The following is a 66,577-nucleotide window of genomic DNA, read 5'->3' as shown; positions in this document are numbered from 1 at the left end:
ACCCAGAAGGTTCTGGAGGAGAGAGTGAATCTGGTTATTTTACATAGTCCTCCCTCACTTAAATCCAGTTCACTTGCATGTCCTAGCATCACCTCCCTGATGTTCCATAATATCTTCAAGAACAAAGGACAAACAACAACAACAACATCATCAATCTAACCCTTGATCACTGTATGGATATTGCTTCAGACTTAGACCTGGGAAAGACCTTCACTTAAAAAACTCAAGATCTTCCACTGCATCTTGACCATTACCTGTTTATTATGCCTTGACTCTAGACTCCAATAACAAGGTAAGAGTAAAGCTGATGACTTTGCACAGCTCTGTTTCATTTAAATCCAGTTCACCACAAGTCAAGACAATCCCTTCATAATGTCTCTTGGAGAATGATGAGCAATAATCTTGGAGTCACACTCTAGGAAGGTGATTGCTTTCTTTTCCAAGCTTTCTATTATTTCCACCTCAGCAATAAGTTCCTTTATGTAAATGGGAATCAAATCCAGAATAGAATTTCATTTTGAAGGATACAATTATCATTGAGGCAAACCAAGATTTTATTAATTGTTCTGCTTTTGGATGGGGGATGTCAGGGAGAGAAGTTTGAAGAGAACAGAAGATGAAATATAGAGGGAGAATAAGACAGAAACACAAAGAAAAAAAAAAGAAATAGATACATATACACATATACAATTCCACAAAAAAATCTGTATATTTCAAGTCTCCCATCACTAGTATATTATTTCTCTGTTATGCTTATTTTTCTGTTCCTGAATGATTCACTTATTTCTTTAGTTATGTTGGATGACTAAATTGTTTCTTTTTCCCCTTTGTTGAAATTCATCATACATATTCTCCAAATTTCTGGATTTTCTCATAAAAATGTCTTTTCTTAATAGAGAAATTCAACACCTTACCCTTTTAACTATTTGGTTTCACTACATACCTCCCAGATTGGCTAAGATGACAGGAAAAGATGATAAATGTTGGAAGAGATGTGGGACACTGATACTTTGTTGGTGAAGTTGTGAACTGATCCAACCATTCTAGAGAGCAATTTGGAACTATGCCCAAAGAACTATCAAATGGTGCATACCCTTTGATCCAGCAGTATCTTTAATGAGCCTGTATCCCAAAGAGATCATAAAAAAGGGAATAGAATTTATATGTAGAAAAATGTTTGTGGCAGCCCTTCTTGTAGTGGCAAGAAACTAGAAACTGAGTGGATGCCCTTTAGTTAGAGAATGGTTGAATAAATTATGGTATATGAATGTTTTGGAATATTATTGTTCTATAAGAAACAACCAGCAGGATGATTTCAGAAAAGCTTGGAGAGACTTACATGAATTGATGCTAAGTGAAGTGAGTAGAACCAGGTAAATATTGTACATGGCAACAAGATTATTCGATGATCAATTCTGAGGAACGTGGCTCTTTTCAACAATGAGGTGATTCAAATAAGTTTGAATGGTCTTGTGATGAAGAAAGTCATCTGCACCCTGAGAGAGGACTGTAGGAACTGAGTGTGGATCACAACATAATATTTTCACTCTTTTTGTTTTGTTTGTTTGCATTTTGTTTTCTTTCTCTTTTTTTTTTCCCCTTTTGATCTGATTTTTGTTGTGCAGCATGATAATTATGGGAAATTTTATAATAATTGCACATGTTTAACATATTGGATACTTGCCATCTAGGGGAGAGGGATGGGAGGAAGGGAAGGAAAAAAAATTTTGGAATACAAAAAAATTTCGCAAAGTTAAATGTTGAAAATTATCTATGCATATGTTTTGAAAATAAAGTTTTGATTAAAAAAACTATTTGGTTTTGACTTATGCCCAACTAGATCCATATCTTCTCTATAGGTTTCATACCTATATGATAATTATGATTAATAATGATAATTATGAGGTCATATTTGCCTCTTTGTTGAGGGCTTCCAAGCATCTTGTTTATAGCCTCAACTTTGGGTATTTGTATATAAATATTTGAGACCACATGCTCTGCCATTGAATCCTTTCTTAGATTCTGTCTCCTACAAAATTCTAAAGTACTTAATTGTTCTTTTTATTTCATTATATTTTTTTTCTTTATGGTGTCTAACATGATTATACATTCATGGACTATTTCTCTGACCACAACCCCCTATCCCTTTTAATTTAAATCCTCTTTGATGAAATTTACAACATATCTGGAAAATAGATTCTTAGCAAGTTCTCGTGGCTCTCCAGGAACTTATCAGTCCTAAAATTTAAAGATCATAATAGTAGCTTAGCAATCATATCTATCAGCTCTTTTAGTAGTTTGGAATGTAGTTAATCCAGCCCTGGTGAGCTTACTGTATTAAAGTAAAGATCCCTCTATCAAGTTAGCTAACAGGATACTGGGTTGTCCTGTGAAGTTGTACCCACATGCTTGAGACTAGATTGTTGTGGGGATTAAAATTATACAGTCTTACAACAAAAGAGACTGAAGCAAAGCTCTGAGTCAATGGCACTTTGGTCCCCCCGATGAAGTGGACCTCAGATCTTCCTCATCATGTGAGATGCCCAGTCTTATTTTATAAGTCTTGAAATTAGATTTGATACTTGAACATATTAAAGGGAGTACACAAAATACAGAATCAAAAAAAAAATTATGCATCAGCTGAATGGTGTCTGAAGACGGGTCTCAGTCAGAGTAAAGCATGGGGCATTTCCCTTGATTAAGTGGTCATAAGATGGTCACCTGCTCATGTTGGACAAGAGAGGGTGTTTCAGAGATACAAAATTAAGTTGGGAGACTTTCCATGTTATTGAGTCAGCTCTGCCATGTTGAACTTGGTCACTATAACAAGGAAAAGCAAGAGTAGAAGGCCTGCAGTTAGCTTCCTATGATTAAGCAAGTGAATGTACTATCTGAAGTTCACAACTCTAGGGCCTAATATATCATGGAATCTATAGCCAACTGAATAATACTAATTGGGATAGAGTAAAGTTCCAAATGAATTATTTCTCACATCATTATGTCAAAAATCTCAACTTCACCTAACATGACCACATTCATTACCATTGGTTACTATTTTTATTCCTTTAGCTCTCAATAAATTTCCCCAGCAGTGTCTATTTATTTTTTTTCTGAAGTTTTGCAAACAGAAACTATGATTTGCACATTATGACCATCTTTCCAGGAATTCATAGGAAGACTTTTCATCCCCTTAACCCATTCTTTCTCCTATAAATGCTACTGGTCTTTTATACTTGTTCTTCTGCTTTCTCCACTTAGTTAATTCCACCTTATTGACATCTATTGACCTCTAAGGTCTCTCCCAAATTCTCCCAAAATCTCCATTGGAGAGATGAGGAAAATGGTCTGACTCATACATGATCATCCTGTTTCCATGATGCCTTTGGGTTACTTTCCTTCCCCCTCAGATATTTGTTTAACCTTCGCTCTCATGTCTGTCAACATAATACCTTGCAGCATCAAGTGAAGACATCCTCCTAAATACTTTTTTTCTTGTTTTCAGTATAAGAAAGAAGATTTCATAATGTGAGGACATATTGCAAAGTCCCTTAAATGTTCTGGGGAGATTATCTCTATCTGAAAGGACCAGGAATGTGGCTGAATAGACAAAAGAGACAATGATCTTATTTTCATGATTTCTCTCTACTTTTTGTGTTTTTTAAAAAAAAAACATTCCATATAGGAGAACAGAAGAAAGTTAGGGTATGAAAACTGAGTAACCCTGAATCCCAGAGCTATTGGGTAATTTGGAGGCAAATAACCATTACTTGGTTTATAGCCTCAGCTATTAAGATTAAATTTGGCAGCATAAATTTTGATAGAATGCTCATAATAAGCTAAAATTAGGCCTCTGACAGAAGGACACTGAATCCTGGTCTAAAGAAAATGATTAAACCTGAGGTAATCAGGAAGCTTCTTCCTTTATTTCTAGCCAGCTGGATTCTTGAAGCTCAGGATATACTCCTGGGAAAATGAAGATCTGCAGTGATGAGGGAGGGGGAAGGCTTTTTCATAGTTTTTCTAGACCTTTTTTAAAATAATAATTAATGGCAATGGAGATGATAGGGGAAAATGTGAGCTTTCAGGTCAATGTCAGCAACCTTCTGTTCCTTTGAGGAAAAGAAATACAAGGATTTCTGCTGAGTCAGAGCTTCAGGCCAAGCAACTATTGGTAGAGCTAGTATGTAGCATCATGTCAGCATATAATATCCACCTGTCCACTGGGCCAAAGTATTTTCCTGTTCCATGAGAGACCAAGACAGAGAGATAGGGAGAGACACACAGAGAAAAGAGACAAAGAGAGACAAACACACAGAGAGAAAGAGACAGAGAAACAGAGAAAGATGATGAGGGAGACAGATACATAGAGAAAGACAGAGAGAAAGAGAGAGATAGAGGGGGAGGAAAAGAAGGAGGGAGGGAGAAGAGAGACAGGAGACAGAAACAGAGACAGAGTGACTGAGAGGAAGAGAGAGAGAGAGAGAGAAGGAGGGAGGAAAGAAGAGAGAGAGTGCTTCTATCAGGTCAGCACAACACCTGGCATGTTGTAAGCATTAAATAGATGCTTCTTGGCTGACTGACAGACTACAGGACTAGAGGGAGTAGGCTCAGCAGGGGTAGCACAGTGACACCAGTAGTTGTGCAGCATTGGCGAGTCTTCCTTCCCTATATGTACACCTCTCCCTGTGTGCACGCTGGCCATATGATGTGTTCCCTATACCTGTATCCTTTTTTGCCATTGATGCTATGTGTGCTTTGGGATGAGTGATCCTCAGTTCGGGGGAGGGGGCAAATATTTTGTTGCTTTTGTTTTTATTATGCAATTTTATTGAATGACTCCCTTTTTAAATTCTGTGTTTTTATTGCAGTATAGAAGTCCTGGTGTTGGCTCAGCTCAAGAACACTAGTCTGAAGCTGTCATCTGATGTGTAGATTTTTCAGAACCTTCAGTATGTAAATCACAAAGCATCTCAGCAAAATATGAGCACTGACTTAGATACGAGAGAAGTGCTTCTGAACTAAATACATTCAAAGAATCTAGGAATTGCACAGATTTTTCTAAGATCTGGAATTTATCATGGTAAATCCTGCTATTTCTAAGCCACTGAGAGGTCTTACTAATTCAAATATTATTGAAAAGAACAAGCAGAGGCCAGATGGCTACTTATTAGAATATTGTGGAAGTGCTCAAATTAAAAAGGTAGCTAGGTGAAGCAATTAATAAGAAGAGTACTGGATCTGGAGTCAGGACAGTTCATTTTCCTGAGTTCAAATATGATCTTAGATACTTATTAGTTGTGCGACCCTGCTTGCCTCGGCTTCCTCATCTATAAAATAAGAAGTTTGGACTAGATCACTTATGAGGTTCTTTTGAGGTCATCATGAAGAATAGATGAATGAAAGGAAGATGCCTTAGAGTTGCTGTATAAGGAACTAAAATAGGTGATGGTGATGGAGGTTGTGGTGGTGGTAGTGGTAGTGGTGGCATTGGTACTAGTAATAATTGTTGTTTTTGTATAAAGGGGTAATTGGTAGTAGTAGTAGTAGTAGTAGTACTTCGCAGGAGTAATAGTAGTTTTTGTAGGTAGCAGTATTAGGTAGAGGTGATGGTAGCAGTTATATTAGAAGTAGTAGTAGTAGTAATAGTAATAGAAGTACTAGTACTTGTACTAGAACTAGAATCACTACTAGTAGTAGTACTAATAGTAGTAGTAGTACTAGTAATAGTAGTACTTCGCAGGAGTAATAGTAGTTTTTGTAGGTAGCAGTAGTAGGTAGAGGTGATGGTAGCAGTTATAATAGAAGTAGTAGTAGTAGTAGTAATAGCAATAGAAGTACTAATACTTGTACTAGAACTAGAAGCACTACTACTAGTAGTACTAGTATTGGTAGTACTTTGCAGTGGTAATAATAGTTTTTTTAGGTAGCAATAGTAGGTAGAGGTGATGGTAGCAGTGATAATAGAAGAAGTAGTAGTAGTAATAGTAATAGAAGTACTAGTACTTCTACTAGAACTAAAAGTACTACTAGTAGTACTACTAGTAGGAGTACTAGTAGTAGGAGTAGCAGAGTTTTTTAAAGCTGCAGATTGACCTCAAATTTATAAACTCCAGCAAATTTACAAGTAGGTCATGAAAGTGTAAAAGATTAAGGGATTAAGAGGTCAAAGTAACTGAAGGAACACCAACATTGAAGTGCTCTAGTAAAAGAGCTGAAGTAGAAAAGAGACCATGAGGTAAGCATTTTTTTGATGACCAAAAAAAATCACTGAGGGTGAGAAGACAATTCCCATAGTTCTACCAGTTAGGTTTGCTAGCAGGCATTGATTGTATTGTGCAAGATACTGATATGCTGGCAGTTTGTGCTTCTGTGTAATCCAACCTGAAAACCCATCAATAGATTCTAAACATGCAAAAAGAATTTCAGCATACACCAGAATTAGAAACCTCAAAATTATCTAAATTCCTCCTTCTCCTAAACTCATGAACTTTAGCTTTATATAGGAACCTTTAAATGGTATTTTGTCTTTCAAAATAACTTTCTAGGGGCAGCTATATGGCACAGTGGATAAAGCATCAGCCCTGAAATCAGAAGAACCTGAGTTCAAATTCGACCTCAGACACTTAATATTTCCTAGCTGTGTGACCCTGGGCAAGTACTTAACCCCAATTGCCTCAGCAAAAAAATAAAATAACTTTCAACCACTCAATCTGAAAACAAAACAAAACACTGAGAAAACATCTAAAGTTCACCTCAGGTCTCAGTGATTCACCACATTAAAAGATACAAGAAAAGAACAGCATTGATATAGTTGAACCTTTCATCATGGTGGAAATGGATTATAAATTTATAAGATGAACAAGATCAGCCAAAGAACATTCCTGAATAAATACAGTTATATTTTCTTTCCCCCACCTCACAAGTAGTTTGGGAAACAAATTTATCCCAAACTCATGACTTCAAAATGGAGGAACTGACTTGAGAAATCCTGAAGTCCTTTCCAGCAAACAGGAACAAAATAAATCTATATTGTTCATACTTCTCTGGAAAAAGGAGATCAAGCTTAAAGACAAAACCTTTTCCCGCATTTTCTTTCTTCCTTTGTTGAGCAGAATTTCTTTATATCATTTTCTTTTTACAATTTGGGAGTAGATTGAAGTGGTCAATTTATAATCTAGTCACTGTGAGTCTGAGGTAAATAATATTTTTATCCCTACTTGCTATTATTTGGTGATACTCTCAGTTGCCTTAGATACACTTAATATTTGTTAGTTTTTCTTTTTTTCAGAAGTTAAACATTACAAAGGGGTGGGACTGGGTAGGGAGATAAAGAGTTGAAAGTTCTGAATAATGATTTTTTTTTCCCTTTTTTGAAGGCCTTGTTTTGAAATAGAACTATTTATCTCAAAACATAATGGTTTGCAAAACAGGATTGTTCAGACTTTGGTGATAGGACATCAGAGCCTGGTGAACACCAGAATCCAAGAGAAAGGCAGGATGAGCACTGCAGGAAAAGTAAGCAAAGTATTTTTTATATCTTCATCACAAACTAATGAGATAAGTAACTGCACCCTTAGAGTTTGGGTTTGGGTTTTTTTTTTCTGTTTATTTGGGAAAGTAAATCTTTGAGAGAAGAAAAGTTTGCCTATGTAGGCAAGCATTTAGCAAAACCATTGATTGGCACCTTTCAGTACTGTGGGAAGAAAATGGATATAATAAATAGAGAATCATGGGAAGGGATATTCTTGCTGTGATACTTCAGTAGTATTAGAAGGAATATAGTTTATGTCCTTTCACTAGAAAAATAAAACCTTCTGCTCTCAACCTTGTATTTAAAAAATGATGAGATGTAAAGCATAATGTGCTAACACTGAAGCTCTGTAAGGATGTGATTTTTACCAATTACCCGTGTGAGGACAAGAAATGAAGATGGCTCTGTTTAAGGACTTGTTTTATGAAAAAATGATAACTGAGCATATGGATATAGCTAAGAATTACAAAAAGAGTTATCAAAATGTTTTTTAAAAGCAATAGTTTTTTAAAAGTCATGAATCCTTTGTAGAGTGTTATAATTATTAACAAAAATTTCCCAGATGTTAAATGTAATTCTCACAAAACCATGCGAAAGAAATAAAAGTTCAATTTTCTCATTTTACAGATGAAGGTAATTGAATCAAAGAAAAAGTAATTAAAGGTAACTCTTAGTCACATAACTACTAAGTCTCTGAGGTCACATTTGAACTCAGGAAAATGAGTCTTCCTAACTCCTGATCAGGCACACATCGCCATCTAGTTTTTTTCCTATCTACTGTCATATAAATAACCAATAAGTACACTCATTCCTGGTTTTCTAAACCAGGCTTGTGCTTAAACATAGAATTGGTCCTGTTTAAAAAAAACTTGGCCAATTATTTGGTAAAATGGTCCCAGAAGGTAAAAGAAGGATCAAAACTTAAAAATATTTCAAGGGATCAAGCAAAATTTTGTATTAATTGACAATTACAAATACCATCAATGCTGAAATTAAAGCACCATCAATATATCAGTCAATTATTTTCTCTATTTTGGCATTCAGTGCTAATTTTTACCAAGTGATTTTTTTATTCCTGTTTTATGAAAGCTTTTTGTGCCAGAGGCAGTGTTTTAATTTTTGTTACATCTTCAAATATAATCTTAACTTTAGGATCTAAAATAGATTGTGATTGGTTCATAAACATATGGATTAGATGAAACTGGAACCTTCACTTCTACTCTCCTTCAGTCTTGTGGGAATTTCCCCTATAGGTGTTCTGGATTCTGGATGCAAACTTTACAATCTTTAAACACACTTATGTTTCCTTGACCAGAGCCTGATTAATTGAGATTGCATATATATGTATATGTTTATGTACATATTATATATATTATATTATATGTATGTATATATATTATATATTATATATATGTATATATGTAAACCTGGAGTGTTGAACAGACCCAGAATCTTTTAGTTCCTTTTCTCTCCTTCCAGGAATTCATCATTTCTTAACATAAATTATCTCTGAAGGCAACATACTCCTTTTAAGGGCAGAAATTAAGTTGTAGCAGAAATAGATCAGGAAGCAAATGGGAAAAATCTCTACTAAAGTAAGTCAGGAGATAGAAGAACTAGAAAATGGGTTGAAGGTAAGGACAGGAATTCAGACCTCCACTAGCATGAGTCACCCTAATATCTTAAGGACAAGGAAGAAGAATTAATGCAGCAAGTCATTGGCACCCCGGTATGAATCAGGTGCTGGTAACTGAATGTTTGATTCAATACAATAATTTTGTAATTTCATTATTTTCCCTGAAAGTCTGCCTCACAGCCCCTTCTAACACTCCATAATGCAGGGCTGACTTGGCAAACTTTTAAGGTAGACAAAGTCTATGACATTTTCTCATCTAAGTTTCTTATTTTTCTTATTTCCTCTCTTGTCAAGACTGTAGTAATCAGACTGCTACTCTCTGGTCTCTAACCCTCCTCCTAGGCTACTCATACTAGAAACATTTCTAGAGCCCAGAGATCTCTACCATTACTCTGTGATCAAAAGTCCAATTGCTAGGAGACAAAAAAAAAGCTGATTGAATGAATTCACACCATTATGTTAGTGACTGGTGGCCAGTTTTTTTCCACTTAAAAAAAAAAGACTCTTAATCTAAATGCATCTCTAACTGGTGAGTACTGTATCAGGCAGCATAATACAAAGAAAGCAAGTAAAATCCTTTGTGGGGAAAATCCCTTGGATATAGAGATTCCCAGCTTGTACCTAGAAGTCGGTGTCCAGACTCGAGATGAGAAAATTCTTCTTCCTTGTCCTTAAGATATTAGGGTGACTGGTGCTGGTGGAGGTCTGAATTCCTGTCCTTACCTTCGACCCATTTCCTAGTTCTTCTGTCTCCTGATTTATTTTAGTAGAGATTTTTTCCCATCTGCCTCCTGATCTCTTCCTGCTACAACTTAATTTCTAATTTGCACAGTCTCTCCCTTTTTCGCCACATCTGGATCCACAGGTTCTTTGAAAGCTGCAAGCCCCCTTTTCCTCCAATGATTACAGCCTTCTTTTTTTTTTTTTTTATTAAAGCTTTTTATTTTTCAAAACATATGCATGGACAATTCTTCAACATTAGCCCTTGCAAAACCCTGTGTTCCAATTTCCTCCCCCTTCCCCCATGCCCTCCCCTAGATGGCAAGTAGTCCAATATATGTTAAACGTAGTAGAAATATACATTAAGATTACAATCTTCTAAAGAAGAAGCAAATATTTCTCCAAAGGGAGTAGTTCTGTCATTTTAGCTTGTAAATGCATGAAAAAGTTCTGGGTTTGATGGAGTTTTAGCTCAGTAGCCCACCCTGATAGAATGATTCTTGCATGAGATTTTCCCTGGCTTATATTAGTTAAATGATCAGGAGTTAATGAATATGTCACACATCTTGTTATTTTCTCAGGTAATTAAATGCAAAGCTGCTGTAATATGGGGCCTGAAAGAACCCATTTCCATTGAGGAAGTGGAAGTTGCTCCACCAAAAGCCTATGAAGTTCGAGTTAAGGTACTGACGTTTTTACTTCTTAATTCATTTAAGAGAAGGCCTGAAATCTTTTTGGTTTAGGGAATTCCCAAACAGGAAATCCTCTTTACCAATGAGATTGGCAATTCTCTCCATCTCAGAATCTCCTAGGTTGCCTGAGAGCACTAAAAAGTTGCCCAATGACCTTACCCGGATAACACAGCTTCAATATGCCAGAGGAGGGGCTGGGGCTGGAGTCTTAAGTGATTCTAAGTGTAATATCATTTTTTAAAAATAAGCCAGGCCTGTAAATTCCACATTTTAAAGAGGCTTCACTATAGGAAACAGATATATCGCTGTCATAGTTAAGCAGCTAAATTGTTAGTCATGTTTTTTCCAATATGATGTTAAATCTCTATAGATGCAACTGAATATTATATATTCAATAATTCCTTTTATGACAGTTCTCTTAGTAAGCTGTTTGTGAAGTGAGCAAAACCAGGAAAACATTGTATGTAGTAACAGCAATATATGAAGAACCAGAACAATTCCAAATGACTAATGATAAAGCATACTATATCTGCCTCTAGAGCTGATAATGTTTGAATACAGACTGAAACATACTATTTTTAACTTTATTTTACTTTTTTATTTTATTCAGGTCTTCTGGTATAAAAATGACTAATATAGAACTGTTTTACTTACATGTATAACCTAATTGTACATGTATAAAAAGATTGCTTACCATCTCAGAAAGGGAGGTATAGAATTTAGAACTCAAAACTTTATGTGAAGATCGCGTATTTTAAAATCAGCAGGAGTCAGGAATTCAGGTTAGGGGAAAATCGTCAGTCTTTATTCTCAGTGAAGAAGGATCAGAGGTGGAAGATAATCGGCGATAGCAATGTGTGTAGCTGAGTCAAGAAGCTAGCTAGATCAGCACCCACACGACCAGCAACTAGGAGTATGGAACCCAGGCCAATCTCTCCCAGCTTCTCTTCCTGTCTCTCTCTCTGCCTCCACCCACCAAAATCGTCATTTCCTATACAACACATCAGGACTTCCACAGAGAGTGGGCAGGGACCATTCTTTATCCAATCAAGTATATTAATAGAGTATAGCCCAATTACTATTTAGCCTCACGTACTTGGGACCTCAGTGCATCAACTCAAACCTCAGCCCATTACATTTTAAATAAAAAAATTTTTAAAGGAATGTTAAATATGTTTTTATATGTAATTGGGAGAAAATAAAATATTATTTAAAAAGAAAAATAAAGATATTTGCAAGCCCCCCAAAATCAGATAAATTACCCAAACCTAAACATTACTATGCCCAAAGACTCTGGGCCAAATCTATAGATGTGCATGAGGAAGAAAAGATAAGGGTCACTTGAAAGAGATGTCTCCAGCATTATATAATATTTAGAAATTTCATTGACAGATCTCTGGAGTAAAGTGCCTAACCCATTAAATTCTATGCCAATTGAATTTTATGTCAGTTTCTTTCCTCTTTTCTTAATTTTTCTCTCTCTCACCTTCTCCTCCTTTCTGTCTCTCTCTCTCTCTCTGTCTCTCTCTCTCTCTCTCCATTAATATCAGGTGAGCCATAAATCAGATATATATATATATATATATATATATGCTTTCCAAGGTAGTTTACCACATCATAAAGCCATGTTCAAGTTGTAGATTCAAGGGAATCTCTGTAGATGATAAATTCTTCCAAATACACCTAATGATATTGTGCCAGTTTCATTGAGTCCTGGAGCACTGTACTATCTCCTGGCAGAGACCTGTAACCACTCCAAAAAGTTTGGCCTAGCTAGTCACACAGGACACTTAGGGAATGAGGAGGATGCTAAGTGTAGAGATTCTGACATGCAATTAGATGAATGCCTTATCCCATAAGAGTTCATTCAATATAATATATATATATATATATATATATATATATATATATATATATATACATATACACATACACACACACACATATCTGTACATTTATGTACATATACCAATGCATGCACAATACATACACACACACACATCTCAAACATATATGGAAAATTCCTAAGTTGATACAAGAACTAAAGAGGAGGAGAAAAAGATTGAATTGCTTACAAGAAGTTGCAAAGCTATTTATAAACACTACACTTCTATTAGGGAAAAAAAAGCAGACTTTTGAAATGATTGTCAAGGCAGCTAGTTGCCAGAGTTGATAGAGTCCTGCCTGGACCTGGATTCAGATTCTAATCCTACCTCAAAATATTTACTGGCTCTGTGACTCTAGGCAAATCATTTAGAATCTGGGTCCCCTTTTTCAGAATCTGTCCTGTATCTTCTCCCTTTTTCTCTCTTTGTTCTCCTACTAGATTTTCTCCTTTGCTCTCAAGAGTTCAATTATCTCTTGATATGTGATTCCTAGATTGCTCTTCCCAATCGTAAATGCTAAGCCCATGTCACCAACTATTTGGCATTTCAAACTGGATGTTCTGTAGACCTCTCAAACTCAACATATCCAAAACGGAATTCGTTGTCTTTCTATCCAAATCCACCCCTCTTTTTGATTTCCCTATTTTTGTTGAGGGCATCATCACCCTCCCAATAAGCCAGATTTAGAACTTCAAAGTCATTCTCAACTCTTCTTTCTTGATCACAGAGTGCAAACCCTGAACTGAAGAAGATCTCAGTTTGAATCTTGCTTCAGACTTTTGCCAACTTTGGGAAATTTCTTAACTTTTCTGAGACTCAGTTTCTCCATACATAAAATGGGGGTAATGAAAATAACCTCTACTTCAAAGGATTATTGTAAAGATCAATTGAATTAACATTTGTAAAGCCCTTTGCTAACCTAAAATATCACCTAAATGACTGTTATTAAAACCAGTATCATATCATTTGTGGTGAATAAAAAACCCAAGAGACAAGTTTCTGGCTAATTAATACTCAATGTATTAATCAGGCTAGCTAATAATCAATAAATTAATGATCAGTTTCTCTCAGTAACCAAAGACACTTATTTAATAGAAACATTGAATGCCTTAAATATTTTTTTTAGAAAGCAACTGCTCATGATTGGAAAAATCAACCCTGACTGGTAAACATATAAATGAAGAGGTGGACTAAAAGTCTTCAATTGCTACTGCTCAGAACTAGGCTTGATCATGAGACTCAGCTGCCTCTAACAATCTGGTCAGAGAAATCCATCTGTACTCAGACCATTCTGCTTGTTTTTCTCCTTCATGAGCTGGATGGGTCACCCTAAATTACAATGGAAGGGTTCAAGGATTTGGGCAAGAATTTACCTAATTGAATTCTGTTTATACTTTAAGGCCTCATACAAGATAGAAGAGCATGTTCCCTGAGAATTAAGGTAATCTCATCTATCAGTCATGTCCTTCAAAGAAAGGGCTAGACCTTAGTCTAGTTTGGATCCTAACTAATGATTGATGGTTAATATAATAGCAAAATAATAATTTCTCTCACAGATTTTTTTTGTTCAACTATGAGTCATAAATGAAGAATTTAAAATGAATATGTGATAGAAGAATTCAAAACGAATATCAAAGGACAATGAAGAAATGAAAGTTAGCTGAGAGAGCAGAGGATCCCTTGAATAGGGCATGTCATTAGGGAAATATGTGGTCTAAAATAAAAATGTGCTGATTCCAAAATGAGAGCTAGGGACAACCCACTGTGTGTTCCATTAAGACCCCAGGACATCAGGTGAGACATACAGGAGGACATAGACAGGAATCATACAATATGGTAGGCAGTCTTGGATGGTTTGCAATCTACATTGTTGGAGGCAGTATCTGATCAATGAGATCACATTTCCTCTTATGTATTTGAGCTAGATTTTGACACTTCTCTTTCCCTTGTTAAATATTTATTGAGTAAGTATCATAATATACTGTAAGTTAATTCTCTCTTACAAAATCTTCTAGAACTCACTAACCATGAAGACTTTTCTATTGATTGATAATAGAAACACATTGACCAAATAAGGCACAAGTTATCCAAATTGTAAACACTCTTTTCTCTAACCTTGAATCTCTTATCTCACTATTCTATCAACCCTCCAAAACACTTTATATTCACTTAGCATATATTTTGTATTTGCTTTTTCAGTGGAATGTAAATTTCTTGAAGACAGAGATGGGTTTTGTTTTCTTTTAGTTTTATATCTCAACCACTTAGCATTGTGCCTTTCATAAGGCAGGATTTTAATAAATTCTTGTTGAATTTTCTTGGAATTTTTAAAATAAGATACTTAACAATTGGTGATATTTCATTTTATAATAATATAAGGAATTGATATAAAATCATTCTAATTTATTAATATTATTTTTCATCAACAAAGTATAATCCTGCATGCCATGAGTAATAACTAATCACCAAAAATATTTCCTTGTTCCATTTGTGGCCATGTTCCATTGTGCATCTTCCAAAAACTAAGTTATAACCCTTTCTTATTTTCCTCTAGTGTGTAGAATCATTCTACATTTCAATTTAACGTTTTTCCTATTACCTTAAAACAGTGTTTGGGATCAAAAAAACTTTTGCAGTCTCATGCCCAGTGTTGGGATAAATAATACTAGTAAGAGCTTAAAAAAAAAAAAAAAGTCCCTTACTCTGCTGGCTCAACTCTCTCAGACATTTCATGCTTTGTCTTCTGGAAAAAGCTTTTAAAAGATTAAGATGTTATCATATGGTCACTCTTGATGAGATGATCAGTCATACTTTGGCTGGTATGATACTTTGTCTCAAGTATGTCACTGCATGTGAAATATGGTGACCACACTGAGCAATATTCTTCTCCTTCAGAACAGGAACCTTTTGGTAAATGGTAGGCAAAGAACCCAACATAAAGTAAGCACTAAGAGAATCATCTCTATGCAAACACTGGCTCAATCAAGGCTCTAGCCCCTTTCCTGCTACTTCCAAAGTATCTTGTTACCTACTTGGTGCAGCTGACTTTCTTTTTCCCTGTAGATTTTGGCTACAGGCATATGTCGCACAGATAACAATGCAATCACAGGAGGCTTACATGCTAAGTTTCCAGTCATTGTGGGACACGAAGCAGTTGGAATTGTAGAAAGTATTGGAGAAGGAGTAACTACAGTGAAACCAGGTAAGGGAGGAGTTTTTAACCCGGGGTCCATGAATTTGCTTTTTAAATGTGTTGAAAACTGTATTTCAATGTAATTTGGTTTCCTTCATAATCCTAAATTTATTTTATGTGCATTTCAAAACATTATGGAATGGGTCCATGGACTTTATTTACCACACTGCCAAAGTACACACACACACACACACACACAAAGAATAAGAATCCTCTGAAATATGAGGATATTGGCCAAGATACAAGTTTTAAATGAAGAGAATAGAAATAGAATAATCTTTATCTTTTAACAGAAATCTTATTTATAACAATTAATTTTTTTGCATTTCATTTCTACAACATAGTCATTTCTGAGTATATTCCAATCCCAAAGTCTTAACAGAAATACAGGGCAATTAGGTGGAGAGAGTATTGGTCTTGGAATCAGGAAGATTCAGCTTTCTGAATTCAAATCTGACCTCAGACACTTATTAGCCCATTTGTGATGGACAAGTCACTTAACCTTATTTACCTCAGTTCTTTATTTGTAAAAATGAACTGGAGAAGGAAATATAAACTACTTTAGTATCTTTGCCAAGAAAACCTCAAAATAGTGTCATGAAGAGTCAGACATGACTGAAACAACTAAAAGCAAGAAAACAGAAAAATAGTTAAGCAATTATGATTGATGTGGTACCATATCTGGAGAAATACAATGATCTGCCCCTATAGTTTCTAGCAAAATATGAGAGGGATATTTAATTCTTTGTTATCCAAGGTCAATATTGTTTTTTTTTTTTACAGGTATAGAGATTTTGACTTCCTTTTACTATTATTTTCATTTATATTATTATTGTATTTATGCAAATATAATATCTACCTCCAGAATATTTTTCAAAAATTGACTAATACCTCGTTCATGAATAACCCTTTGGGATTGAATTGTGCATACTATATAGTTCGTGAAATACTCCCCCCATCTCCATCAATTTTTTTATCCATTTATCATTAGCCAACAAATACACATTAATTCTCAGGAAAGGCAGTCACTCAAATGACATAGCCAGAAAAACATTCTCCCTTTGCCCCATAAACCAGAGGCATATTTTCCCATAATTACACACACTATTCATAGAAAGAATGGCTTTATACTTAGAATATAATGGCAGTGACATTAAATGTTAATTACATAAATGATAAGAAAAAAATTTACTTCTTGTTTCTACAGGACTCAGATATCCTTTTTCTTTTCTTAGTCCTCATGTATTTCCCCTCTGGTTGAGCATCTCTGTTAGACAGATTACTCAGCTGAATTCTCAGGGTTGAGTCTCTGTATTAAAGTTATTTTCTTTTTGTTATTGTTGTTGTTGTTGTTGTTGGGAGAGGGGGAGACAATTTTTGCATCTGCTGCTTCCCTCAGAAAACTAATTGTCTATGTATCTGTGAAGCATGTATGTTTCTGTTCCTTTTTCAGATTCAGGTTCTCTTACTGGTTAAGCAATTCTGTCTTAAAGCTTCGTGCTAATTGAACTTATGGGTGGGAGGAGGAAGAGCAGACTGAAATCCACTTTTTTCTTTCTTCCCAAATTCCAGTGTCCTCCAAAAGCAGCTTTGAGGTTATAACTTCTACCCTGGAACTATGAATTCTTCCAGATCTCAACTATTCAAACCACTTAGAGGCATAGTTGATTTGTGATCAATGCCATCAATCTAGTTGCTTTCTATTGACTCCTCTAAAAAATTTCATTAAGGAACCTAGTTGTAGACTTATCTGTGTTCTAATTAATATCTCATTAACACTTTGTGGGAACATTCAAAGGATAATTCTCTTCTTTATATAAATATTCTTATGTTTCTCTGAGTTCTTCATATTCATTTCTTGATGCATTATTATATTTCACTATATTCATATATAATATTTTGTTTAATGATTTCCCATTCAAAAGGCATCCATTTTGTGGATAATAAATCTTTGCTGTAACAAGAAAGTGTCAGTATACCTAAAAGAGGTAATAAGGGGCTATGGGAACACATTAAAATGAATCGAAGACTAAGAAACCTAATCCTAAAGAATGGGTGAGTTAAAGAATAACTCATAGGAACAATGAATAATTTCATTAAAGAAAATGACAATGAGAGGAGCATATCCAAGTTTATAGGGTGCAGGAAAAATAATTATCAGAGGAAAATACACATCACCAAATGCTTATATGAATAAAATAGAAAAAGAACAGACCAATGATTTGGGTATGCAACTAAAAAAAACTAAGAAAAGAATTAAAAGTCCTCAAATGAACACAACATTGGAAATATTAAAAATTAAAGGTGAGATTAATAAAATTGAATGTAAGAATAATTATCAAAACTAAGTGGTACTCAGACAAGATTAGAAGGGAAGCAATAAACTGGGAAAACGTCTTTACAGTTAAAGGTTCTGATAAAGGCCTCATTTTCAAAATATATAGAGAATTAACTCAAATTTATAAGAAATCAAGCCATTCTCCAATTGATAAATGGTCAAAAGATATGAACAGACAATTTTCAGATGAAATTAAAACTATAAAAAGATGTTCCAAATCATTATTGATCAGAGAAATGCAAATTAAGACAACTCTGAGATACCACTACATACCTCTCAGATTGGCTAAGATAACAGAAAAAGATTAATGACGAATATTGGAGGGGATGTGGGGAAATTGGGACACTGATGCATTGTTGGTGGAATTGTGAATGCATCTAACCATTCTGGAGAGCAATTTGGAATTATGCCCAAAAAGTTATCAAACTGTACATACCCTTTGATCCAGCAGTGTTACTACTGGGCTTATACCCCAAAGAGATCTTAAAGAATGGAAAGGGACCTGCATGTGCATGAATGTTTGTGGCAGCCCTCTTTGTAGTGGCTAGAAACTGAGTGGATGCCCATCAATTGGAGAATTGGGTAAATTGTGGTATATGAATGTTATGGAATATTATTGTTCTGTAAGAAATGACCAGTAGGATGAATACAGAGAGACTTGGAGAGACTTACATGAACTGATGCTAAGTGAAATGAGCAAAACCAGGAGATCATTATACACTTCAACAACAATACTATATGAGGATCAATTCTGATAGAAGGGGCTCTCTTCAACAATGATAGGATCCAATTCAGTTCCAATTGATCAGTAATGAATAGAACCAGCTATATCTAGTGAACAAACACAGGAAAATGAGTGTGGACAACAACATAGAATTTACACTCTTTCTGTTGTTGTTTGCTTACATTTTTGTTTTTCTTCCCAGGTTATTTTTACCTTCTTTCTAAATCCAATTTTTCTTGTGTAGCAAGACAACTGTATAAATATGTATATATATTGTATTTAAAAATTATCCATATGTTTTGTCAATAAAAAGCTATATATCTATCTATCTATCTATATATATATATACATATATATATATATATATATATATATATATATAAAACTAAGTCATACGGGCCAAGAAATATAAAGATGGACTAATTGAACATAGTAGGCACATAATATATAGTAGAAAATGATTATAATAACTTTATATTTGACAAATGTAAAGATTTTAGTTTTGAGGACAAGAATTATTTGGTAAACATTTGTTGGGAAAGCAGGAAAGAAATCTGGCAGAAATTTAGACCAATATCTCCCACCATTTACCAAGATGAGATCAAAATGGATACATGACCTAGATATAAAGGGAGATAGTAAAAAAAAAAAAAAATTGAAGGATATATTATCCTGCCAGGCTTAAGGTTAGGTGAACAATTAATGAAGAAACAAGAGATAGCTAGTATTGTGAGGTATAAATATATAATTTTGATTACATTAAATTAAAAGTTTTGTACAAATAAAGCCAATGTAACTAAGATTGAAAGAAAACAGAACATTCTTTCTCATATCTAAAATATATAAAGAACTTAGTTAAATTCAAAAGAATGAGTCAGTCCCCAACTGCTATATGATCAAAGGATATGAACAAACAGAAATTAAAACTACATGGGGCAGTTACATGGCAGAGTGGCCCCAGAATCAGGAGGATCAAATTTGATCTCAAAACACTTAATACTTCCTAACTGCATGATCTTATGTAAGTCACTTAACCCATTTGCCTTGCAAAAAAAAAAAAAAAAAAAAAAAAAAAAAAGGCAAGAAATTTTATACCTATCAGATTGACTACAACAATAAAGGAGGAAAGCAACAAATGTTGGAGGTAATGTAGAAAAATTGGGACACAGATTCACTCTTGGTGGAACTATGAACTGATACAATCATTTTGGAGAGTAATCTGGAATTATGCCCAAAGAGTTATAAAACTGAGTGTGCCTTTTGAACCAGCAATTCCACCATCATAAGTTTTTTTCCTAAGGTGATTAGGGGAAAAGGAAAAGAACTCATATGTTCTAAACTATTTATAGCAGCTTTCTTTGTGGTGGCAAAGAACTGGAAATTGAGAGAATGCCCATCAAATGGGAAATAGCTAAACAAGTTTTGGTATGTGATTGTGATGGAATTCTGCTGCACTATAAAAAATGAGGAGATGGTTAATTTTAGAAAAAACATGGAAAGTCTTGCTCAAAATAATAAAGAGTAAATGAAGAGAACCAAGAGAATACTGTACACAGTAATTGCAATATTATTTGAAGAACAATTTTGAATGACTAAATCATTTTGAGTATGACAAATGCTCAAATTAATTACAAAGAACTTATGAAAGAAGATATTATCCACATCCAGAGAAATAATTTGATAAATAAAAGTATATATAGTACAGTTTCATTTATATGCACATATGTGCATCTATGTAACTTTCTCCAGGGCAAATAGGGAGGGGGAGGGGTGGAAAATAAAATTACAAGTGCACAGTTAGGAACAAAAGAAAACTTAGAAGCTAGCACAAAAAAGCAGGGGAGCTTTGAAAATGATGTGTAGTATTTATTACATAGGGTTTTTTTTTAAATAAACAATAGAAATGGAAACTCAGAATTTATATGGAATCGTTCTTTTTATATTCCTCTGGAAACGTTCTCTTTTTTGTCTTTCTTATATTTAAGTTCAAAATAAAAAACATTAAATTAAAAAAGTTGTTTAGAAAGGAAGGTGGGGAGAGTTTTGCTTCATTGCTGCCTAAACTTTGCTATTTTATCTCTACTTTCCATATCCTACTCCCAAAATGTTTAATTTGGCAAATGCCAAAAAACTTATTACTAGACAATATTTTTTTTTTCTTCCAGGAGATAAGATCATCCCACTTTGTGTCCCACAGTGTGGATTTTGCTCTGCCTGCCTAAACCCCAATTCCAATTTCTGTGAGAGGCTTGAGTGAGTTTCTGTCATTTTTGCTGAGATTTCATTTATTTGCCCCATTTACTAATATTTGAGCAGAGATCATTTACTATGGTTTTGATGTATTCAATAGTATTTCAGGTAAAGGAGTATTATCTGATGGCACTAGTAGATTTATCTGCAAAGGAAAGCCTATACATCACTTCCTGAGTACCAGTACATTCACTGAGTACACAGTGGTGGAAGAAAGTTCAGTTGCAAAAATCGACGCTGCTGCTCCTCCTGAGAAGGTCTGTTTGTTTGGCTGTGCATTTTCCACTGGATATGGGGCTGCAATCAACACTGCCAAGGTAAGATTATGATCAAAAGAAGTAAGATTATGATCAAAAGGAAATGAGGAAACAAAACTATCACTTTTTGCAAATAATGTAATGATATTAGAGAATTCTAAAAAACTAGCTGAAATAATTAACAACTTCAGCAAAGTTGAAGGATACAAAGTAAACATGCATAAATCATCAGCATTTCTATATATTACCAACAAAGGCCAGGAGAAAAATATAAAAAGAGAAATTCCAGTTATTTTTATAACTGCAGATAACATAAAATGCTTAGGAATCAAACTTTCAAGATGAACCCAGAAACTATATGAATATAATTACAAAACAGTTCACACAAATAAAATAGGATCTAAACAATTGGGAAAATATTAATTGCTAATGGGTAGGCTAAGAAAAAATAATTTAAAATATATATAATATATTATAATATATATATAATATAATATAATATAAAATATATAATTTTACCTATGTTAATTTACTTATTCAGTCCATATCAAACCATGAAAGAATTATTTTATAAATTTAGAAAATTTAGAAAAAAATGACAAAATTAATTTGAAAGAATTAAAGGTAAAAAAAATCAAGGGACTCAATGAAAAAATGTAAAATAAAGTGACAGCACTATCAGGTTCCAAAATGTATTACATTTTGTACTGGTTAAGAAACTAGAAAGCAATTTGGCAGAAACTGTGTTATATACCATTATTTAAAAATGGGTACATGATTTGGATATAAAAAGTGATATCATAAGCAAATTAGGGAAGCATGAGATATTTTACCTGTCAGTCTTTTGATAAAGGAAGAATTTATGACCAAACAAGCAATAGTAAGAATTAGGGGATATAAAATAGGTAATTTTGACTACATCAAATTCAAAAGTTTTTCCACAAACAAAACAAATGCTGTCAAGATTAGAAAGGAAAACAGAAAAGTAAAAGAGTAGAGAAGGGGAAGGGGATGGGATTTTATAGTTTTCTTTGATAAAGAAACAAAATCCATTTTGAGCTCTTCTATAGCCTGAGACCAATTCTTATTTTTCTTGGAAGCCTTGGGTGTAGGAATTTTGACTTTATTATCGTCTTCTGAGTATATGTCTTGGTCTTTGTCATCAACATAGTAACTCTCTATGGTCAGAATCTCTTTTTGTTTCTTTGTAGTCGAAAAGTGAGGTCTTTATCAAAGAAACATTTTGTTGTTTGCTCAGACTTTTGATTCTGTTAAAGTAGAGCTTTGCTTCCAGGGTGGAAGGTGTAATGTCTCAACCTTTAGAGGTTTTGCACAGCTATCTTCAGAGATCCTTCTAGGGACCTATATTATGAACCAGCACTGCAACTTTAACCTGAGTATGAGCAAAGCCACAGAGTCCTACTTCAATGCTAGCAAAAAGACCCCTATAATGTCCTTCTGACCAACTGTTTTGCTCCTTTATCTACTGGCTGACTTCTGGAGATCTCTGGAAGTTGTCTCCACCACTGCTCCTGACTGCCACTGCTGCTGCCAACACAGCTGTTGATTCAGCGGTCCCACTCCTATTTTCTGGGGCTCTACTCACACACAATGGGACAAACTTTTCCTGACAACCTTCCAAGTCATTCTTGGTATCTGTGGGCTGAGAGGTCTATTTTTCTGAAGGTGGACCACATCTTCCTTCAAAATCTAAGTCTATCCATATTTTTCTAACTCCATTAACCCATCATTTTCTATATCACAGCAATATTCCAACTTTATGCTGTCTAGTTAAATTTAAATTTAAATAGTTAAATTTAAAAAAAAATATTTTAAATAAATAGTTCTTCAAATAATATTGCAATTACTGTGTACAGTATTCTCTTGGTTCTCTTCATTTACTCTTTATTATTTTGAGCAAGACTTTCCATGTTTTTTCTAAAATTAACCATCTCCTCATTTTTTATAGTGCAGCAGAATTCCATTACAATCACATACCAAAATCACATACCAAAAAAAAAAATATTTTAAATAGTATATTTAAATTCATTAAAATAATGAAATCTTGATTAATATGGCTAACAGTGTAGTTTCCCCCTTTTTCTTTTTTGATTAAATCTATTTTAGCTTTAACTTTGTTACTACCCCCCCTTTTTTTTTTACATAATAAATTCTACTCCTGATCTTTATTTTGTTTGGGTGTGTCTCTTATTTTCTATCCTCCTGACTCCTCTGCTTTACTTCTACCTATTTCTTTTTCCTTTTATTACTTAATCTATTCTTCGTTCCAAGGATCTCTCTCTTATCTTTCCCTCTACTTTTATCCTTTGACTCCTTGTTTTCATCTAAATTTAGGAGACTTTTACAGCTTTTCAAATATATGTTTTTCCCTCTTTATCCATTCTCATCAATCTACATATATGCGTTTTTTAAAATGAATTTTCTGAGGTGACAGAATATCACTTCCTAATATATACTCCTGATCTTTAAACTGTTTATGTTTCTCATCCATTCAAAATATTACTACCAGAATCAGTTTGCCAATGGTTTCATTGGACTATTTATATTCTAGATTTCATGTTTCCCAAAATCCCAAACTTATTATAATATCAGTTTTATTGGATCAATCATTAATTACTAAAGGCAGGTATTTTTTTTTTCATCACCATAGGTCACCCCTGGATCTACTTGTGCTGTCTTTGGCCTGGGAGGAGTAGGCCTGTCAATTATCATAGGCTGTAAAGCAGCTGGTGCTTCTCGAATCATTGGAATTGACATCAACCCACTCAAATTTGAGAAGGCCAAGGCTGTAGGAGCCACTGAGTGCATCAACCCTAAGGATTACACAAAGCCCATCAGTGAAGTGCTAAAGGAAATGACTAACAATTCTGTCGGGTATACTTTTGAAGCCATTGGACACCTTGATACCATAGTAAGTAATCAATAGGAAGAGAGAAGAATTTGAGAGTCATGATAAATGTTCAGTCCCATCTAATGGCAGAATTCACCTCTCAATGGTTTAATTTATTACGAGTCTCCTTAGGATGCAGCTGTGATCCAGACAGAATCTGAGTTTTCATAAATTAATGCAAATTAAGCAATAGGAATTTAATAAATTCCTGTTATGTGCAAGAACTAGGCTAGGTTCAGAGGATTCAAATATAGTAAAACAGCAACTGTTTTCAGGGAACTTATATTCTACTAGGTAGAAATAACATTGGGTTATTGGTCTTGGTCAAGTGAGTCACAGGAGATGAGGAACAGATTTTCATTTGCTTTTCATATTATTTCTAATGCCATATTTAGTATCGATTTAGTTATTTTTCTCTAAGCAATAGCAAAAAGTATAAAGCTAATGGTAGGAAAGAGGATAATTCCTGGTGGCAGGGCAAATACAAGGATTCCTATATGAGATGGACCCTGGTGTCTCAGTTGGAAGATATACTGTGAAGCGTGGTCTTTCAGTCTCCTCATCTATAAAATGAAAAGGCTAGTTTAGAGTAACATTGGGACTGAAGTCCTATTTCTGCTTTAAATCCATGATGCTCCTATTCTGCTTTCTGTTTCCTGCCTTTGCAGGGAGGATGTCTGTTGATGGGGTACTAAAAACTGTGGAATTTATACAATATTCAAAGCAAGTTTTACTACATAAGAAACCAAATTTATTCCAATATGTTGGAATATATACTTCAATTTCTTGACATGACATTCTATCTCTCTTCTCTGCATTTGTATAGATTGTCCTCCATGCTTGGAAAGATCTCCCATTTCACCTCTATATCACTGAAATCCGAGTTTCCCCCAATTAAGCTCAAATATTACCTCCAACTGGATACTTAAAAAAAAAAATCTCCCTGCCAAATTGCCTATGCTTTTCCCCTACTCCAACACATAATTTACCTTGGATTTACTTGCTAATTTTTTTATACTTATACGTATAGGTTAGTGCTCTTCACATACACACTGAATGTAGGATTCTTGAAAAGGACTCTTTTGTTTGGTATAACTAGAATAGTACCTAGTAAATAGTTAGCATTAATAAATTCTTATTGATCCATTCATGAGGGATTACTAATCGGTGGCAATGGAACAAGGCACAGATCTCTTCCCATTCTGATAGATACCATAAGAAACATATTTTCTCTTTCATTTGTACATCAGATTGATGCTCTTGCTTCTTGCCATAATAACTATGGGACCAGTGTGCTAGTAGGCAACCCTCCATCATCTACAATGCTCACCTATGATCCCAAGCTGCTGTTCACTGGACGCACCTGGAAAGGATGTATTTTTGGTGGTATGTGGCTGAAAAATGAGGGGTTTTCATTCAGATAGAAATTTATGCTTTCTATGTGATAGGCACCATGTTAAGTGTTAAGAATACAAATATAAGTAAAATAAAAATTAATTGCTTTTAGAATCTAAAAAGCTTACATTCTAATGAAATATGATAACACATTCAAGACAGCTAGAAGAGAAAGTGAGATGGAGAGAAAAGTTCAGATTTCCTTGAGTAGAATCAGGAGATATATGAAAATAGAGGACCTGGCTTTTCAGTCCAGATCCTGGGAAAGAAATCTGGAATTGGGCAGGGATTTATCATTCACAGGAGAGACAACAGTGTTGGAAGCATGTGAGAATGGATTAGGAAGCTGTTGACACATAAATGGAAGGGGCTGGATATCTGACATGTTCTTTGCCAAAAGAGAGAGAGAAAGCCTATGATCTCACAATATTTTTAAAAATAGTTCATAGTGTGTGGGGTGGTGGTGGTAGATTTTGAGTAAAGTTCAGAAAACAAAATAAAGGACAAATTTGAAGAAGATATTAAAAAGAAAAAAAAAGTTACCCATATCTTACATTGATTATTATCCAATGATGTCACTCCAAACTTAGCAGGAATTTTTATGGCTAGTTCTTTTTATTTGAATTTTTGTTAACTTTTGTAATTTATTTTTATTTTTTATTTTTAAAAAGTTTTTATTTTCAAAACATATGCATGGATAATTTTTCAACATTAACCCCTGCAAAACCTTGTGTTCCAAATTTTCCCCTCCTTCCCTCCACCACTTCCCCTAGATGGCAAGTAATCCAATATATGTTAAACATGTTAAAATATATGTTAAAACCAATATGTGTATACATATTTATACAATTATCTTGCTGCACAAGAAAAATCAGATCAAAAAGGGAAAAAAATGAGAAAAAAAACAAAATGCAAGCATTTATTAATTTTTTAATATCAACTTAATTCACAAAACTATACTTCTGCCCTCTACTACATAAAGAGACATTCTTTGTAACAAAGAATAATAAAGAGAGGAGCGGAGGAGAAAGAAGCTCAGCTAAATTAACATATCACCAAGTACAACAGTATAATAATGATTTCTCACAGCACAATGATATTCAATTACTTTCTTGAGTGTGATTCTGGTTTGCTTTATGACTTTGCAAAGTATATAGGGCCATGCACAAACATTTCCTAGACTGCTAAGCAGCATGTTCAGTTCTAAATTTAAAGTAAAGGAGAAATAACAGAAACTATATATTTATATCATAACAGATGAATTGATCTCCATAATAGAAACTCACATTTATATAGTGTTTCAAAGTTACATTTCACTTTCCTTCAATAATCCTGTAAGATCACTAATTCAAGTATCATTGCCATTTTTCAGATGACACAACGGAAGGTTAGAGAGATTGAACAACTTATTGATTGTAAAATTGCTAAATAGAACTTCTCTTTTGATTTTTCTACCTGTTGTCCTGAATAGATTAATACAGAGTGAGCTTTACTCTGCTGCTAGTGGCAGAGGGGAAGTATTTGTGAAAGAGGATTTTGTTTTTGTTTTTGTTTTTTTTTTCATCTGGATCAGGCAATATAGTTCTTAAGTTCCTACTTTTTTTTAATTACTTTTTTTTTCAATTAGCAAAAATCTGCCTTTTCACTTCTCACTCATGGAATTGAATTACACCCTAGTTCTGTAACCCAGAACAGGGTAGAATGTGACAAACCTGATCCCACTGTAATTCTCTACTGTTGTTGGTGACCCAGTATAGGTTAGGAACATCCCCTTTCCAAGTTTATACTCTGTTCCTGAGAATCATAGTCCTATGCTGCCAATTCTTTGGCCAAGAACACCACTATTAGGTCTGTTTTCCAAGGTTCATCCAAGAAAAAGGAAAGAATCTATATGTTCTCAAATATTTATAATAGCTCTCATTATGGTAGTGAAGAACTTGGAAATTGAGGGGATGTCCATCAATTGGGGAATGTCTGAATAAATGTTGGAATACAATTGTGATGGAAGGCTGTTGTGCTGTAAGAAATTATGGGCAAGTTGATATTAGAAAAACATGGAAAGACTTGCATAAAATAATGAAGAGTGAAACAAGCAGAACCAAAAAAAATAGATTGTATACAGGAACAGGAATATTGTTTGAAGAATAATGAACAATCAAGTTGTTCTGAGTATTACAAATACTCAGATCAACTACAAAGGACCTATGAAATAAGATGCTCTCTCCAGAGAAAGAATTGATAAACAGAAGCATGAATTGTACGGTTTTATGTGATTGTGTGTATGAGTATGTGAAATAGTAGTGACCTTTTCTAATGCAAGGTAGGGAAGGAGGAAAGGAGACCGTTCAAAATTTAAAATGTAACCCCTCCAAAAAATTAAATTGAATTTAAAATAAATAGATGAATAAAATTTTAAAATCACACAGACTTAAAAGCTTCAAAACATTAATACTTATATTTACAAATTAATGGAAACTGATAGGACTTGCATCTGAATCCAAAAAGTATAACAATAAAACCAAAGTGAACAACCTTCTCTCCCAAGAAATTTGCATAGTCCTGGATTCAGCTAATGACACCAGTTACTGCTTCCCCTTAATGCTTCCAGTTGCAATTTTCCCTGTAGTTCATTCATCCATTCTTCTTAAGCCATCATTTATATAAAGTTCCCATAATACCAAGTTTTAGATAAGAGGACTCGTAATGATAGGAGATATAATAAGTCTTTATTCTTGTGTTTCTTGGCTCAGTCTCTGCCTTTAACCCAAAAGTGTTCTAACAAAGATTTAACAAGCAGCTTTTAAAAAGAAAATGTTTGCATGGTGCACATGTTTAATATAGATTTTTTTATATTTTTTTCTTTCACTGCCTTAAATATACACAATCAACAACACATACACACACACAAACCATCAAAAACCTAACCCAGTTTGTAGTGTATGCTGATTTCTGAAGAGTAAATTCTCACACTGAAAATGTCATAGCTGTCTCCAGTGAACTAATGTGATTTGGATTTAGCATGTCTCTGCTTTAATCCTATGTAGGCTTGCAATTAATTATTTCTGTTTGCCTCCTCTCTCCAGGCAAGATCTCCCTCCATCATTCTAGCACTTCTTGCTCAACTTCAGATAATAGGGACGTTTCCCTCTTCATTCCCAAATGCTAGTATAGTAACTAATGCTACTATAGTTCCCCATCTCTTAGAGTAACTGGGACACATTATTCACCAGGGCTATTTTCCAAAACATTTATAGAGAAAGATAGGAGAAAAGGCCAACTTATGACATAATTATGTTAGGAGGAGAGAATAATTTGCTCTCTCTGTTACCTGATCTGCTTGAGGAGTAAAGACAAAGTCAATTTTGATCTCTGGCAAATGGTGACAATTGTATACAACCAAATTTATAGGATTATTATGAGGATCACACAAGAAAGGGTAACTAAGATGCAGTCCATAAATCACTTGCTAAAAGAGAAATTAGAGAAAAAAACACAAAATAATATTATTTTTTTAAACTGAATCTGGTACTATATAAAGAATTCAGCCTGGAACTCAGTTCCCAACATCTACTAGTTAGGTAACTGAGGAATCCATGTGGTTCCCCTGAAATTCTCAACTTTAAAATACTTGTATTACTTCCATTACAGGATTGTTTGAATATGGCTATTTTATGAATTATAAAGCTCCATGTAATAAATGTGGGTTATTATAACTATCAGCTAAGTTCCCAGACAGCATGAGCAGTGCAGAATGAAGTTAACTAGAATAGGTTTCTTGGATGAAGTGAGATTTTGGTAAAGAACATGATGGTTATAAAAGGTTCTGAACCCCCCTCCTCCCTTTCTTGTGAAAAAGACATTTTTTAATCCTACAAGAATGTCATTATATTTTCCTTTCATACAAAAAGATAAAATTATACAAAATAAAGGTTGTCATATTTAAGTCTAAAGTGAAATATACTTTAATATCCTATTTAAGCTATACAACTAATACAGGTGGCAACCTAATATCCACTGCCTTCCTTCTTCCCCCATTTTCTCATGTTGTGCAAGTCTTGTTCATTTATTTCCCTAGACAATCCACTCAAAGCTTTGCCCCCCCCCCCCCAATTAGAATGTAAGCTTTTTGCACAGAAACGGTTATTCTCTTTCTTTATGCTCCCAGGGCCTGGCATATATTAAGCACTTAATAAATGTTTATTGACTGATTGATTCACTGTTTTATAAATAAAGTAAAATGGTGATGCTTAATTTTTTAAGGTTGGAAAACCAGAAATGATCTCCCAAAACTCGTATCTGATTTTATGGCAAAGAAATTTAACTTGGATCCAATAATAACCCATGTTTTACCTTTTAATAAAATCAAAGATGGATTTGATCTACTCAACAAAGGAGAAAGGTATGTGTATTTATGTTTGTCATAGACAAAATTCAATTTGTATAATACATTTTTTAAACAATCATCTTGTTTATATATACATATACATATATGATTTTAATTTCTGACTTGCACAAAATGAAAATTGATATTACATTGTATTAGATGAACATAATATTCTCTGTTTTCCTCATAAAATGGAAGTACACTTTGCTGATGTCTTGGGTTCACTGTAGCACAAAGAAGTAGATTCCAATAACTTAGGTCCAAATTCCAGTCCTGTAACTTATAAATCATATGATCTTTGGCAACTATATCTCTCTGGCTCTTACTACTTTCTCTTTAAAGTGATGTGGTTGCATTTGATAACTCTAAATCATGATTATTTGAGATAATCTCTGTGTGTTAATCTTGAGAACTTTTGGCATTAAATCCAAATGTAAGAAGATGAAGGAAGTGTATGAATATGAATAGTGAATGACTTGAGTGTTACACCACAACTGTCTCACTGAACCCTGGAATTTGGCTATAATATTCCCAGAAGTATTCATTTTGGGATCTCTTTCAAGAGGTGATTGATGAATTATTTTGGTTTCTTCTTCTCTTCTGGGTTTCTGGGCAATTTTCCTTGATAATTATAATTTTTTTGGTGAGACAAAATTAAGTGAGTTACCCAGAATCACATAGCTAGTAATTATCAAAGGTCTGAGGCCAGATTTGAATTCAGGTCCCCCTGACCTCAGGGCTGGTACTCTATCCAGCACAACACCTAACTGCCCCTTCTTCATAATTTTTTGAATTAATATGTCTAGACTCTTTTTTCAATTAGGGATTTCAGATAATTATTGTTATCTTTCCCTGATGAATTTTCCAAGTCACTTGTTCTTCCAACAAAATATTTCACATTTTCTTCTATTTTTTCATTCTTTTTTTTTTTTTTTGCTGAGGCAATTGGGGTTAAGTGACTTGCCCAGGGTCACACAGACACTTGTTAAGTGTCTGAGACTAGATTTGAACTCAGATCCCTGACTTCAGGACTAGAGCTCTATCTACTGCGCCACCTAGCTGCCCCTTTTTCATTCTTTTGACTTTTTTTTTTGAAACCTCAAGGAATCATTAGGTTCCATTTGCCCATTTCTAATTTTTAAGCATTTATTGTCTTTATTGAGCTTTTTCCATTTGGCCAGTTCTGCTTTTTAAGTTATTTTCTTCAGTATTTTTTGTGTCTCTTACTAAGCTGTTAATTCTCATTTCATAATTTTTTTTTTACCTCGCTCTCATTTCTTCTCCCATTTTCCCCTCTATCACAATCATCTCTTTAATTCTTGCAGCAAATTTTCCTGGTCTTGAGTACAATTAGCATTTTTCTTTGCTTTTAGTTGTTTTCACATTGTTGTCTTCTGTTTGCATCTCAGTCTTCCCTGACAACATAACAGCTTTTTATAATCATTCTTTTCTAGTTGTTTCTTAGTCTATTTCTTTACATTGAACTATATGCTAAATTTGTCAATTATACAAAGAACTGAATCAAATTTATAAGAACATAACCCATTCCCCAATTGATAAATGGTCAAAGGATATGAACAGATAGTTTCCAGGTGAAGAAATTAAAGTTATCTTGAGGCATATGAAGAAGTGTTCTAAATAACTTTTAATTTGAGAAGTGCAAATGTTTGCGGCAGCCCTTCTTGTAGTGGCTAGAAACTGGAAACTGAGTGGATGCCCATCAATTAGAGAATGGCTGAATAAATTGTGGTATATGAATGTTATGGAATATTATTTTCCTGTAAGAAATCACCAGCAGGATGATTTCAAAGAGTCCTGGACAGACTTACATGAACTGATGCTAAATGAAAGGAACAGAAACAGGAGGTCATTATACATAGCAACAAGACTATACGATGATCAATTCTGATGGATGTGGCTCTCTTGAACAATGAGAGGATTCAAAACAGTTCCAATTGTTCAGTAATGAAGAGAGCCATCTAAACCCAGAGAGAAGACTATGGGAACTGAGTGTGGAACACAACATAGCATTCTCACTCTCTGTTGTTTCTTTGCATTTTGTTTTCTTTTGCAGTTCTTTTTTTTCTTTCTTGATCTGATATTTCTTGTGCAGCAAGATAACTGTATAGATATGTGTACATATATTGGATTTAACATATATTTTAACATATTTAATGTATTGGACTACCCTCTAGCTGAGGGGGTAAGGGGAAAGAGGGAAAATTTTGCAACAGAAGATTTTGCAAGGGTCAATGTGGAAAAATTACCCATGCACTTGTTTTGTAAATAAAAAGCTTTAATTTTTAAAAAAAATGACAAATGGAAATGACCTTAGGCCTCACTGATCCCCTTTGGGTTCCTGATCCCCTTTTTTCCTCCTCCAAGTTTTGCAAATTGATCTTTCAGATTCATTGTTTATTTAATGAGCAGTAGTTCATTTGAAATGAAGTAGCAATACTTCATATACTGCCTCTGTGCACATTAAATATAATAATGAAGCCCCAATGTTAAATTATCCTTATTATGTGATATAGAAACAAGTTATTAACAGAAACTAACATTTTCTCTTTCAGCATTCGAACAATACTGACTTTTTGAACTCTGAAGTTATAAGAGGTAGCTGTGGATCCATCAACAATTTCTCTTATATTTTACTTTAATATAATAATCAAAGAGAACATATCACTCATGGGGGTAAAACAAAAGATAAAAATTAAGTATTTTATAATAGACACAGTTTTTAAAATTAGTGATTAATATTGTTGAGATTTAATTTATCTGGAATAGTAGTTGGATGATACTAATAATAGTAGGATTGTTGATGCTTAATCTGAAATAATTTATATTGGACTAGAGAATATAAGGTAAAGGTATAACCATTTCTTACTTTTTACTGAAGTGGAAATTATAAGGGAAAAGAGATTACTCATGCATCAAATTAATAAAGCGTTTAAAGGATTCTATTCTAATTAAAATGAGTTGGGCAAATCATATGGGATAATGTTGTTGTAATACTTTAAATCAGATATTATCTTTTATATGAAGTATTGACAATGAAACTCTTGAAAGCCTTCTCAAATAATATATATAAACAAACAAATATGTTCTATATCTTTATATATATTAATAAATATCTTAAATATACTAAACAAAAAATCTACATCTGCTGTCTTTCTTGTCTCATCCCTTTGTTTCAAAAAATATAAATACTTTTTAGAATCTTTTTTTAAAAATAAATTGAATTCATCAAGTAAGATGGTTTATTTTTATATTATACAGGTAACTGTATACAGGTAAATGTAAATTATTTCAGTACCGAGGATTTGAAGTTGGAATAAACAGAAAATATTGATTAGGGTAAGGCCGGCAACATGAAATCAAGCTGATGCTTCTAACTGAGGCATAGGCTTTAAGGAGATATTAAGTTCTGCTAATAATTAAGTACCTGCTTCAATTAAGAAACATAAATGTATATTTTAAAGAAAGCACATCCTTCATTTCAACTATCTAGTACATCTTGTGCACCATAACCTCTACTAGGCATTGTAGATATAAAAGCAAAAAACACTACTAGTAATAATAATTCCTGCCTTCAAGGAGCTGAAAATATTTTCATATATTTCATTGACTTTTGTAATTCATTTCAAGAAACATTGTCAAACACTTTGACATAAATTTTAAAATAAGGAACCAGAGAAGACAGATTATTCATACAAAGACTTGAGTGTCAAAGTTTAGAAAAAAATATTCCTTTTTGCTATTTTGAATTGAATGATAAAAACATATTCTGAAACTCATTTTGGTAATTTCCAAATGAATGTGCAATTCAATTTTAATAAAGCCAATCCTGTATTGAAATTGTTTGCTGATATGGGTATAAGTTCTTCTGAATGAAAAATCATATCTAATATTTTTTAATGTTATTTATTTTATTTTTAATTTTTGAAATAAAACAAGCATTTTTATAACATAGCAGCATAAAGAAAAAACATGACTGCACATGAAATTGCAAAGTTATTATATACAACTTGCTATTCTTTTAAAATATATAATAAAGTTATCATGTAACTTTTTTCTTCCTTTCCCCATTCTTATCCTAGAGATGACCACCATTAGATAGAAATATGTATATATATATATATACACACACATATATATATGTAAAATCATTATATACATATATCTATGTGATAGCATCTTCCTTTACAGAACCTTTGTAGTTAACAGTCAAAATAACTTGGTCACTCAAAGTTGTTTCTAAAATAATATTGCTTTTACTGTTATACAGTGCTCACTTGGTTCTGCTCATTTTCCTCTTCATTATTTTGTGCAAATCCATTCATGTTTTTTTTTCTTTTTTAAATAGTATTTTATTTTTCCAAATACATGCAAAGATAATTTTCAACATTCATGTTTGCAAAACCTTGTGTTCTAAACTTTTCTCCATTTCCCCTATCCCTCTTCCCAAGACAGGGATCAATCCAATATAAGTTAAACATGTATTGCTATTATTTTGTGCTATTATTTTTCTTGAGTTTATGGAGGACTTTCTAGGTTTTTCTCAGAATGTTCTGCTTATGATTTCTCAAAGAACAATAATATTCCATCATAACTACATAGCACAATTTACTCAGTTATTCCCCAATTGATGGGCATCTCCTAAGTTTCCAATTTTTTGCCCTAAGAGAGTTGCTGTAAATATTTTTGTACATATCCTTTTCCATTTTTTAAATCTCTTTTGGGATGCATGCCTACTAGTGGTATTGTTAGGTCAAAGGATATGCATAATTTTATAGCCCTCTGAGCATAGTTCATAGTTGGGCATGGCTCTTTTTTAAAAAATAAATTTGACTCCATTCACATGTTTGAGAAATAAGTCCTTATCAGAGAAACTTCCTTCAAAATTCTTTTTACAATTAGTATAATTAACTGTATTTTCCCCCATTTATTCTATTATCACTGTCCTTTCATCTTTTTCCTAATCAACAATGTTTTGCTCTTGACCACTCCCTCCTCCAATATCTTTTCTTTTATCACTCTCCTCCTTTCTTCTATTCCCTTCCCCTCCTACTTTCCTGCAGGGTAAGATAATTTTTCTGTACCTATATTGATTTGTGTGTGTTATTTCCTTTTTGAGCCAATTTTGATGACTCTCACTCACTCATTCTGTCCTCCACATCCACTTCAAAATAAAGAAAATATTTTTCTTGCCTTTTTAATGGCAGATATTTTACACCACTCCATTTCTCCCTTTCCCTTTCTCCCAGTACCTCCCATTCTCACTGCTTAATTTTATTTTTTTAAACATTATCCCTTAATATTACACTCCTTTTTTCCATATAAAGTATTTTTGTCATAATAATGAGAAAGTTTTAATGAGTGCAAATATCATCTTCCCATATAGGAATGTAAATGGATAAACCTTATGATATCCCTCTCTCAATTATTCCCTTATGTTTCTCCTGAGTCCTGTATTTGAAAATCAGATTTTCTATTCAGTTCTGGTCTTTTCCCCATGAATGCTTGAAAATCCTCTATTTCATTGAATTTCCATCTTTTCCCCTGAAGGATACTCAGTTTTACTGAGTAGGTGATTCTTGATTGTAATCCGACCTCCCTTGCTCTTCAGAATATCATATTCCAAGCTGTCTGCTCCTTTCATGTAAAAGCTGCTAAATCTTGTGTTATCCTGACTATGGCTTGCAATATTATCTCCTTGACCTGAGAGTTCTGGAATTTGGCTATAATATTCCTGGGAATTTTCATTTTGGAATCTCAGAAGGTGATCAGTGATTCTTTCAATTTCTATTTCACCCTCTGATTCTAGAATATCAGGACAGTCTTCCTCGATAATTTCTTGAAAGATGATGTCCAGACTCTTTTTTTCATCCTGACTTTCAGGTAGACCAATAATTTTAAAATTATCTCTCCTGGATCTATTTTCCAGGTAAGTTGTTTCTCCAATGAGCTATTTCACATTTTTCCTACTTTTTTTCATTCTTTTGGTTTTGTTTTGTTTCTTGTTTTCTCATAAAGTCATTAGCTTCCATTTGATCAATTCTATTTTTTTAAGGAATTATTTCCATCAGTGAGCTTTTCTCCATTTGACCAATTTTGCAGAAAGAATGTGCTGCAAAGTACCCTTCTGAGGGTATGTTTTTGTATACTCTCATTTTGGGTAACCCCCTGTAGATGGCTGAGTTTCATATCTGTAAAGGGCTGAAACTATTGAAATCAATGCACTGAGGTCAGGACAGCTGAGCACTTGAGGTTAACTACTGATTGGACAATACTCTATGGGCATATGCTTGGAAAATGGTCCTTCCCACTATCTGTGCTGGCTCAATGATTGGTATATAGAAGATTGTAGGAGGGACTAGGGGGTGGAGTAAAGCTAGCCAGGGACACACATGCTCGGCGGTAGACGAGGGAAGGTGGTCCCGGAGATTCTGCTTCCATCCTGTTCAATCCTGCATCTGGGTACTGAGAATAAAGATTGAGGACTTTTGCTTATCCTGACTCCAGCTGATTCTGGGGTGTCCTGGGTGCTAGTGCAGTCGTTACACATATCAAGGTTCAAGACAAAATATTGGGGGAGGGATGTTATCAGGGTGGAAAAAAAAAACAATCTGATAGTAGACAATGTTATTTGGGGGATATAAGCTTTGTTATCATCATTTTTCCACAAATATATTCTATAACTTTACAGCCTTCCTTAAGGGGAAACCATCATGGTAGTCTAAGACCGCCAGGCCTCTTGTCTGATAGATCTCCCATTAAAGTAGCATTTTCCATTGGGATCAAGGAAGCATCTCTTATTTTTTTTTTTTTTTTTCTGATTATTCCTCTATCTCCTGTCATCCTCCAGAGCTCTGGTCGAGGTTATTCAAATTAGCTCAGAGCTGCTTTTAGATGGGTCAGTGAAATGACACCACCTGCCAGTATAAGAATTTAGATGCCAAGAATAGGAAAGATTTTTAGTCCCAACTATCTGTAAAATGATTTCCTAAGTTTCCAGTTTTTTGGAAACTTCAACTCTTTAGGGCTCTTCAGACTGTATCATTCTATTAAACACTGAAACTTCCTGAGATGCCCAAAGTCAAAGTTTCTGTTTAACCTAGAAATGACAACTCCTATCCAGAAATGAAAATTTTTTTTAATTTCTCAGTTCTAGTTGAGATTTCTCCAATGGAGACCCTCAATGTATTTTCTTTAGACCTAATAGTAAAATGAGGAACATAGAAATATTCTTACAACAACCTGGAGTGTTAAAAAAAAAAAGCCCTAAAATTGAAGCTAGATGGTCTTGGTTCAAATTTTGAGTTGGCTATTAAGTATTTGAAGAAGTCACTTCACAATTCTGGTGAAAATGGGAAACTGAATAGCATGGTCCTTAAGATCCCTTCAATGTTATATCTTTGATCCTCTCCTCTAACACGTTTCACAAGATGAGCTTTGGTTGCCCAATTCTCGGTAAACCTGCTACTAACAATTTTCATGTTAAGGTGAGTAAAGATTTACACACCTTCTTTGATGCACCTCATAAAGATTTGTGTCATGCCTCAAGTACCAGATGAAAAAGACATGGTTTTGCATCAGTCTCAAGTACTTAGGCAGTTTTGTTGACTTATCGGTTAATGTGAAAGAACAAAATGTCACTCAAAAGACAAAAAGAAAAATTAATGCAGTTATACTATTTTAGAAGGAATTGGTTTTGTCTTTATGTCACTAGCACATAGCAAATCAGTGTCTTGCACATTGTAGATACTTAATGAATTGGTTTAAAAAGTAATAGTTTCCTTGTACATTGTACTGGACAGCCCATACTTAGACATTATGTTCATTTCTGGGCTCCACATTTTAGGAGAACCCATGTAGCACATCAGAGGAGTTTGATGATGATAGTGACAGCACTTGAAAGTATCATATAAGATATCACTGAAAGAATTAAGACTATTTAGCTTGGAGAAAAGAATATGGAGGGCTATATAATAGTTATGTTCACTAGTCAAATGGAAAGGGGAATTAATTCGTCCAGTTTGAAATCACAAGGGAGAATAAGGAAGATATACATAGGCAGATTATAGATTAAAATATAAAGAATTTCCAAATAATTTTCCTCATCTAAAAATGGAATGAATAATGGTAAAAGTTTCTCATTATGGGAAATGTTGCAACAGAAAACAGATAACAAGATCTCATAGAACAATTCAAACATTGGGAAGGGGCCTTTTGGGAAGTGACTTAGACAATATTATCTTCAAGGTTGCTTCTTATTCAAAGATTCTGTGATATCTAATTTTATGCTAAAGTGATCCTCCCTATTGTCAGTCCTCAAGCATTTATTATATGCCTGCTATATGCATTGTGCTCGGGTGCTGAGGATATAGGAGAGGAAGTTAAATACCCTACCCTCAAGGAGAATACATTCTATCAGAGCAGCTTATCTCATAATATACTATGCAGGCCACGACTTTTTATCATTTATATGGTTTGTTGTAGTGGTGATTCTTCTTTTTTTTAATGCGTTAGACTAGTTGACTATTAAAGTCCTTTCTAATCCTAAATTTTCATATTCTGCAAGACTCCCCCTCTAAGCTATGCATATTTCTAAGCAAATGCCTTTTTTTAAATGTTCTTTTTAAATGGAACCAACATGATCACTTTATCTCTCTGGATCTGTTTGTAGGTGGCATAATAAGATCTCTCTGAGCTTCAGTTTCCATATCTATAAAATAAAGATAATAATAATATTCACTTCACAGTTGTTGGGAGGATCAAATTTTTATTCATACATACACACATATATGTATATATACATGATTACACTAATATGTGTATATATAGTTTTGTAATATTTAAATATTTATAGAAATAGTAGCTATGATTAATATTAAATATCTGCAGAAGTAGGTTCATAATCTTTAAACTACTTACCTCCCAGGGATATTATGAGAAATGGGTTATATTAAATTCAAAGTGGTATAGAGATGTGAATTACTAAAGAAATATTGGATTTATCAACAATGCTGAGGGGCCAAGTCCTTCTGTGACTTCTGTGAATGACCTCCTCTAACTTCATGCTAATGAAGTCATGGGAAGGCTTGGGAAGAAGATTTGGGAAGGCTTCAGCTTGTTTTGGAGCATCTGTGTAAGTCAGTTTGTGTGACAAAGAAAGACTTTGAGACGTCCCAGGACTTATGCATACCTTTATGGTTTGGATCTCATTCTTGGCAATTGTTCCTCAAAACTGGATCAACAGAAACTTGACTGTTGGGGCAGAACTACATTTATTCCCCCTTTGAATTTTGTGTTCTTAATAGAGCCAGCAAAACAAACAAATTAAAAAAAAAAAAAAAAGAAGAGAGCCTTGTTTTGGAGTTATGAGGGGAGGTAATAGCCAAGATCACAGTGCGAGAACTAAGAGGAATCAGAGGCCTTTTAATTCAACCCTTCATTTTGCAGAGGAAGAAATTGAGAACAAGGGAGATCAAGTGATTTGTCCAATGTCATATGGGTATTAAATATTGAAGGTGAGATTTGAACCCAAGTCCTTTGACTTCAGAGCTGGTGTTCTTCCACAGTGGCATGACATCAGCAATGAATTGTAGCAGGTCTCTGATGAGATTGCTTCCCAGTGTTTATTTGGAGAATTAGACAAGAAGATTAGCCTGGGGAAAAAAGTTGATTTTTTGGCAGGGTGGCTCTCAATCTTTCTTTCATTCTATGCTTTCCATTAAGAATACTCTATTCCTATAGCTATCCCCTCATGAAGAGAAAAGGTGGGAAGGGAAAACATTTGGAGTAGTCAGAAGTGGAGAAGCTAGTACCACCTTCTCTCTAATCCTTCAAGCTTGATCTTAGTGATTTAGTGTGACTTTGCATTTCTACAGTGCTCAATCATTTCAGCAACATCATTATTCAGGATGACATAGAAAAATTAGGATTCTATCTCACCTTTCAAGATATTGTTTATTGTATGTTAAAGATTAGATTGGAAGATACAAAAGAGTATAGGAGAATAGGAGGAAAATGGTAAACTCATTTTGACTTGATATAAGGTAAAACAATTAGATCTATCTAAAAGTAGAATGGAGGTCTTCAAGTGGAGACTGGATGGCCTCTTAAGTAAAAAGATATGAGATGATCCAAATGATTCACCTAGGTCTATTCCAATTTGGAGATTCTATGATTCTATATGCAAGATGAATTTGTCTATCATTTATTTACTTGACTACGAATATTAAATGTAGTAAAGTGCAAGAGAACTGGCTAGAGAATCAGAGGACCTGGGGTTATATTGTGTTTCTGATGCCTATTTTCCAAATGATTTGGAGCAAGACATAACCTCTTATGAGTCTCAGTTTGCAGGTCTGTAAAACAAAGGAATAGAATTAACTACCCTTTGAAGTTGCTTCTAGCCTATGGTCCCTGTGATCTGTGATTAATATGTGGCACAATGATGTCCATGTAATTGATACATATATTTCCTATATTCATATTTAAGATGCTTAACTTACTTTACCTGATTTTAGATGATTCTATAGCCCATCATGAAACCATAGAGAATTTGTAGTTGTCACTTGTGACTTGTCATAATCACCCATCATCTATGGCTTCAAGAAGCCACATTGCAGCAGCCACACCCTGATAAAACTGTCTAGGCAGATGAGCTAAACTAGGTTGAGTATAATCAATAGACCTCAAACCATTGGTGAGGCAGGGGAATGTCCACCCAAGCATATGAAGATTTCCCCCCAATGGAATGGGCAGATGAGAACAATTTGTTCCAATGGCCACAGAAGTGGCTGAAGTAGGCACTTTGAAATGATTAGAGATTGGTCAGACATTGAAGATGTGAAAGTCATCCACTACATTCCAGGCCATTGCTGATCATCTTGATTTTTTGTCTTGCCAGTGGATTTAGATGACTCTGGAAAAGAGTTTGAAGCTGATGACTTTGTGCAACTTTATAAATCTCACTTAAATTTAATTCACTAGCAAGTTAAGACATCGTCTGATGATGTCATTGGTCCTCTTTGAAAACGAAGGATCCACAACAATAGCCTACTTGGTAACAAGATTGGATGGCTTTTTCTCAGAGCAAAGCCTAGAAGAAGGATTAGCTATGACTGAAATGTTTCCAGCCAGCAAGAGTACAAGCAAAAGAAATTGTTGCAGTGACAAAAGAACATAATAAATTCAGGATAATAGCTTGAGAGGCATGCAAGGATCACTCTTCTGATTTTGTATTTAAAATGGGTGTGATCGGAGTTTGGCTGTTGGCAGCTGAGAAATAGCTGATAAATTACAAAAGAATGACAAAGAGAACAAGAGAGTCAATGATCAAAGAGCAAGCTCCCAGAGGACATGAAAGAAGATAGGATGGAGGGCATAAATAGAGAAATACGTCTTGGCAAGGAGAAAGATCACTTCATTCTCAAAGACTGAAACAAAAGAAGAGGTGTGTGGATGTGTGGGTGAGAGAAAAAGAAATGGAGAAGGATTTTGAAGTGTACTTTAGGCACTCGGGGAAAAATATTTATGATAAATTCTTAGGTTTTATCTGCACTAATACCATTTCCTTCATTGCTTTCTTTGAGTGTATAAAACTAATGCCACAATTAATCCCTGATTGAAATTGATTTTGCCAATTTACAAGATGCGAATTCTCACACTGAAAACTTAACAATCAACTCATGAATGGCTCTAATATACTCCTGAATGTAGGGAAGAAGGTATTTGTAAAGGATGCTTTCAGCATCCTCACAAGTTGAAATTAAAGCCTTTTTTTTAGAGAGAGGCAAAGACAGAGATGGACAGAAAGAGACAAACCAACAGAGAGACAGAACAGAGACAGAATTAGGAGAAAGGGGATATGTGACATAGCACAGAAGCTGAGTGACAAAACAGTTTGGAAGAGATGGAACTGCCAGTGTGATTAAATGAATCAGGGGAAAATAAAATGATTGTCATATAGCAAGAGAGAGAGTCCAGCTAAAATTGATTAATGTAAATTTGTTGTAGACCCAAGTTAAGTGAAGCAAAAAGTTAAATAGCAAAGACCCAAGTCTTTTCATTAGATGGACTAAAAAGGAAGTAACCATTATTGACTAATAATGGTCACCTTCCTGTGGGTCACGTCACTTCCTGTCAATTCCTGCAGCTGACCTAGGGTCTGACTTTTAGAGACCTCTAGGCCTTGCAATCATTGATTTCCTGAAACCTCTGCCCAAGGCCTGATCTTCCAGCTCTGCAGACCTCTGGGAATAGAGATCACATGACTTAAGCCTAAGTCTGACCTATTTTATCTCATAGACTCTTTGAGAAAACTTCACCTGGTTTCACTCACCAGAATAGAGGTTGGACAGAGTATATAAATGGTGATTTGACACAAGAACAAAGGATTCAAGAGTAACATAATATAACCAGCCAAATCCTAGAAGTTAGGTCAAGGAAGAAATGATGAGAAAATGGCTTTTTCAATTCTTTCAACTCAATCTTTGGCTTATTCCATTGGTGCAGAAGTTCTCTCTCTCTGTGTGTGTGTGTGTGTGTGTGTGTGTGTGTGTGTGTGTGACATACCACTCTAGCAGTCTGGGAAAGCCTAAGAACCCCATGTCAGAACCAATTATTTTTGTATATGTTTGTCTTTGTCTCTCTCTAAAAAAGGCTTTGATTTCAACTTAAGTGAGAATGTTGACAGCATCCATTACAGATGCCTTCTTTCCTACATTCATTTTGCCACATCACTTGTATCAGGAAATTCAGACAATCATCACTCCCTCGACCACCATCTTCTCTCAGAACCAAATGGAATCAGTCCAGGACCTTGGATTCTTAGAAATAGCCCAGTACCTTCAGTTATCACCCTGAAAAACAACCTTTTGGAGATAAGCGTTGCTACAGATGGCACAGAAACTATTTAAGACCCAGGAAAGAAATTTCTTGATACCAGTCTTAAACACAAGTGGTACAATATTAGAAATTCATGTGGAAAATCATCTGACCACCTCTGAAAAATGCACTATCTCCCTCTTTAGAACATTAGCTCCTTCAGAATAGGAACTATTTTACTTTTCTGTTTTGCATCACTAGTGCCTAGCACAATGTTTCTGCACATAATAAGCACTTTTTAAAAAACATTTTTATTTAAAATTTTGAGTTCCAAATTCTATCTATTTCTCCTTCCTGTGAATGCCAACTCAGCATTCACTAGTGCCTCTCCTAATTCCCAGGCCCTCAGAGAAATCTCTGGTCACTGTCTCTTGCAGCACTTAAACCAATTTTACCTCTTTACTTCTGTCTGAGGTCTTCAGAGATCTCTGGCCACCACTTCATGGAGAGGTGGTTTAACCTACTATAGAGTGCTTGAGAACAATTACGTGCAAGCTCAAGATCATTTATTCACGTGTTCACATCTTGCCCCTAGCTGACCTTCTGCTGACTCCCAGTGAACTCCTGGTCAAAGAGACCTACTTTCTCATCCCCACAGTTTATATAGGGTCTATGAGGTCACATTCAGCCAATTAGAGGAGACATCTCCTGTTGATGATAAGGATCTCAATGTGACCAGAGCTCCTGCCAACCTCACAGAAATCTACTTCTGGGGATTTCAGGCTTCACTGCCTCTGTACTTCCTATTGCACTGTGCATGATTCCTCCCTTGACCCTTACACTTTCCACACCTCCTCCCTAAGGTAGTAAATAATCCAATTATATAAATCATTTCTGTGTTAATTTGTATAAGAAAACTTGAATAAAAAGGAAAAAAATTAATAGGAGAAAGAAAGTGAAAAATAGTATGCTTCAATCTCTAATCAATCAATATCAGTTTTTTCTCTGGAGGAAATAATATATTTCATCATCAGCCCTTTGGAATTGTCTTGGATCACTGTATTGATGAGAATGGCTAAATCATTAACTTTTTCATCAAACAACATTGCTGACACTGTGTACAATATTCTCCTGATTCTGTTCACTTCATAATGCATCATTCATGTAAGTCTTTCCAGTTTTTTCTGAAGGCATCCAACGTACTATAAAAATTATATTAATTTCATTCTTAAATTACTTAAATTTACTCAAATAAAGCAACCATTTCCATAACATAGAAGAATTGGCGGGGGGGGAGGGGAAGATCATACATGAAACTGCAAATCTATTACGTACAATTTGCTATTCCATTTTATTATATAATAAAACTATCATGTCACTTTCTTTTTTACTTTTTTACTTTTTTCTTCTCTCCCCCCCGCCAGAGATGGCTACCATTAGACACAAATATGTGTGTGTCTGTGTGTCTGTGTATACACACATAGATGATAGATAGATAGATAGATAGATGATAGATAGATAAAACCATTCTATAAATGTTTCTGTATTTCAATTCTTTCTCTGAATACAGATAGTGTCTTTCCTCATAAGTCTTTTATAGTTAATTTAGAGTCAGAATGACTTAGTCACTCAGTTGTTTTTAAAACAATATTGATGACTATATACAACTTTTTTTGGTTCTGCTCATTTTGCTTTTCATTATTTCATGCAAGTCTATTCATGTTTTTCTAAGATCATTGAGCTTTATAGCATAAAATCATCCTAACACAATTATATACCACAACTTGTTTAGCCATTTCCCAATTGGCAGACATCCCTGCAGCTTTCAGTTCTTTGCCATCAATAAAGAGAACTGCTATAAATATTTTAGAACATATAGGCTCTTTTCCTTTTACCCAGATAATTTTGGGAAACAGATTAGTAGTAGTATTGCTGGATCAAAATGTATAGACAATTTAATAACTCTTTGAGCATAATTCCAGATTGCTCTCCAAAATGGTTGGATCAGTTCACAGTTCCACTAACAGTGAATTAGTGTCCTAATTTTTTCACATGCCCTTCAACATTTGACACTTTTCCCTATAACCATTTTAGCCAATTTGACAGGTATTAAATGATATCTTGATATTATTTTAATTTGTATTTCTCTAGTCAAAGATCTAGGGCATTTTTCCTATGATTACAAATTCTTTTAAATCCTTTGGCCTTTTTTTTTTCAATTGGGAAATGACTCGTATTTTTTATAATTTGACAAAATGCTTTGTATATTTGAGATTTACAACCTTTATCTGAGAATTTGCCTTTAAAAATTTTCCCCTAATTTTCTGCTTTCTTTTTGATCTTAGTGACATTTGTTTTATTTGTACAAAAACTTTATAATGTAATCAAAATCATCATACCTCATACTGCTCTCTGTCTCTTGTTTTTATTCATAAAATGTTCAATTATTCATAATAGGTCATGATGACAGTTATATATACTATGTTCTTCAAATTTTCTTGTAATATCTCTATATTAGTGTAAGTTATTGGTCTATGCCCAATTTCTACCAGTTGCTTTCTAACTTTCTTAATAATTTTTTACTAAATAACTCGAAAAAACTTGTCTTTACACTTGATAAATAAGATTATTATATTTACTTGCTGCTATAAGTCATATGATTCCAAGGGCAGTGTACCACCTAGCTGCCCAGGAAGGGACCTTAGGGATCATCTATTCCTACTTCCTTACTTTATAGGTATGAAAACTGAGATCTAGTTTTAGAACTAAAACATATTACTTCTTACCGATCTTAAGATCAATGGAAATATATTCAAACCTAATTTAGTCCCAAATCTCTTCTCAGGATTCTGCAGTGTCTTGTGAAAGTGAATTCTTCAGGTCCATTATTTCTTTACTTCATTTACTATCTAATATGCACTCCACATAGAAAGGCATATGGTAATTTTAAGGAGAATCTGGTGCTAAAATATCCCTGATTGAAAGCTTTGAAAATAAGCTATTAACATGAATTCTAATTTTCTACAACACTTGAATGGTCCTAATGATGTGAACTCCTAAAATGAAGAAGATATATGTGATCTATCCCAGGTTCTTCTTCTGAGATCTCACTTTCATAGAATAATCAAAGAGTATGCTTCTCGCCAGTGGGCCAAGCACAAAACATAAATAAAATTTGTTGGAATATACAAGCACCATTTTTAAAGATTAAAATTGTCATTGTCATAATTACTTTACTTGGGACAGAAGCAAGTGCTAATCTTGTTGGTTTTTTACTGTGAAGAACATAAATTATCCTACAAAGCACAGGTAAAAGTATGAGCTTTCCTTACATTTGATTGAAGTAAAATTCTAAGTAGAATTTCAATATCCTTTATTCAAAGATAGTGAGAACTAGACTATTGCTTCTAGGATTCTGGAGCTTTTATTATATGTTATTAGATGGTGCTACAATGAAATGCTTGTAAAGAATTTTCAAGATAGAAGTGTCTGCCTGCCTTCTTCCTTCTTCATTTCCTTTATGCATCAAAAAAAGATGGATAGTTTGAAATAGTAAATTTAAAGGTAAATTAAATCTGTTAAGGAAAAAATTTGCTTTATTACACAGTACAATTTATTTGCTTCTATCTTGAAATATGTGTATTTATGTATGCACATATATATTAATTTAAGAAAAGTACATCATATATTTCTCTTTTGAAATAATATTTTCTCCAGTTATATGTAAAGGCAATTTTTAATATTATTTAAAAAAACTTTTTGAGTTCCAAATTTTCTCTCTTCCTCACTCTTTTTTTGCCTCCCTGAGATGGTAAGCAATTTAATAAAAGATACACATGCAATCCTGAAAAATGTATGTCCATATTAGTCATGTTGTGAAAGAAAACAGAGCCAAAGGGGGGAAAACACAGGGAAAAAAAGAAAATGAAAAAGTATGCTGTAATCTGCATTCAGACTCCATCAATTCTTTCTCTGGAGGTAGATAACATTTTTTTTTTATCACAAATCCTTTGGAATTATCATAGATCATTGTATTGCTGAGAATAGCTAAGTCATTCAGAGTTGATAATTATACAATATTGCTATTATTGATTGAATCATATATTTCAATTCATTACAACAAGCATTTATTCCCCACATTTTTGTGCCAGACACTATACTGGAAACACAAAAACAAAACTGGGGAGATGACCCATTCATATAAGTTGTTCATTTTCAAAAACCATGATCAAATAACAGAGTTTAGAATGAGCAAAAATAAATTTTACAGAAAAACTAGATGCCCTAACAGTTCAGAAAATATATATATTTCTATACCATTTTGAACTGAATGCTGAAAATAGACTCCTATTTTGACAATTTCCAAATTAAAAACCAGTTAAGTTTTAATAAAGCTATTTCTATATGAATATTGCTCTGCTTATTTTCACAAATTCATGTCCATTTAGAAATTAATCCAGTTAATACTTTTTAAACACAATATCCTACAATATAGGTGCCTTTGAATGTTTCCCTGTTTTGAGAGCTCCAAGATTTCATTCATTTAACCAATATCTCTCCATTGTATTGGTCTTAATGGCCAGCTAACAGATCAGAGGATTGACAGCTATGTGCAGTAAATTCACATAGCTGCCAATCCTTTTCTCTGCTAGCTTGCTAGGAAGGTCCTCACTTGACAGCCCCAGGGTAAAAAGTCTTTCTAGAACTATGCCCAAAAAGCTATAAAAACCATGTATACCTTTTGACCCACTTCTGGGTCTAAATTGCAAAAGAGATTTTTTAAAAATAGGCCTATATGTACAAAAATATTCATAGCTGTTTTTTTCTGGGGGCAAAAAAAAAACTGTAAATTAATGGATTACCCATCTGTTGGGGAATGGCTGGATAAATTGTGATATGTAATTATAATGGAATACTATTGTGCTATATAAGAAATGATCAGCAGGATGCTCTCAGGAACCTTGAAAAGATTCCTGTGAGCAAAGTAAAATGTACTGTGTACAAAATAACAGCAATATTGTAAGATGATAAGCTGTAAATGTCGTAACAATGATCAGTAATATAATGATTTAATACAACTCTGAATACATAATGAAAAATGCAATTGATACCCAGGTAAAGAACTGATGGACTCTGAATGCAGATCAGAGCATATTTTGCTTTCATTTACTTTACTCTTTCTTGTGTTGTTTTTTTTATCTGTTTCTTCTTTCACAACTGTGACTAATATGGAAACATGTTTTACAACATAGCACATGTATAAAAAAGATCAAACTGCCTATCTTCTTCAGAAGAGGAGTAGGGAGGAAGAAAAAAATAGAACTCAAAATATTACCAAAAAAGGATGCTAAAAATTTTCTTGTAAAGTACCTGGAGGAAAAAATGGAATAAGAAGTCTTTCTAGCATATTATTATTCTATAAGAAATGATAGGCAGGTTGACTTCAGAAAGTCCTGCAGAGACTGACGTGAACTGATGCTAAGTGAAATGAGTAGAACCAAGAGAACAAAATTCACAGCAACAACAAGATTATACAATGATCAATTCTGATGGATGTAGCTCTTTACAACAATGAAGTGATTCAGGCTAATTATAACAGACTTGTGATTGAGAGAGACATCTGCATCCAGAGAGAGAACTATGGAGGCTGAATGTGGATCACAACACAGTATTTTTACATTTTTGTTGTATGCTTACTTTTTGTTTTCTTTCTTATTTTTTTTTCCTTTTTGATCTGATTTTTCTTGTGCAGAATGATAATTGTAGAAATATGTATAGAAGAATTGCATGTTTAACATATATTGGATTACTTTCTGTCTAAGGAGGGATTGGGGAGAAGGGAGGGAGAAAAAAATTTGAAACACAAGGTTTTGCAAGGGTGAATGTTGAAAGCTATCTATGAATATATTTGAAAATAAAAAGCTAAAAAAGAAAAAAGAAAAAAAAATAAGTCTTTCCAGTTTGGTAAGACCTATTGAGTCTGTATTTGAGAGTTCAATCCATTTCCTTATAGTACAAAAAATTAATTGACTCTGGATTTGAACTCATGAAAATGAATCTTCTTGACTGCAAACCATCTTCTACAATAGATCTTTCCCAATTCCTCTCAATTCTAGTTTCTTCCATCTATTGATTATTTCTGATTTAATCTGTGTATAGCTTGTTTTCCCACAATTATTACCATGTTATCTTCCCAATTAAATTATGAGTTCCTTAAGTGTAGGGACTGTCTTTTATCTTTCTTTGTATCAACAGCATTAGACACCATGCCTGGCACATACTGGATACTTAATAGATGACCATTGACTGACTGTATTTTCTCTTCTTTTTCTTTTTTCTTTTTTTTAAACAAGGCAATTGGGATTAAATAACTTGTCCAGGATAACACAGCTAGGAAGTGTTTTGTTAATCTGAGACTGGATTTGAATTCAGGACCTTCTGATTCCAGAGGCAGTGCTCTATTCATTGCACCATCTAGCTTCCTTTGACTCACTACATTCTCGATTTTAAAAAATTAAAAAAAAAAAATTTAAATGTTTTATCAGCAATAGAGGGCTTGGTTTGGGTTTTAGCTTTGCTTTGTTAGATCTTATGTTAGTACAAGGTGCTAAGTCAGTGGAATTGATAGACACAATAATTATCTAATTTAGCAGGGTATTTAACAGTTCTCTAGTTCATTAGTGAAGTAGTACTTATTAGAGTTCACACCTTTCACACCTTTAAGACTCACACTTTTAAGAAAGCATATATAAGCTAGGAACCTCAACCAGGATGGAGCCCAGGAGATTCACAAGTCAGAAGCCCACAAGCCCACTCTTGGTGGTGGAGTCAGATTCATTCCAACTTGCACCTTTGTGCTGGCTGGAGACTCTGGGAGATTGAGAAGCTAGGATTCAGTTGGGTAGAACAAAGGAAGATAGAAAAGTGGTGTCAGGCCGTCCTGTGGAGAACTGAAACCAAGATCCAGAAGGCCACCAGAAAACTAAAGGAGCCCCAAGGAAGACAAGACTGAGAGACAATAAAGGATTTGGACTTTAATCCCTGGCTGCATTTGAGGTGATTATTACTCCGAACTGAAACAGACTGCTCCCAGAAGTCCCCCAAGAAATCTGCTCCCAGAGAACATTATATTTGAGAGAAGAACATTACAATCTTAGGTTTTCTGAGTGAACAAAATTCCTCAGGGTAAAAAATTTTCTCCTTTGATCCATTAGTCTGTAAATTATATTGTTTTTCTCTGTTTTTCTTCATCTTTTGAAGAGGAGCAGGAGGGAGGGAGGGAGAGAGAGAGAGAGAGAGAGAGAGAGAGAGAGAGAGAGAGAGAGAGAGAGAGAGAGAGACTTTCAATAGAAAAAAATGAGATGGAAGGAAATAGTTAGTGATCATAACTGTGAATGTCAATACTCCCCTATTTAAAAAAATAGTAGTATGGATTAGAAACAAGAGCCCAGCAATATGTTGTTTACAATATGATTGTTTATAACAATATATTGTTTCTACACTTGAAATAGGACACTCTGAGTTCAATAAATGGCTGGAAAGGAAACTAATAGACTTCAGCTGAAGTAAAAAAGGAAAGGATAGCAATCATGATCTCAGACAAAGCAAAAAAACAAAAGTGCTCCTAATTAGAAGAGATCATTAGGGAAACTACATTTTGCTTAAAGGTTCTATAGACAATGAAATAATATCAAAACTGTTTATAGCAAGATTCTCTAATAAAAGTTTCATTTGTCAAATATGTGAGGAACTGCGTCAAATTATTCCCCAACTCATAAGTGATCAAAGGATACAAACAGGCAATTTTCAGAAAAAGAAATCAAAGTTATTTATGGTTATGTTTTAAAATGGTCTGAATTGCTACTGATTAGAGAAAGGCAAAATTAAAACAACTCTGAAGTACCATCTCAAACTTAACAGAAATGACAAATGCTGAATGGGATGAGGGAAAATAAGCGCACTAATAAACTGTTTTTTGGAGTTGTGAACTGACCCAAACATTCTGAAGAACAACCTGAAACTATATTCAAAAGACTATAAAATTGTGCATACCCTTTGGCTTGATACTAGTACTAAAAGTTTGTATCTTAAAGAAATAAAATGACTTACATTAAAGAAATATTTATGCCAACTCTTTCTGGGGTAGCAAAGAATTGAAAAGCAAGGGGATGCTCATCAACTGGAGAATGACTAGACAGGTTTTGGCATATGATTGTGATAGATTGTGCTGTAAGAATGGCAAGAGGGTGGGTATGATTTCACAAAAACATGTCAAGATCTCTTTGAGCTGATGCAAAGTGAAGTGCGAAGAACCATGAGATCATTATGTATAATAACAACAATGTTGTAATCATGATCAACTGTGAAAGATGTGACTACTCTAATTACATACACACACATATGCTTCTATGTATGTATATAATTTATCTTTTAAGAAAAACCCATCATATATTTAGATTCAATTGACACAGCAAGCTTTTATTTAACACATTCTCTGTGTTAGATATTATACTAGGCACTGGGATGCAAAAGTAAAAATGAAACAATTCTACCTTTGAGAAGCTGACATTTCCAAATATTGTATATTTTCACAATTCACTCCAAGAAATATTGTCAAATAATTTGACAGAAATTAAACAGGAGAAGATAATGAAAAAATGAAAAGTACTTACATATAAATTGACATATTGTCATAAACTATTGTCATAGTTTCGTAGATAAAAGATGACAAGGATTTTAAGAAAAAGATGAGATAAACTAACTAGATCTTTTCATAGGCGTTTTTAACCTAAGAATCCATATATTTTCTTTTAAAATATATTTTGATAACTGTTTCAATATAATGGTTTCCCTTTGTTAAACTGTACCTTTTGTTTTATGCATTTATAAATATTATTGTGAGGAGTCTAAGGCTTCATTGGACTTCCAAAGAGACCCATCAAAGACACACACACACACACACACACACACACGTTAAGAACCCTCATGCCTGTAAAAACAATTTTTAATATTCATTTGCTAAAAATTTTGACTTCCAAATTCTCTCTCTTCCTCTTTTTTCCTCCCTCTTAATTGAGAAAGCAATTTTTTATAGGTTATATAGGTGTAATCATGCAAAGCATAGTTCTATGTTAATCATGTTGAGAAAGAAAATACAGAAAAACAAGAAAAATAAGTTTAAAAAGCATGCTTGTCATTACTCTGCACAAGGTTCTCCTAGTTCTACTCACTTTACTTTATATCAGTTTGTATAAGTCTTTCCAGATTTTTCTTAAAGTACACTGTTCAACATTTCTCATGTCACAATAGTATCCATACATTCATATACCACTACTTGTTCAGCCATTCTCCAATTGAGGGCATTCTCTCACTTTCTAATTCTTTGCCACCTCATAAAGAGTAGCAAGAAATATTTTTTGTAAATATAGGTCCTTTTCCTTTGATCTCTTTGAGAGTAGAGACCTAGTACTGGATTGCTGGATCAAAGGGTAGAGCAATATTATTTAAGGTCTGTGAATTAATACAGGAAAAGCTTTAGAAGACTTAGAAATGCTCCAGTTCAACCTTGTTTCATAAAGTTTTCAAATCAATGTCATTTTTCATAAGAAAATATTTCTCTCTTTTGATCATAAGACAAACAAAAGAAAAAATCTACAGACCTCTGACCAACTTCTGTTCAAATTTAGAGCAAGTTAGTCTAACTTAATGGCTAAGAAGACTGGATTGATGTAACCTTTGAAAAATAAAGCCTTCTTTTACCATTGCTGTAGCATGCTACCTTCTGCAGAATATAGAAAAAGACTGAAGGTGGCAGCAACATCCTATTTAGAAGAACCATCTCTGAAAATTCAGTTGTTTATACCGTGAGGCTCAGTGAAAAAGCATAATGATTTCCTCCCAAGAGCTGTTCTTGGATATGCCTCAAGGTCTTGGTCCAACCGTTCCCTTTTTCCTTCCTTATCGTGTTCTCTTCCCTCCTTTTCTTTCCTCTCCTCCATCATTCCTTTCCTTCCCCTCTTCTCTTCCTTTTTTTTTCTTTTCTCTTCCCAGTGGATTTTAGGATCTCAAATAGATGAATATGAGTCCTGGTAAGCCTGTTAAAGGAATCAAGCAAAATTAATGTTTCCAAGCATACAATGTGGAAAAGAGCTCAACTCTAACTCAGTCCACTAGCTCCAAAAGATTTGTAGAACTGAGAGAAGAAAGCTTTGAACAAAGTTCCAAGGCCTCCATATTGTTCAGAAAACCCCATATCAGATAAAGGTTTATAAATAGCATATGTTTATTTCCACCACTGCTTCAATATGGACATCATCTTTATTTTGGAAATTCCTTGATATCTATTAGTGTTTTACCTTAGAGAACTATTTTTGATGAACTTGTTTAAAAAAAAAAAACTTTCAAACAATTTTGTTTAGTAGTTCCCAATCTCTGGAGTTTCTGACTTACTGTCAGCTTGATTTTTACCATCCTTGAAAGTGATCTCCTAAGCTCACTTTTAAAATGAAAGTTAATTTAATTTAATTAAGAAAAGTAATCTGAAAGTGAATTTTATCATTATCCTTGAACAGAGATTTCCTGGTCTGTTCTGAAAAATGAACTTGGAATTGTTCCTTGAAAGCAGGGAGCTGTACCAAGATGATTACAGAATTTCAGGAATTTAGAAAGGGAAAAGAGAAAGAGAAACTTACCCAGATGAATGCAGAATTCCAGAGAAAGAAAGGAGAAATAAGAAAGTTTTCTTAAATGAACAATACCAAGAAATAGGAAAAAAATAATAGAATGGGAAAGCAAGAGATCTCTTCAAGAAAATTAGAGATATTAAGGGAACATATCATTAAACAATGGGCATGATAAAAGATAAAAATGATAGGGACTTAAATGAATTTAAAGTAATTAAGAAATGGCAAGAATAAAAAGAAGAGGGAGGAAAAGAATAAATTTAAAAATGCACAACAGAGAAAAAAATAATAAACTACAAGGAAGCAAAGTAAATGAAGACATAATGAATATGATGTCTTTTATTATTATATATGCTTTCTTGAAATGGGAATTTATTGTTACATATTTTGAATCCTCTCTGATGTTTTGCTAAGCAAATGGCAATGTCTTGTTTTGTTTTCCTTTTTCTCTTGCTTTATTTTATTTTTTCTTAATTTGTATTTTTTTAAATAAGAAATTTTTTTTAAAAAAATGTACAGAAGAACTATACAAGAAACATGTAATATAATCCACAATGGTGTGGTTACTGATCTAGAGCTAGACATAATAGAAGAATAAAGTCAAGTGCATCCTACAAAGTATTGGTAACAGTAAAGCTAGTATAGTTGATGAAATTCCAGCTGAATGAACTATTTAAAATCTTAAAAGATGATGCTATTAAAGTCCTTCAATAAGTATATCAGCAATGAACAGACAATTTTCAGATGATGAAATTAAAACTATTACTACTCATATGAAAGAGTGTTCCAAATCACTATTGATCAGAGAAATGCAAATTAAGACAACTCTGAGATACCACTAGACACCTGTCAGATTGGCCAGAATGACAGGGAAAGATAATGCAGAATGTTGGAGGGGATGTGGGAAAACAGGGACACTGATACATTGTTGGTGGAATTGTGAATACATCCAGCCATTCTGGAGAGCAATTTGGAACTATGCCCAAAAAGTTATCAAACTGTGCATACTCTTTGATCTAGCAGTGTCTCTACTGGGCTTATACCCCAAAGAGATACTAAAAAAGGGAAAGGGACCTGTATGTGCCAAAATGTTTGTGGCAGCCCTGTTTGTAGTGGCCAGAAGCTGGAAAATGAATGGATGCCCATCAATTGGAGAATGGTTGAGTAAATTGTGGAATATGAATGTTATGGAATATTATTGTTCTGTAAGAAATGACCAACAGGACGAATACAGAGAGGATTGGCGAGACTTACATGAACTGATGCTGAGCGAAATGAGCAGAACCAGGAAATCATTATATACCTCAACAGCGATACTATATGAGGATGTATTCTGATGGAAGTGGATTTCATCAACAAAGACAAGATCCAACCGAGTTTCAATTGATCAAGGATGGACAGAAGCAGCTACACCCAAAGAAAGAACACTAGGAAGTGATTGTAAACTGCTTGCATTTTTGTTCTTCTTCCCGGGTTATTTATACCTTCTAAATCCAATTCTCCCTGAGCAACAAGAAAACTGTTCAGTTCTGCACACATATATTATATCCAAGATCCACTGCAATCTATTTAACATGTATAGGACGGCTTGCCATCTTTGGGGAGAGGGCGGAGAGAGGGAGGGGAAAAATCGGAACAGAAGTGAGTGCAAGGGATAATGTTGTAAAAAAACTACCCTGGCATAGGTTCTGTCAATAAAAAGTTATTAAAAAAAAAAAAAGTATATCAGCAAATTTGGATAGCTCAGCAGTAGTCAATGGATTGGGGAAAAAATTATTTATAGTTCGATACCAAAGAATGTTCAAATTATGAACAATTCTACTCATTTTTCTACTCATTTCACACCAATATGTGAGCCAAGACTTATAAGAAGTGCAATCTGTTGGGTATTTTTAGTAGTACTTTATATTTCCAAATATGTGAAAAGAGTTTTCAACATTCATTTTTGTAAGACTTTGTATTCCAAATTTTTCTCCCTCCCTCTTCAATCTCTCGCCTCCCCACGATAGCAAGTAATCTGATAAAGCTTAAATATGTACAATTCTTTTAACCATATTTCCATATTTTTCATGGTGTGCAAGAAAAATCAAATTAAAAGGGGAAAAAACCCATGAAAAAGAAAAACAAACAAAAAAGATGAAAATACTATATTTTGATCCATAATTCTCTCTCTGAATGCATATATTATTTTCCATTCCATTCTGTTAGAATTAATGCAGTCTGGTTTTTGAAGGAGAGAAATTAAAGACCAAATAGCCAACATTTGCTGGATTATGGAAAAAGCAAGAAGTTCCATAAAAACATTTACTTCTGCTTCACTGGCTACCCTAAAGTATTTGACTATATGAAACACAACAACATGTAGTATGTCCTCAAAGAGATGGGATATCAGATTATCTTACTTGTTTCCTGAGGAACCTGCTTGCAGGCCAAGAAGCAACAATTAGAACTGAATATGAAAACAATTGATTGGTTTAAGATTAGAAAAGGAGTATAAACAAGATGATATATACTGGAACCTTATTTATTTAACTTGCACATTAGAGTACATTTCAGGAAATGCCAGGCTAGATGAATCAAAAACTGAAATTATGGTTACTGGAAGAAATATCAACACTCTCAGACATGTAGACAATACCCCTCTGATGGCAGAAAGTGAAGGAGAATTAAGAAGTTTCTTAAGAAAGCAATCAGAGGAGAGTATAAAAGTTGGCTTGAAGCTTAACATCAGAAAACAAAAATCTTGGCAAATTGTCCCCAGACTGCCTGGCAAATAAAATGAGAATAAATGAAAACAGTGTCAGATTTTATAAAAGGTCACTGCAGTGAAAACTATAGCCATGAAATTAAAAGATACTTGCTCCACGGAAGGAAAGCCATAGCATATCTGGATAGCAAACTAAAAAACAAAGCCTTGCCAAGAAAAGTCCATATAGTTAAAGTTATGGTTCTTCGAGTAGCAATGTATGGTGAGAGAGTTAAACTATAAAGAAAGCCAAGTGTCAGAGAATTGAAATTTTCCAAAAGACTTCTAAGGTACCTATGAATAGTGCCTGAAATACTATAAAGGAAAATATATTGAAAGACGCAAGATATTTCTAATCCCATCATTATAGGGAACAATCTTGACTTCAGAGGATTGTCAGTGAAGTTTCACTCCCTCATCCACCAGAGGGATATTAAACTGAAAGTAAAGAATATCCAGTATATTGGGTGTTTTTTCTTAAATATTGTTGTTACAATGAAAGACTATAGGTGTAGAGCTGGATTAGGTCAGTGGTCAATAGGAGATGACAGTTATATATATATATGTATATATATATATATATATATATACATATATATATATATTACATATATATATACATATACATATATATACATTATATATATATTTTTACTGTATAAATGGATTTTTATTTTTTTTAAAAACATAATAAAGTATGTATTTTTTAAAATTTACTTTGTTTTGTATGCCACCCTCTTTTCTAGGGGCAAAATCTTTCCATCTCTCATGTGGAACTCTCCTTTTTGACAAAAAAGTAATAAGTAAAATCAGTGATTACAGTTGACAATATATGAACCATTACACTACATGAGCCCCATGACTCTCAGCTATTAAGGTGAAGGGATGCTTCATCATTTTTCAGATAATTGGTATGTTTTTATTTTCAGTTAATGAGAGACTGATTTCCTTTTATTGGTCTTTTCACTTTGTGGAGATTTTGTAAAGGCCTATTTTGCATCCATTCATATCAGTTTTTCCACATTTCTCTGAATTCTTATTTTTCACTTCTTATAGAAAAATAATATTGCATTATGTCCCCACTCAGCTTTATTTTGACCATCTCTCAAACAGTGAGTGTTTTCAGTTTTATTTTGTTTTGTTTTGGTTTTTTGCCAATATACAAAATAGTGGTGTTATAAATACTAAAGTAAACATGGGAACTTTGGTTTGGGTTTTGATTAGGATATTCACAGAAAAGTGGGATCACTTGATCAAATGGCATGTGCAGTCACTTTTGCAATCTAACTCCTAACTAATTCCAACCTAAAATGCAGAATGATTGAACCATTTCATAGCTCTATCATTACCTCTCTTCCCTTACCATTCCAATGTTGAATTTCCTGGGTTTTGTCATCTTTATTAATTTGTCTGGCTTGATGAAACCTCAGAGGTATTTTATTTTAATTTTCACTGATTGAGCATGTTTTCAAATGGTAATTTATAATTTGCAAGAGGGATTCATCAGCAGTGATGTTACATTTGAATATGAACTGTGTACAGCCAATACTAGGTAGAAAATGTGTTAAATCTAAGTCTATTCCTCAGAGATTGAGGTAGTTTAGGAAAGAATATGATTCTCCAGTGTTGAGTAAAGAAAATATTTGTATATCTGTTCTTGCTAAATCTTTAAAGCAAACATCTCTGTATGTAAACTTTTTAAAAAAGGGGGGGAAAAGATAATCTGACATTAAAAGAATGAATAAATTCTACAAACACCAAGACAACTGACTTGGAAATCAGCATGTACAAAGATGACTTAGGGATCATGGGTTTTCCAAAAGAGCATGGCAAAGCAAAAGACTTGAATATCATTATGCAGGAAATAATATAAGAAAATGACAAAACCTTTAAACACAGGATAGCAAAGCCCCAATTAAAAAAATGCACAGGTCATAGTGTAAGAGTAGTGTGAGGAGGAATCCACTCCAAATTTGTCCCTTCTAGCAAGAGCTGGAGCATTTTTGCATTCTCTTGTGGGGGCAAATCTTAGTATAACTGTGTGAATCATAGAGTTCTGAGGTTCCATTTTCCTGATATAGTGAACAAGGACTTGAAGATGGAAGGTATTATTTAAATCCTAGCTTATTGCTTCATAAAATCATAGATTTTGGGACTTCAGAGTTCCTCTAATCCAACTCCATCATTTTAGAGATGAGGAAATTGACATAAGGATGTCAAGTGACTTGTTCAAAATTATTTGGTAAATATAGGCTTGAATTATCATTTGAATCCAATTCCTCTTTTTCATATCAATGTGCAGAAGATCTCTCATATGTTACACGTTGCATGATTCAATATTTTTATCAGTGAATCTGATGAATGCATTTGTAGTATGTTATTAGATTTACATATAACACAAAACTTGAAGAAACAGATAAAACATTGGATCTAAAAGGATATTGACAGCTTACATTATTGGGCTGAATTTCAAAAGGCATAAATGTAAAATCTTATATTTGGATATAGGGAAAAAAGAACTTCACAAACAGAATATGTGGGAGGCATGGTTTAAGAGCAAATGTTCTAAAAACATCTCCATGTGAACTGCAAACTTCCACAATTCTGCTGTTCACTGCATGGCCTAAGTCAGCAATGTGATATAGCCATTAAAAAGAAGCAATCTAAGATGTTTTTTTTAATAGCTTTTTATTTGCAAAACATATGCATGGGTAATTTTTTCAACATTGATCCTTGCAAAACCTTCTATTTCAAATTTTCCTCTCCTTCCCTCCCTCCCTCCTCTAGATGGCAAGTAGTCCAGTACATGTTAAGTATATTAAAATATATGTTAAATCTTAATATATGTATACACATTTATACAGTTATCTTGCTACACAAGAAATATTAGATCAAGAAGGAATAAAAAAACTGCAAAAGAAAACAAAATGCAAGCAAACAACAACAGAGAGAGTGAGAATGCTATGTTGTGGTCCACACTCAGTTCCCATGGTCTTCTCTCTAGGTTTAGATGGGCTCTCTTCATTACTGAAAAATTGGAACTGGTTTGAAACATCTCATTGTTGAAGAGAGCCACGTCCATCAGAATTGATTGTCATATAGTCTTGTTGTTGCCGTGTATAATGATCTCTTGGTCCTGCTCATTTCACTCAGCATCAGTTCATGTAAGTCTCTTCAAGCCTCTCTGTATTCATCCTGCTGGTCATTTCTTACAGAACGATAATATTCCATAACATTCATATACCATAATTTATTCAGCCATTCTCCAACTGATGGGCATCCACTCAGTTTCCAGTTTCTAGCCACTACAAAAAGGGCTGCCACAAACATTCTTGCACATATGGGTCCCTTTCCCTTCTTTAAGATCTCTTTGGGATCTAAGCCCAGTACTAACACTGCTGGATCAAAGGGTATGCACAGTTTGATAACTGTTTGAGCATAGTTCCAAATCCCTCTCCAGAATGGTTGGATCCATTCACAACTCCACCAACAATGTATCAGTGCCCCAGTTTTCCCACATCCCCTCCAACATTCATCATTATCTTTCCCTGTCATTCTAGCCAATCTGACAGGTGTGTAGTGGTATCTCAGAGTTGTCTTAATTTGAATTTCTCTAATCAATAGTGATTTGGAACACCTTTTCATATGACTAGAAATAGTTTCAATTTCTTCATCTGAAAATTGTCTGTTCATATCCTTTGGCCATTTATTAATTGGAGAATGGCTTGGCAATCTATGGTTTTAATAAGAATAACATTGTTGTTCTTCCATCATATCCATTCTTCATGTCCCCTCAGACATTAGCACACTAATGTTATCTAAGATTTTCTTGTTAGCGATACTGGAGAAAATTGTAAAAATGAATGTTAAAAATTATCTTAACATACAATTGGGAAAAATATCATTTTTAAAAGGCCAATTTAGATTCGATACTAGTAAATACTTCGTAATAATTAGAAATGTCTGAGGGTAGAATAGCCTGTCTTAAGAGGTTGTAGTTACTCCAACTTGGAAATATTCAGACAGAATCAGGGGGATTTCATTCAAACATGAACTAAACTGGATGACTACCGAGATCTCTTCCAACTCTCAAATTTTGTGATTTAACTTGTTGTCTGGTTATTAGTTTGGCCCATATGACTTTATACTGAGGGAGTTAGCAGGGTACAGTGGACAATGGTCAAATTTGAAATCAGATTAGGGTTAAAGTCCTGACTCTGTATGTTTTAATAGCAGCCTGATGATCTGTGCCACCCAGATTCTAGGGAAAAGTTTCTGTAGGTTTGGGTGGAGAAGACTTGGTTAGTAAAAGGATTCATGCAATGTCAGAATATCCAAAGAAGTTCCATTAGAAAGGAGTCACACTGGTGTTATATTATTGATAAGCATTCCAGCTGGGTAACATCCAACTGTGTGGAAGGGATGCTAGACCCCCTTACCCAAACTGACTTCTCAGAGGCATCTTCAGATACAAAGAAGAAGCATTCAGTCCTTGCAAAGAGAGACCCAAGCATACCTGAGCAGCCTCTCAGCTCCCATCTTCCATCTCCCAGCATGTGCCTGGCCTAGTGAGCCAGAAATAGAGTCTGGTTAAATAGTAAAAGACCCAAGTCTTTTCATTGGATGGGCTAAAAAGGAAGTAACCATTACTGACCAGTGGTCAGCAATATTGTCTACTTCATGGGGTCCATGTCACTTCCTGCCCTCCAGCCCTCTGGGAATAGGGATCATGTAACTTAGGCCTAGGGTCTGACCATTTTTGCCCTATAGAATTATAGGCCTAGAGATCATGTGACTTCCTACAACTTGGGCCTAGGACCTGACTTCCAGCCTTGAAGGTCTAGGGTCTGATCTAATCCATCTCATAGACTTTTTGAGAAATCTTCACTTGGTCCCATTCACAACTATGTTTCAAATTATAATTGTCTATCTTCTGGCCTGCTCTGTTTTGATTTTTTAATTATGTATAATTCTGGTCCGTGTTTTCTCTATATTTAAGGATAAGGAGATTTGGGCATGTTAAAGGCAGGACAGAAGAAAGTAATTGATGTAAATTGTGTCTCCTTTAATCTTTGGTGGGAATATATTGTATCTACGACATATTCAACATATATAGGACTGGTTGCCATCTAGGGGAGGGTGTAGAGGGAGAGAAGGGAAAAATCAGAACAGAAGTGAGTGCAAGGGATAATGTAAAAAATTACCCTGGCATGTGTTCTGTCAATAAAAAGTTATTATAATAAATAAAAATAAATAAATTTAAAAAAAAAAATCTTTGGTGGGAGATAGATGTAAATTGTGTCCCCTTTAAGGGGAATTCCTGACTCTCAAACCTTGGGAGGGACAAAGTTTCCCAGACAACTCCCATTCAATTCTTGACCTGAGGCATAGTCAACATCCTTTTGAGTGGCTTAAACTACTCCTCAGCTCCAGGCCAACATTGGCCTGATATAACTGGGTTTGTCAACCTATTTTTGCAAAATCATCTTAATCAGATTCTTCGCTGTCTTCTTAGTATAAATAAATCCCCTTTTGCCCCAAACTTTGGGTTTGAGAATTCTTTTTTTCTTTCTTTTGTTAAATTATTATTATAGCTTTTTATTTACAAAACATGTATGGGTAATATTTTCAACATTGACCCTTCCAAATTTTCCCTTCCTTCTCCCTAACCCCTCCCCTAGATGGCAGGTAGTTCAATATATGTTAAATTATGTTAAATCCAATATATATATTTATACAGTTATCTTGCTTCAGAAGAAAAATCAGATCTAGAAAGAAAAAAAAAAAAAAACCTGAGAAGGAAAACAAAAATGCAAGCAAACAAAACAGAAAGAGTAGAAATGCTATGTTGTGTTCCACACTCAGTTCCCATAGTTCTCTCTCTAGATGTAGATGGCTCTCTTCATTACTAGACAATTGGAACTGGTTTGAATGAACTTATTGTGAAGAGAGCCACATCCATGAATTGATCATTATATAGTAATGTTGTTGAAGTGTATGGTGATCTGGTTCTGCTAATTTCACTTAGCATCAGTTCATGATAGTCTCTCCAGGCCTTTCTGTATTCATCCTGTTGGTCATGTCTTACAGAACAATAATATTCCATAACATTCATATATCATAATTTATTTAGCCATTCTCCAGTTGATGGGTACCCATTCATTTTCCAGTTTCTAGCCACTATAGAAAGGGCTGCTACAAATAGTTTTGCACATGTGGACACAAAATTTCCCTACTTTAAGATCTCTTTCAGATATAAGCCCAGTAGTAACACTGCTGGATCAAAGGGTATGCACAGTTTGATAACTTTTTGAGCATAGTTCCAAATTGCTCTCCGGAATGGTTGGATCCATTCACAACTCCACCAACAATGCATAACAGTATCCCAGTTTTCCCACATCTCCTCCAACATTCGTCATTATCTTTTTCTGTCATCTTAGCCAATCTGAGAGGTGTGTAGTAATATTTCAGAGTTGTATTAATTTGCATTTCTCTGATCAATAGTGATTTGGAGCATCTTTTCATATGACTAGAAATAGTTTCAATTTCTTCATCTAAAAATTGTTTATATCTTTTGACCATTTGTCATTTGGAGAATGGCTTGATTTCTTATAAATTACAGTCTATATATTTTGGAAATGAGGCCTTTATCAGAACCTTTGAAAATAAAAGTATTTTCCCTGTTTATTGCTTCCCTTCTAATTGCAAATTCTTTCGCAAGGGATCTGTGACATAACCAGTGGGGATCTCTTACCTTCAATTCTAGCACCTTATCATAATCTCTGGGGGGAGGGGGGGGAGGGAGAAGGGAAAGAAAGACAGAGAAACTAGAGCTTTTTGTATTTCTTAACCCTCTTTAGAAAAAGAAAGTAGCTTAATCTGTATGGAATAAGCCTTAGGAAAAACTGATACCACATTCATGATAAGGACCCTATAAAATATTGCTCAAGTCACAGGCATAAAACCTACATAGTTATATAAGAGATCAAAAGGCAAAAGATATCATTATTCTGAATGCCTTTGGGGAAAGGTCATCAAATATCAGTTAGTGTATATTGTCTTTAGTAAAAGGAGTGGATATTTTGAGAGACATCAGAAACAAGAGTAAAGAACTGGATACTGCTTCTTTACATAGTCAACAATTTCTGTCCCAGGGCGGGATTCAAATCCTTTTCTGGCCATTATTGCCTATAATGTTGAACAAGTCCCTGTGATTTAGGTTTTGGAGTTCTCTTTCAGGGAACCAAATGATGTGGTCTAGATTTAGGGAACCAAAATGAGATTAGGGTTTCTGGTGGTCAGGGAGTTAAATGAGTGTCTAGTGGCAGGTTCAGGGTTCAGGGAACCAAATGGAGAGGTTTAGCTACCCTGTACCCCCTTGGGATTCGGCACAAGGGTAGGGAGTTTTGGGGACTCTCTTCTGGCTGCACGGAGGTTCTCTGTAAAAGAATTTACAGACCCGAAAACCTAGATTGATAAAAGGGTTTATTATAGGATTGGAAGTAAGGCTAAAAATAAAGTCTGATTAGGGAAATAGGTGAGAATAAAGTGAGAATGGCACTGGAAAGAATATTCCAGTGGACAAAGGCCCTTGGCATCCCCAGCATGTTATAACATGGCATGTTTGGAACCTCTGCAAAGAGAGGGTTTTAGTTTAGCTCTTTTATAATGGGAGCTTATAATGGCTACAAACTAAAGGGAGCGTGTGGGTGGAGTCCCAAGTTGGGTATCAATGTGAGCTGGAATTTGAATTGAATTCAATGAGTTTCAGGATTGAGCCAACCCCACCCAGATAACAAGAATGAAACTGTTTGTCCCTCAGGGCAGAATTGAAGGAGATTTTCTCCTTCAAGGATTTTTCAGAGTTTGGGGATTCCCCTCTTCACTCTTCCATATGCATTTTCAGGGAATAATCCCATAGATGAAGCAGCAGAGCCCTGAAATTGGGCAAGGGTTCTAGATCTACGATCCTGCTTGAACAGGTTCATGTACTTTGTGATTTGTGATGTGTACTTTGTTGACATTTAATGGAAAGTTATCCAATTTAAATTGAGTTCTACTAAAATAGTAAATGCAAAATGATAATGCAGTTGAAATTCCAGATTTTATTGTAGCTGAGTTTTCCTTAGAAAGTTGCCATTTCCGATGCTTAAATATTGACTTTCTAAAATCATTACCAATTCATATCTAAGAAATCACAGTGACCATTCATTGTCAGTGGGTTTTTAGTGGCTGAATTAGTAAGGGTGGGTGTGCTAAAGCATAATCTCCAGGTATATTAAGGGTGGTGATTATCCTAGCAGTTTCCCGGGGCTAGAAACCAAGGAGTGGTCAGAATCAGGAGAGTTTTCTGAAACAGACTTCAAACCAGAAGATTCAGGGTTTCATGATCCAGGCACCCCTTAAAGATCAAGAGACCAAAAAAAAATCCTGTTACATCAATGGTCTTGTTTAACCAATATGATCTATAGCTTTCTTAAAATATTTAAAGCAGGATTTTGTTTTTGTTTGTCTGTGCCCTCTGCACAGTGCTAGGGAAATGAAATCCCCTGCAAGTTTATCTGCATGTGAAAAGAAAGCATGGCATGAGAATGCCTAGTTTAGGCCTTCTTTTAGCCCCTAATATGGGATTTGGCTATTTGAGAGAATTTTGGGGGGGGTAGGGAACTATAATGAATATTTCTCCAGTTTATCAGGTATGGATGAAGACCAATAAATCAGAAAACCTGCCATCCCAGAGAAATGTAACAGAACTTAAGGCAGAGATTTCTTCATGTGGGGAAAGGGAGTTTAGAAGATGACTTTTTGAGCTCTACTTAAGGTCAGACCCTTCTAATTCCCAGAATTATGTTCCTTTCTATTGGAATGTTTCCCACCTATTTCTGAGTCTGGCAAGGGAGTGGAATGTATTTGTGGTTTTTTCATACCTGAAATCAAACAGCTAAGGATGCTTTGTCCTTTCCCTGTTTTTTTCTCAATATTCAGAGAAAGTTGTGTGGGACAGGTGGAGTGCAAGACCCCCTTCCCGAATAACTAATCAGAGACATCATCAGGTACAAAGAGAAAGCATTTATTTAATCCCTGCAGGGAGAGGCCCAGACACACATCTAGGAGTCATCCCAACTCCCATGTTCGCCTGGAACCTGGACAGCTTCTGGCTTGTCCAAGGTTTAAAAGCAAAAAATTCGAGCCTTCTCATTGGACAGACTAAAAGGATGTAACCATCCTTGACCAAATCGTGACCACCAATGCTGGCTACATTAACAGGTCCTGTCACTTCCTGCAACTTTCTGTATCTCAGGTTCAACGTGCATCCCTCCAGAGATTAAATGCCCTCCCAAGATCCCAGTTCTGGATCATGTGACAATACTGAGAAACACTTCATCCAATCAGTCCCATTCAGTCCCCCCTCTTTTTCATCAGTTTGAAGATTTCTCACCCCAATATATGCATCCCACCTCAAGTAGTCTAGACCCAGACTTATTTGGGACAAAGGGACAAAGGCTTCATCTTCTGGAGCTGCTTCAGGGGTATAGAGCTGACTACCCAGTGGGGTCCGGACTGAAAAGGAGAGAGGAGTGAGTTGTAGGCGGTGGGGCTCACAGCAGCAGCAGCAGCAGCAGCAGCAGCAGCAGCAGCAACAGCATCTCGTCCTGAATCTCAGAATCAGGTCTCAGTGATTTTCAGGATGACCATGTAGTTGGAATTTCATGACTCAGAGTCTGGAAGAAGCAACTCTCACAAGTTTATTAAAATGAAAGGACTAAATATGAGTAAAAGAGAAAGAATAAAGAAAAGTAAAGTTAATAAAGAGGTTACTAAGGACAATAACCAGGAAACCCACCCAGAAGAAGGCTGGGGGGGAGGGGGGGAGGAAGGGAGAAATGAGGCTATCAAAGATGCCTCTCATGCAAACAGTTTTCCTAGGATACATACCAAGCAATGTTTTCCCCAAATTCTTGCTTTTGTTTCCTCAAAGGAGTAGGTGAAATAGATAGAACATGGGCCCTTCAGTGAGTATGATCCCACAGTGAGTGATTTTTCCCACAAAAAAAACCAATAGTCTTACAAGGGAATTAGTACAGGTGTTAACAAAATGGAAAGCAGTTTGAAGTTCCTGCAAGGGGCACATGTGCAGGCCCTTTTCATTATTTACTTGTCTGGGAGCTATATGAGGGGATACAGGAATCAGGGAATTAAAGTTGCCATAATCAGGGGCAAACAATCAGCAGCAAACAATCAGCAGCATGGGCAGCTGATCTGTAAGCCTGCTTCCCTTCAACTGGAGTGAATTCCCATTCATTTAACAACAGAACCTTCTTCGTACTTGGGGAACTGTTTGGGTATCAAAAATTTTCTTTCCATATAGCCCCCCCATGATCATGCAAAACATGA

The 66,577-nt window shown here is 34.5% G+C and overlaps 1 protein-coding gene across 1 annotated transcript; it reads left to right on the top strand.

The window, feature by feature from the left end:
- Positions 1 to 6,215: 6,215 nt before the first annotated feature.
- Positions 6,216 to 32,647, top strand: LOC100926600 (all-trans-retinol dehydrogenase [NAD(+)] ADH7-like). The gene is made up of 10 exons (XM_003774171.4): positions 6,216 to 6,235; positions 7,377 to 7,515; positions 10,469 to 10,570; positions 15,529 to 15,667; positions 20,886 to 20,973; positions 21,071 to 21,287; positions 23,899 to 24,159; positions 25,389 to 25,524; positions 29,794 to 29,932; positions 32,491 to 32,647. The coding sequence occupies exons 1-10, from the start codon at positions 6,231 to 6,233 to the stop codon at positions 32,513 to 32,515; spliced, it is 1,251 nt and encodes a 416-aa protein (XP_003774219.2). The 5' UTR covers positions 6,216 to 6,230; the 3' UTR covers positions 32,516 to 32,647.
- The last annotated feature ends 33,930 nt before the right edge of the window (positions 32,648 to 66,577 follow it).

Source organism: Sarcophilus harrisii, chromosome 6, assembly GCF_902635505.1.
Source record: "Sarcophilus harrisii chromosome 6, mSarHar1.11, whole genome shotgun sequence".
Lineage (NCBI taxonomy): Eukaryota > Metazoa > Chordata > Mammalia > Dasyuromorphia > Dasyuridae > Sarcophilus > Sarcophilus harrisii.
The sequence above is the reverse complement of the archived record's forward strand: the minus strand, read 5'-3'. Positions and strand labels throughout refer to the sequence as shown.

Coding starts and splice junctions, on each gene's coding strand:
- LOC100926600 (XM_003774171.4), top strand. Junction 21,288..23,898: donor CTGCAATCAACACTGCCAAG/GTAAGATTATGA, acceptor TCATCACCATAG/GTCACCCCTGGATCTACTTG. Junction 24,160..25,388: donor TTGGACACCTTGATACCATA/GTAAGTAATCAA, acceptor TTTGTACATCAG/ATTGATGCTCTTGCTTCTTG.